This window comes from Helianthus annuus, chromosome 12 (genome assembly GCF_002127325.2).
Source record: "Helianthus annuus cultivar XRQ/B chromosome 12, HanXRQr2.0-SUNRISE, whole genome shotgun sequence".
Lineage (NCBI taxonomy): Eukaryota > Viridiplantae > Streptophyta > Magnoliopsida > Asterales > Asteraceae > Helianthus > Helianthus annuus.
The window spans coordinates 68963507-69035595 of NC_035444.2; the positions used below are offsets into that span (position 1 = coordinate 68963507).

General features: G+C 35.2%; 4 protein-coding genes and 1 long non-coding RNA gene across 5 annotated transcripts in view; 3 read left to right on the plus strand and 2 right to left on the minus strand.

Moving 5' to 3' along the window:
- The window catches only part of LOC110893056, a 16286-nt gene extending 6751 nt beyond the window's left edge, over nucleotides 1-9535 (plus strand). Inside the window, exon 2 of the mRNA XM_022140178.1 lies at nucleotides 9103-9535. Within this exon, the coding sequence (XP_021995870.1) occupies nucleotides 9103-9535 (433 nt within the window). The remainder of the gene's footprint in view (nucleotides 1-9102) is intronic.
- A 14545-nt stretch (nucleotides 9536-24080) lies between these two features.
- On the minus strand, nucleotides 24081-25903 carry LOC110895250. The gene is made up of 3 exons (XR_002566993.2): nucleotides 25471-25903; nucleotides 24732-24945; nucleotides 24081-24283 (listed from the first exon to the last, which is right to left on the minus strand). It is a non-coding gene; the product is annotated as an uncharacterized LOC110895250 (long non-coding RNA).
- Nucleotides 25904-26952: 1049 nt separating this feature from the next.
- LOC110895249 (F-box protein At3g07870) lies at nucleotides 26953-28236 on the plus strand. Its single transcript, XM_022142528.2, has one exon. It carries the CDS (start codon nucleotides 26953-26955, stop codon nucleotides 28234-28236), a length of 1284 nt encoding a protein of 427 aa, XP_021998220.1.
- LOC110895247 (histidine kinase 2) lies at nucleotides 27430-38052 on the minus strand. The gene is made up of 12 exons (XM_022142526.2): nucleotides 37174-38052; nucleotides 36038-36598; nucleotides 35671-35952; nucleotides 34535-34704; nucleotides 34233-34445; nucleotides 32728-32914; nucleotides 32358-32639; nucleotides 31771-31869; nucleotides 31025-31674; nucleotides 29701-30168; nucleotides 28641-29129; nucleotides 27430-28473 (listed from the first exon to the last, which is right to left on the minus strand). Exons 1-11 carry the CDS (start codon nucleotides 37456-37458, stop codon nucleotides 28904-28906), a joined length of 3423 nt encoding a protein of 1140 aa, XP_021998218.1. The 5' UTR covers nucleotides 37459-38052; the 3' UTR covers nucleotides 27430-28473; nucleotides 28641-28903.
- A 23425-nt stretch (nucleotides 38053-61477) lies between these two features.
- Nucleotides 61478-65274, plus strand: LOC110893055 (nuclear pore complex protein NUP205). Its single transcript, XM_022140177.2, has 11 exons — nucleotides 61478-61522; nucleotides 61926-62021; nucleotides 62354-62409; nucleotides 62536-62587; nucleotides 62680-62839; nucleotides 62986-63071; nucleotides 63149-63271; nucleotides 63366-63578; nucleotides 64134-64188; nucleotides 64590-64672; nucleotides 64823-65274. Exons 1-9 carry the CDS (start codon nucleotides 61478-61480, stop codon nucleotides 64185-64187), a joined length of 885 nt encoding a protein of 294 aa, XP_021995869.1. The 3' UTR covers nucleotide 64188; nucleotides 64590-64672; nucleotides 64823-65274.
- The last annotated feature ends 6815 nt before the right edge of the window (nucleotides 65275-72089 follow it).

Genomic DNA, 72089 nt, shown 5'->3' on the forward strand with positions numbered 1-72089 from the left:
CATCACACTAGTCATGCACCATTTAATGTCCATTGATTCCATTTCTTCAGCATCAATTTGATCGTAATCCTCTTTCGTGAGCATTGGATTACCGATCTTTCCGACCACAAAACTACTATAAGACTCAAGAACCATCCCCAACAAAGACATTTGATTTTTGGCAACTTTTTCAGAATAATCTTGATCACTTTCAAGATTTAATACAATATTGCATTGAAGTCTTCTTCCGTTTTTTCTTGCAGAAATGTTTGGATCGAATGATGAAAATCTTGTGCTGCTTGATCCCTGGGATGATTTCTTTTCAGAAGAATCTTTCACACTGAAAGCAGTCTCAATTTCCGGAGAATAATTTGTCATTCCAGTAACACCACTCTTGTAGTATAAGCTGATGTCCTGTTCTCCATCATAATTCTTCATCCTGGCGATCTTTCTCTGCTCCATCTCTTGAGCTTCCAGGTGTTTGATGAAGTCTCCCAGTGTCATATTTTTGTAATCTTTTCGGTTGGATCTCAGCATCATCAGAAACGTTCCCCATGTTTCATGTGGTAGCGCATCTGCAAGTTTTTCAATCAATTCATCAGTATCTTTCTTAATACCAAGTTTTGTCATATTTCTCACCAAGTTACAATATTTATCAATTATTTGCTTGGTATTCTCAGATTTCAAACCACAGAATAAATCAAATTCTTTCTTCATGAGAGACATTTTGTTTTTGAGCATATCATCACTACCAACAAATTTTGCTTCCAATTCTGTCCAGATAGAATAAGCAGTTCCATCATGTTGAAGCAGTATAAAGATACCTTCTTTTATCGCTTGCTGAAGCAGACTCACCATCAGTTTCTCATCTCGATATTTCTTTTTATCTTCTGTACTCATTTCTCGAATTGTTAACTGCACACCATTTGTTATGGGTCTAGTATATGGTTCCTCAGTGTGTTCCCACGCGTCCAAATGATATGCCTCAACCCAGTTTCCAAAGCGTTCGGACCACGCATTATAATCATCAATATCCATGAGTTTAGGCGGTTTCTGAGACGTTCCGGTTTCGTTCTCAAGCAAAGCACTCTGAGTCATTGTGATCGGACTAGCAAAGGCGTTATAGAATTCGTTGTCCATTGTTCGATTGTCCAAAGTTCACAAATTTCCAAGCTTAGGCAAAGTTGTTCACAAAAGCGAAACTTTAATTGATCACAAGAATGAAACCACTATTTGTTCCTTGGAGCGAAACCCTTTGTTGAACAGAAAAGCGAAACCCCTAATTTGCCTTATGAGCGGAACTTCAAGGTCACTTGGAGCGAAACTTTTGTTGAACAGAAAAGCGAAACCCCTAACTTGTCACAAAAGCGAAACTTCAACTATTCTATGGAGTGAAACCTTGTTTGTTCACTGGAGCGAAACCCTAATGTCACTGAAGCGGAACCTTAAGGTGGTCACAAAAGCGGAACTAGATCAATATGTCCACAAGAGCGAAACTAACTGATCCTTTGAGCGAAACTAGCTGATATTTGTGTCCACAAGAGCGAAACTACTCTGTTCCTTGGAGCGAAACTATCTGATGATGTCACTTTTTGAACGAGTCCGTAAAAGCGAAACCTCTAAAATCCTATGTTCTAGATTGATTTTAGCTTTGAAACTTTCAAGGGTTTACTAATACATGATTCCGAGTGCTGTGTGTGAATTTGAGCTGGTTTTACCGTGAAAAAATTTTAAAATTCTGAAAAAAGTGTAGAAAATCAGAATGAATGCAGCTGAAATGGCAAGAACTCTTCCTCCTGTGCTCTGATACCACTTGTAGGATCGTATTCGACCCTGTTTGAGTCGATCAGAAGAATTCCTATCCAAAACAAGAGGCGGAAACTAATGTTCTGGTGCGATTACAGCTGAATTCACTTTAAATTGCTGTTGTATTGATCTTGATAACGTTTACAGACTCTGACAGCACTTCGGCAGCACTTCGTGGTTCACCGGAAGAAAACACATACAACACACACTTAGGTTTCGCTTGAATGACCTCCTATTTATAGTTCACTAGGTTTCGCTTATACGAACATGTACGTATAAGCGAAACTACATCACTGACATATAAGCGGAACTAATCTTTGACACAAAAGCGAAACCATACTAATGACACATAAGCGAAACTATTTCTATCTCATATTTCTAGGATTTCGAGCCATATCTAACCTATACATCACTAGACTCGATATAAGACGTAGTCGACAGACGTAGTGCACCAACAAGAAGAATGAGCAGAAATGAGAAGAAATCAGATTTTAACAATGAAAACAAGCTGAAATGTAAAGAACTCTTCCTCCTGGGCTCTGATACCACTTGTAGGATCGAAGAATCGACCTAATGAGTTGATCAGAAGAGTTCTAGTCCAAATCAGAGGGGGAATTCAATGATTCGGACATGATTGCAGCTTGTTTAACACTTAGAATCACTTTAACTGTCGTTTAGATTGATTTCACAATGATTACAGATCATACGACACTTCGGCAGCACTTCGTCTCTAGAATCAGAATGTTACAAATGAAGAACTGAGCTCACCTATATATAGTAATTGCCAGTCTGCATGAACCATACATCACCAGGTCATGCGACCTGGGTCAGTTCGTAGGAACTGGTTTATCCAGTTCATGCGACCTGGACTGACAATCTCAAAATCCTATTTTCTAGCCTACCGAGCTCCAGTCTATCCAATCTAGATTACATGACTCGATACAAGACATAAGATGAAGTCAACAGACATATGCACCAACAGTTCTTGTCTCGTTCAGTGTATAGATCCTGCGAGGACATGATTTAAGCTTATTAGGACTTCCCTTGAGGCAGGTAGCATGAAATCGGGGGAAGTAAGAACGGCTTGTAATCCCTTATAAACAAACTACTATTAAAACTTTAAACCGGGCTTGCAGGACTGTATCCCTACTGACTCAGACCAATATGGCCGAGGGTAGCGTTGCCTCCAAAAGAGGGACATGCCAGTTTTTCATTAATAACTCACTTAATTGTCTTTCAATAATTCGGTCTTGCGGGACTGTATCCCTTCTAACTCATACCAGTATAGTGGAGGGTGGCGTTGCCTCCAAAAGAGGGACATGCCCTAATAACTAAGATAATCTCTTAAAAAACCCAAAGCGACGAAATCATCAAAGGAAACATAAATGACGAGTCGGATCCAAGTGATTTTATCTTGTCTATCTGTTTTATTTATTTATTTATTTTGTTTCTTTATTTTTATCTATTAAAAACAAAAATTTTCTATCAATAGTTGGTTAGATTAGACGTCGACGATATTCTGGTATTTAAAGCTCTTGTGTCCTTGGGCGATCTCGGTATCTTACCATCACTATACTACGCCAACGAAGGGTGCACCTGCCCTAGCGTGTTGTAGAGACTGATAGTTTTATATCGTGTTTTATAAATTTAAAGCTTGATTAAAGAGTAAAAAGGTACTAAAAGTACATTAAAAATTCGTACACGCTCCACAAACATCAAGTTTTTGGTGCCGTTGCCGGGGATACAAGGATTTTAAGAAAGTATAAAATCGGAGGCCTAATCATTTTTATATTTTTCTAATTTTTCTTTTTAGGTTTTGTTTCTTTTTCTTTTAGTTTTTCATTTTCTTCAAGGGTGACACGTGGCCGTGTGTGATCAACACGAGGCCGTGTCATATCCCCAGTAACATCAGAACTATTTTCTGCTAGATACAAGCTGCAGCACGGGGCCGTGTGACAGCAACATGGGGCCGTGTAACAATAACAGTTTGTAAGAAAATAGTAACCGCGTGATCCCGACGGTTAAAACCAATCTGGAAAACATGGATGTTATGATTATTTTTACCCCCGCCACTCTTACAGTGAATGGTGCAAGTTATGTGGTGGAATGCACAAAGAATTAGAATGCACCATTCTAAGATTTGATCCCCGCTACTTAGCCCCATTGTTTTCCTGTGACGATCATCTAAAGATGGGCGGGAGTAAAAACGATAATGACGTCCATCCACCTGCATCCCATTAACCTCTTACCTAGGAGACTTAGAAGACGTAAGTCAAATAGAAAAGAGGATTCTCCAAAAACTCAAAGAAATAGAATCCATGATGAAGGCATGATGTTCGTCAAGGAACAAAAGCGAAGGAGAATCGATGGAGGCACATTCAGGTACAAACAACACCGAGACCAACAAACCTACCCTAGAAACTTGCGAAGACGAAGGTGATAGTCATCCCTGTATCGACCTCGCGACGATAGTCCTCTTTACAGTGTGTGAGTCTCACACCGACGGTTTGGATAGGAGCGAGTCGACTCACACCTTCTTTAACAAGAGCCAGGATAAGGTAAATAAAGAAAAGTTTCACCCTCCTACTTTTAAATTAGGATTCTGTCTTTCCGACAACTTCTTACGTTTTCGTACTTCTCGCCGGAGCCTAAGGTATATTCGACAATATGGTGTTGTTCCGACCAGTAAGGAACCACCTGATAAAAAACGGTTCCTTAAAAACCTCAAACGTAACTTCATAAAAACCCTAAGACTCGGGGAAGTGTTCCTCAAACACGAGGCCGTGTCCAATTTTCTTCCAAGCATGAGGGCATGTCAGGAAAACAAGGGGTCGTGCCCCTCGTATCTTTCAACACGGGTCGTGTCAACCTAGACATGGGTCATGTCTCACTAACAAACAACATTCTCTGACTCATGCAGCCGACACAGGGCCGTGTCAACGTGTTATCACTCTCTATAAAGTCAGCCTTGAGGAGAATGTTTGCAGCCATTCCAAAAAGACAAAGATCCTTCCAGATCTTGCACACATACCCAAAAAGGTATGCTCTTGAAAAGGTTTCCTTAAAACCTTCTTGTCTTTACCACTTATAGCCATTTCCCCTTCTTCCTTCAAATAAACCTCCATTGAAGTTTGAAGCTGCAAGATCAAAAAATTCAATTGGAGGGTCAAAAGCATGAGTTTTAGCTCAAAGTTTTGCAAATCTACTATATTAAAACATTATTTAAGTTATTTACGTCCAGAAGTAAGAAATCAAACAAATTTAACTTAAAATAAAAGTTCTTGAGCTAACATTTCAGTGCTGTTGATACAGCATGGGGTCGTGCGACTCGTCTGTTATTCCAAATCTTTAATGGTTTGTCGTGTTTTCTAGCATGTCAAGCCAACAGAGCGGAACAACATCCACCAGCTCAAGGAATAACCGCAGAGGAAGGAGACTTTCTCTAGAGGCCACTCTCGTCCGGTACGTGAGTGCTTTAAGAGAATCTCTCGACGAAATGACCGTGGTGGAAGAGGTTCTAATTGACCAAGTGAACTTCCTCTCCATGGCATTGGAAGATTGCTTCAGGGAAATCAACCTTCTTCACCAAAGGTTGAATATCTTGGTGGTGCCCCAATGGAACTAATTTGGCCTCAAGAAGATTGGAACCTTGCTAACGAGGTCATTCACCCCACCAGGCGGGATGACGAGATACCACTGGAACCTCCTATTAATGTTTGTTGCCTTTGAGGTTCCGATCAATCCCGCTCCCCCACCTCAAGAAGAGGATGACGAGGAACCTTTTTTCTTCCTTCCGGGGGAGATAGAGGAAATGCTTAACGCCCTCTAAAAGAGTACTTCCGGGAATAGCTTGAAGCCCTCCGAAGATTAATCTCGGTTTTCACTAACCATTCTTAGATCTAGGGAGTAGTTATTAGGGGTTTAAAATAAGATCTCCTAGGGCATCCATCAAGATTCTATTTATCTAGCCTAGAAACTTAATTTTTCTTTCTCCTTGTATTTTTCATTTGTTTTTAATGGATGAAATGAAAGTAACTTTTGGGGTTGGCAAAAATAAAAGTGTGCAAAAGTTATGATAATAGCCAAAGGACGTTGACCCAGCACCCCATGCATGAAAACAAACGACTCCCGACTGAAAATCTTTAACTCAGTAAGTGCAGCACGGGGCCGTGTCAGGTAACCACACCCACGTGCCCCATGTCTGCTGTAACATTTTCAATTCTGGAACCTTGACACGGGGTTGTGTCCCATGGGCACCCCCTCCTCGTGTTTGCGTTCTGGAAAAATTTGGTATTAGCACTTTTGACACGGGGTCGTGGCTCCCACACATGGGGTCGTGTCACAAGTGCCTACTTTTTGAAAAAAAAAATATTTTTAACACACATTTTACACGTTTAATCAATTTAACCAATTTTGGAAACATCGAGGACAATGTGTAATTTAAGTGTGGGGATGGGACTTAATAACTTGAATATTGTTTGTCCTAAAAACAAGCCTTACACAAAACTCTACTTGGAACCGCTAAAACACCCAAATCTTTTTCAATACATTCTTTTTACTTTGTTTTGCCTTGTTTATAGTTTAAGTTAAGAAATCAAGTTCTAAAAAAATCAGAGTTTTTATAAATATTTACAACTGATAGCGCCGTGATAAAAAAGGGAACCATATAAGAAAAATTTATAAAAAAGGGCATGACAAATTTTTAAATTTGATTGTATATATTTTCACATTTTTACCCTTTTTCCAACAAACTTGTGAGTTTTGAGCATTTAACGAGCATCCACTACCATATCTATACTAAATGCTCATTCTTCATTTCTTGTGTGAATAGCCTGTACGGTTCTTACAAATCTAGAACTTGACTAGACAATACATTCCTGGTCCTTACCGACTGATCCAAATAAGTATATGATTGAGGCATTAGGATTTTAAACTCTTTTTTCCATTTCAACCTTATTTTCTATTTTTATCTCCCCACAAAATCACAAAAGATTCCCCTAGTTAACTCCTTTGAGCCTAAACCTTTTCATTTCAAAACCCACAACACACCATCACCCAAAAACCATATTTTTATCTTTACACCTTTTATTTTAGTAGAAATTGGTTCGTTTGGAAAAACACAAAAATGTGTGACTAAGGCTAATCCAAAAAAAAACAACTATTGTTTGAAGTGCTTGAAATAAATAAGCAAATCTATTGCTTAAAAGCACTTAGTTAGTTCATAAAGTCACAAATAAAATTTTCAAAAGAAAACCGACTTTTTACGCTTTTAGCCACTTTTAATAAAACTACCCTACCCTTAACCAAAAACCTATCCTTTCAAAGTTCTCTTGATATTTGCAAAGTTTAAGTAAAAAAGGAGGAGGTTTGATTGATTGTCAAGCTTATGGTAAGAGTAAGTTCCGTACCGAGACCGAATGTTTCACTTATACGTTTTGGCCGAGTGTTGAGTGACCACCAGTGAAGTATGTGAATGTATATATAGCTTAATGAAATTTTAAAATATATGTTATGCTTATAAATATTTATTTTTCTTAAAAAGTTCCAAATGAATCATGTCGAATAGGATTGTAAATAAAAATAAAAAGGAGAATAAATAATGAACTTGGATTCCAGACACACTATACACAAGACCCAAAACTTCTCTTCTACCTATTCTATTAGGGAGTGTAAGCAATTATATAAGAGTTTCGCTTGAGGACAAGCAAAAATTCAAGTGTGGGGGTATCTGATATGCACAAAATATAACATGTAAATCATATCAAATGAGGTATAAAAACAACCATTTTTAGTACTAATGTTGGAAAAAGTGTGTTTCTTTGTTTACTTTTGATTTTTAGGATTAAAAGAGCTTAAACGGGAAAAAGGAACAAATGAACGGCGAAAACAAACATAAATACGAAGAAAAGAAGTTGGCACAGTATACCGACCCTCCAAGCTTCACCCCAAAGACAAAAATAACAAGACCAGAACCCAAGCATAGGGTCGTGCCAGCCGGGCATGGGTTGTGCCCCATTCAAGATTCTTAGAGAATAAAGACAAACAAAAAACGGCAAGGGACACGGGGCCGTGTCCCCTAAGCACGGGCCGTGGTCAACTCTCAGATTTCCAAATATGGGTTCGTACAACAAGTACAGAAGACACGGAGCCGTTCCGTTGACACACGGGGTTGTGTGTTCAGATGGGCTGACAACAGTATTAAATGAAGACAGAGAAGGGGGGACACGGGGTCATGCCTGGTGGGCACGGGGCCGCGCAAAGCTACTGTTTTCAGCTATAAAAGGAGGTGTTTGGCTCATTTTCAAACCATCCCTTGGCAAACCACTTCTCTCACACCTACCACAATTCCACCACCATCCACCACTTTCATCCATCATCCATCCTTAGAGTGTGTGTAGTCTCGGGATCCAAGATCGATAGTAAGAGTTTTTGTCAAACAAAGGTCATGCTTGGCTAATCTCTTATATCACTTGGTGAAGACAAAATCAATTATGTATTACTTTTGATTTCCTAGCTTTGGTAACTTTTTATTTGGGTTTGTATTAATGACTTCAATAACTAGTTTTTTTATATTGAAGGCAAACTTTACTTAATCATTTCTTCATGTTTTGTTAATTCACTCATTCGTGTCTTTACGGTCCATATAAAGCGCGTTAACTGTCTGGAAGAGGGTTAGAAGGGTGGTTGGGTAAAGTTCTTGTCTCGTTCAGTGTATAGATCCTGCGAGGACCTGATTCAAGCTTATTAGGACTTCCCTTGAGGCAGATAGCATCAAACCGGGGGAAGTAAGAATGGCTTGTAATCCCTTATAAACAAACTACTATTAAAACTTTAAACCGAGCTTGCGGGACTGTATCCCTGCTGACTCAGACCAATATGGCCGAGGGTAGTGTTGCCTCCAAAAGAGGGACATGCCACTTTTCCATAATACCCTCACATGCAAATCATGTGAGGCAACTTCACTGGAATTTTGAACGACGTTAGTTGTAAAGGTTATAAATGTAACAAAACATTAACATAAAGTTGGGTTTGGCCGATTTCATAGTGAAATGTATGAAGTGCAGTTCAGGTATAACATAAAGGCTGATTTGTATAATTTTGTCTTAATATTATTTATTATTAAGGGTAAAATAGACATTTTACATAGAATTAAATGAAAATTTTAACGCCATCAACCATCAAGGACCAACGTAGTTTTAAATTGCAAAGTACCAATAGAGTCTTTGTAATTTCAAAGTTCTGAGGACCAAACATGAAATATTTGTGAAGCACATTGACCATCTGTGTAATTAACTCAAAAAATATTAATTCTCTCAGGGTAGAAAATGTTATGTTCAAGATTGCCAAAGCCAGGGAGCGTAGGAGGCAGGATCTAGGGATAGTAAAGTTTATAAAGGGAGAGGATGGAAGTGTTTTATTCAATGAACATGACATTAAACTGAGATGGAAAACTTACTTCCACTATCTTTTCAACAATGGGAGGGATTACCAACAAGTAAATGGCAACTCTACTACTCAAAGACGACAACGGAATAACTGCTACTGTCGATGTATCTCGGAGGGAGAGGTGAAAATAGCACCTAGAAAGATGGGAAGGGCTAAGGCAGTTGGACCGGACAACATACCGATTGAGGTGTGGAAGTGTTTAGAAAATGAAGGAGTCCAATGGCTAACTAATTTGTTCAACCTTATTTTCAAATCTGGAAGAATGCCCGATCAATGGAGAAGTAGTGTCGTAGTGCCTTTATAAGAACAAAGGAGACGCCCAATGTTGTGGGAATTATAGAGGGATAAAATTGCTAAGCCATACTATGAAATTATGGGAGAGGATAATTGAGACTAGACTTAGAAGGGAAACCCAGGTTACGGTAAACCAATTTGGTTTCATGCCAGGGCGGTCGACTACCAAAGCGATACACATTCTAAGAAGATTGATGGAGAAATACAGGGAGAAGAAGCGGATCTACATATGGTGTTCATTGACCTTGAAAAGGTATATGATAGTGTACCACGTAAATTGATTTGGGATAGCCTAGAGAGTAGAGGGGTTCCTGGGAGGTATATAGACATAATTAGGGATATGTATCTTAAGACTGAACTAGTGTTCGAGCGCCCGTAAGGGATACAAATTTCTTTCCTGTGGAGGTAGGACTGCACCAAGGGTCAGCGTTGAGTCCGTCTCTCTACGCGGTGGTCCTAGAGGAGTTGTCAAAGCTGATTCAAGAGACAGTCCAATGGTGTTTGCTTTTTGCGGATGATATTGTGTTAATTGCTGAGAGTAAACAGAGCCTAAATGCGAGGTTAGAAGAGTGGAGAATAGCCTTAAAAGGAAAGGGTCTAAGGATTAGTCGCTCTAAGACTGAGTACCTATATTGTAATTTCAGTGGGACAGGCAATTATGCGTGTGTGGTATTATATATTTTTATATATATTTTAAGCCCTTTTACACTTTTTAGCCAAGTTTTAAATTTATAAAAAACAATATTTACTAACACTAAATACACATATGGGCAAGTGCACCCATCGTAAGCGTAGTATAGTGTTGGTGAGATACCGAGGTTGTCCAAGGACACAAGAGCTTTTAGTACCGGTTTATCCTCAACGTCTAATCAAATCAAAAGTTAAAAAAAAAAGGTTTTTTAAACTAGACAAATAAAACTAACTAAAATGCTGAAAAATAAAATAAAAGTAAAAACAGATAGACAAGATGAATCACTTGGATCCGACTCATGTGTAGTGTAACCTTTGATTATTTCCGCACTTTTGCACTTTTTAAGAGACTATCTTAGTTATTGTAGTAGGCCCCTCTTTTGAAGGTGACGTTACCCTCAACCCAGTAGTTTGAGTCAGCAAGGATACAATCCTAAAGGGTCGGATTATTGAAAGATAATTAATTAAGTTATTAATGCATAATGTGGTAGGCCCTCTTTTGAAGGTGACATTACCCTCGGCTAAGTAGTCTGAGTCAGTAGGGATACAGTCCTAAGTAGTCGGGTTAAAGTTTTAACAGTAGCTTACTTATGAGGGGATCAAAGAGTTTGGACCCCCGCCATCCAAAACCGGTGGGTATTGAAGGAGGTCCTACTAAATTTGACCCAAATCCTTTGCAGGATCTATACACTGAACAATGAGAAGACTCTTACCAAACCGTTCCCTTAACCCCCGACCAGGTAGCCAACATATCTCCATATAGACCGTGGAGATATGAATGGTGAAAATCTTTTATTTTATATAGACAGTAAAATAATGCCAAGACACCACGGACAAACGATAAGGAAGAATCACCTTCAACATAAGAAACTAGTTATTAAAGTCATTAATACATAACCAAATAAAAAGTGCGAAAAGATTAAAAATAAAAAGTATTACACTAAACACTTGTCTTCACCAAGTGATGTAAGAGACTTACGCAAACATGGCCTTTGATTGTCAAGAACTCTTACGATCAATCTTGGATCCCGAGACGACTCACACACTCTATGATGGATGATGGATGATGGATGATGGTGGTGGATGATGGTATTGTGATGGTGGTGGTGGGTGGGTGAAGTGTGAGAGAGGTGGTGTGCCAAGGGATGGTTTGCAAATGAGCCAAGCACCCCTATTTATAGCCTGAACAGCAGCTCGGGCACAGCCCTGTGTTCATCCTCCTTCTCTTTCTTCATTAATTGCAATTTGTCTGCATTAGTTGACCACACCCCCGTGTCCGCTGAGCATGATCCCGCGTGCAGAAGCGTATCTGTACTATCAAGATTTCCCTAGATTCTGCGAATCTTGGAGTTGACCACGGCCCCGTGTCCAATGGGCACGCCCCCGTGGTGGGTGATAGAAGCTTCTATAACTTTGTCTTTTCTGCTGACACTTGGGCACGCCCCCGTGCTCATTGAGCACGGGGCGTGTTCAGCCTTCTGTTCTCTTGTTTTGCTTGGGAAGATGCTGCGGGGAGGCCGGGTATGCCACGTTTGTTCCTTTTCTTGTATTTATGTTAGATTTAGCTGCCTTTTTGTTCCTTTTATTCATTTGAGCTCATTTAATCTTGAAAATACAAAAGGAAGACAAAAACACACTTTTTCCAACATTAGTACTAAAAAGGGTTAGTTATATGCCACAATTGATGTAATTTATATGTTGCATTTTGTCCACATCAGCAACGACGAGGAAACTCAGATTACCATTGAGGACTAAGTGGTACTGCAAACAACCAAGTTCAAGTATTTAGGATCGTTTGTGCAGAGTGATGGGGAGCTAGATAGTGACGTAGCCTACGCATCCAGGTTGGATGGTGCAGGTGGATGGCCGCAACTGGCATATTGTGTGACAAGAGGTTTCCAATTAAGTTAAAGGGGAAATTTTATAGGGTGGCAGTGAGACCGACTATGGTATATGGAACAGAGTGGTGGGCTATCAAGAAGACACAAGTGCGTTAGATGGAGGTAGCAAAGATAAGGATGTTGCGGTGGATGTATGGACACACTAGGTTGGACAAGATAGGAAATGGGGTTTTTAGAGTAAGATTAGGGGTTGCTAGTATATCAGACAAGATAAGGGAAGGGAGGTTGAGATGGTTTATGTGACACATGTGCCTCCACGGCCATCAAACAAATACCAAATCAATGAAATATTGTATTTCATACTTGAGATTTGTATAAATATATGTATCATTTGCACATATCAATTCTTGTTCGATTTCGAGCTCTAAATCGCTTTCTGGGAAGTTATACAGGAACTGATGCGTAAACGTAATCAGCTTAACGCGACAAACACTCCTGAATAGTGACACGGGCTTAACATACCTTAAATAACCTTTACATAACTTAGAAGTTTTGGAAGGTTTAGTGTGTCGAAATCAAGTTTATTCGCTTACAGGGTCTAATTTCGACAAACTGTGAAAGTATGCCGAGTTATACTGTAACAAAAATTCCGGAAGTTGATCATAAGTTAAAAATGCCCTAAATATCCTTTACATAGCTTATAAATAGGCTTTGAGGTGTTCGGTGTGCTAAAATAAACTTTTGGTCATTCAGGGACTAAAAGCGTCAAAAAGTGCATAAGTTTGCATTTTCGCGCATATCTTACGTTCTGAATACATCCGGACATCCAAAAATTTATGTAATCATTAAAATATTTTATTTTAGTGACTGGCATGATAAAATTCCATTCGTCGCGTAATTTAGATCGTTTTTCGCGTCCGTTCGTGTTTCGTCGTATTAACCGAACAACGCAATCGTACGACCAAATGAACCGCCATCCGAGATATTTCTGAGAATATTTTAAGTTCTCAATACTTTAAATTCATTTTGGAACCTTGAAATGGGGTTAACGGGGCTTAGATGTGCCAAAACGCATCAAAAATCAAGTTTGGGGTCACAGGGGCCTGTTCTGTCAACTTGTGAAACTTGCTGACCTGCACGAGGCTTACGGACCATAAGCACAAACCCATACGGTCCGTAAAGCCTCCCCAGATCAGCAAAACTTATTTCCAGCTTGTTCCAGCTGTTCCATAGTTGTATAGGGAATAACCTTCCGAGGTTATACCTTATGGTCACTTCGTTTAGTTAGTTGTATGATAGGTAGTTTATATGCCTTAGGAAAATGACCAAAATGCCCTTTTTGCGCATAAATTCATTTTAAGCATATGTAACCAAAATTTTGACATCTGAACTGATTAGGAAACATTATTAGACTTGTTAAGGCATATAATACTTGTCATAGGACTAGTTAGGCGGTCCAAACGCGTTTTACGCGAACGACGCGTTAAAGTAGCGTAAGCTACCTAAACGGGTCATATTGGGTCATAATCACTTAGGTTAGGTTTCGTTTTAGAATGTAGGCTTTGTTAAACCATATTACATGAGTTCCTATACTCATTTGGTTTACGAAACCTCATTTTATCTGATCCTCCGATTTAGGTCCGTTTATTAATATTGTTACCCATATTAGGTGTCGTTTGATTTCCGTAATCCCTCTAGCTTGCTTGGTTGTTGTTCAAGACTTCTAAGCATCCTCAGGTGAGCACATAGTCCCCTCCTTTACTGTTTTTCAAACGTTTTGGGGTGAAACACATGTGCCTACTTGTTACTTTCGTGCGTTTCACGTTTTCATATCATATGCTTTTTATGTTCATTAGTACAGTTATAGTACATGATTTCATTATATTTTTGCTATGTATGTCCATTTAGTGCATACTTAGTACATCGTTTTACATTACATTTTATGCTATGTATGTCCATTTAGTGCATACTTAGTACATTGTTTTACATTACATTTTATGCTATGTATGTCCATTTAGTGCATACTTAGTACATTACATTTCATGCTATGTATGTTCATTTGTTGCATACTTAGAACATTATTTCCATAGAACATGCTTACATTTTGGTATGACCTTTGGTTTGTTTAAATGGGATAAAAATACATTCATTAACATTGATCACGCCGTTCGTTAGTAGGTAGTGGTACCATAGGAATTGACAACTCCCGTTCCTGAAGTCCTAGGTTTGTTTGGATGGAAGGAATGACCGAATTCCATACACATAATTTAGATAAACCTTTAACTTTCTTTAAGGGTTTGTCGCCACAGTCTCAAGGCTTGAATGTATGCATTTTCACAATACCGCATAGATGTTTGTATCAGTAAAGCATGCATTATTTTACAGAACATAACTTTTGATTATAATTCATCAAATGCATTGTTTCGTACATTTCTTTCTTATAGGGTTGAGTAAATGCTTTTAAATCAATAAATGCTTTTATTCACTATACATTACATTTGTTTAATACATAAACATTTAACATTGGTGGTTTGTTTGGTAAGTGATTTAAATAACGAGGCGTGTGTAATATGATAAAAGTATGGTGGATACGCCGCTGGTACTTCCTATATATAAGTGCTTTTATGGTATTACATATCGTAGCGTTATTTAAACCATTTCAAGTTAGACATAATACATCTTACACTTATATCATATCTTCATGAAACATTGTTTTACAAACAACATATTTTATACAAACTCATTTTACTTGGTTATTCATTTCATTTTGCATTGTTCTTTTATGTTATCTGATTTCTTATCACTTTTGTATGATTTATAAAAGAAAACATTTTACAAGGATCATGACTAACTTTTGTTAAACATTTTTTCTCTTAACTTATAAGTCATGAATCCCATTTTAATAAAACCTATGTATCTCACAGGCATTTTTATGCTGACGTACCTATTTTCACATGTGTTTCAGGTGCTGTTGTTAGATGATTATGATGCTAACATAGGATTGGACTTGGGCTTTAGTGACAATAAAAGATGCAAGACTAATTGATCACGTTATGTAATTTGTTTTTAAGGCATTGTAACCTCTTTTAATTCAATAAAACAAAACTTCAATGTCCATGTGTTATGAAACAATGATTCTGTTACAACACTCCCCGACGATTCCGCCGCGATTTGTTGTTTTACGCGGTCGGGGTGTGACAGAAAAGTTGGTATCAGAGCTCATGGTTATAGGGAATTAGGTTATTAGTAATGCTTTGACCTAGTCTATAACCTTCCTAGGACCCTAACACAAGATTCTTGTGTTTAGATCTTAAAACAATACCGTCACCTATCCTTAGGCGACAACCACAACAAGAACATAAATTTCAAATCCGCTTTGAAAACCAATCATCTGTTCTAGGATGATTTATTATAAGGTTTTGAACCCTCTAAGTTTTCAAAATATCGTCAAAGTTGGGTCTTATAATGTGAACACATGCAATCTAGAAGGGTGGATGCATGTACTTTGAGTTTTCTGTCTAAGGCTAGATGTTCGTACAAATTCACATAATCGGACCAGTCACTTTTATCTGGGAACTCTTGGGGTGAGTGTCCACTTATAGGCTAAAGCATGTCTTCGCGATACATTAATATGACCCGATTACTTTGATTCGTCACCGTCTCATTTGTTTACCTTAGGTAACAAACAAATGATCGCAATTTTTATGCGTTGTCATTCTGTGTTGATTATCCGATAACATTTCACTTGTTTCTTCCTATGCCTTTCATTTCTTCAAGAATGTCTCTTCATCGCAACGACGCCCAGATATCTGAGCAGACTGCCAAATTTGCCCAGCAAATAGGCGAAGTAGTCCTGAAGACTGTTGAATTAGCTACTGCCATGTATCGTCTCCAGGATGAAGCCACTCAAGAGTCACCAAAGGAGACAAAAGCCAAGCCCCTACTAAAACCAAAGGAACGTAAAGCTTCAAAGAATCCTCCAATCGTTGCACCAAAACAAGCAGGACCTAGTCAGGTGGCAGCACCACCAGCCAAGAAGCGGTACAAGGCAACTGCTCCATGGTGCAATCGATGCAACTGTCATCATCTGAATCAGTTACCCTGTTTCAAATGTACCCATTGTGGACGATAGGGACATTTGGTTGACATATGCCGCTTTGCTATCCAAAACAAAGCTGTTGCAAACCTTGCTGCTGCTCAACTCCAAGCCAACTCTGCTCAAGCTCGCTTTCCACCTGGATCGTGCTACAACTGTGGCGAGACGAGCCATTTTAGGAACAAATTCCCAAAGATTGTCAATGCAAATCCAACTCACGGATGAGCATTTGGCTGATTAAAAGAAGCTGCTGCTTTAAATAATTTAAATCTTCTGCCTTTGTTTCTTTTGTTGAACTCTGAAACAATGTGTTTTGTTTATAAATAAATTGTTGTTCACCATTCTGAAATACAAGTGTAGTTACATGTGTGTATGGCATTTCCCTATGATACCTACAACAAGGAACAGTGTTCTTACAAACTACTCTTGTGGTTCTCCCATTCAAGTAATCGCTCATAATTTCCTCGAAAATTTTAAAGTACTCGTTTCATTCTAAGAAACAAAGTACAGGAAATAAAGTCACATTATGAGTAATCGTGCTTCTCGCACATCTGTTAGATAACTAAGGGTAATCTTTCGATCTCATACCCATTACATTCTGGTTTTCATAACAACATACATAGTATAAGTTTTCAAAACAACCTTCATAATTTCAAAATATTCCATATAGTTTGAAAACATTTTAACATAGTATATTTAGTTAATATATCAAGTGCATGATTTTAAAAACATCATTCATGCTTTCAAAAACCTTATACATAATTTCAAAATTCATCTCGCATGATTTTAAAACATTTTGTAAATATACTTATCTAGTACACCTACTTTATGATTTCAAAAGCATTATGTAAGGTTTTAAAAACATTAAACACATATCTGAAAAGAACCCCATGCACAGTTTTCAAAAACATTTTTCTCATGCATTGATTTAACCTTCAAAATTCTGCTTCATATGTCACCTTGGCATATCTAGCACCTCAACTTCATGAGCATTCTACCTCATGTATCGACTTAAGCACGTCTAGTGCAAGGATTTGATACGCCTCCCGCTTTTCAAATCCCAAAATCCATATGGGATCTTTTTATCTTCACAATTAGATCCTTGTGGATGATTATCATTCAAATCGGAGTCTTCAATTGGATTCCTTGTATACCTTAATTCGAATGTTACGATTCCTTGTAATCGAAATCGAATTTTCTTTCTAAGATCTTCCTGTGTTAGATTCTTGAAGATGTTTAAAGTGCCAAATGAAATCCACGGATTGGATTCCTGGTGTGCTTTGAATACATGTGCACAGTTAACAAAACAAACTAACAAAATGATAACAAATTGAAACTCAAGTTAAACAATTATGTGATTATGTGTTTATGTGTTTTATTTTATGCATTTTGTGTTTTTGAGTAATCTGGATATTCGTTATCCAAATCCTCGTAGAATCTTCCATATCTTCATATGAGGGATTCATAGTAGGATATTCAAAAGGTACTACCTTAAATCCTTATTGGGCTTCTATGTGATAGTTAAGACCCTTGGATTATATAGTACCATCCCATGATTCAAAAAGAGACCCTTTGAGTGGTCTAGTTCAAAAAGATTGATTCAGAATCTGGTTAACAATGGCACGTGATGCTATAGCTGAAAAGACTCCTTGGTGGTCTAGTTAAAGAGATCATTTAATGATTCAATTAAAAAGGACCCTAGGATGGTCTAGTCACACTCATCACAGGTTTGTTCATTTGATTTTTCCCCTACACATTATAAGATTCACTGTGAGGACTATGCAAGGAATTACGTAATTATGGATGCATACATAATTATGAAGTTCAGTGCACGGAAACCACAGTAAGATTTATCATGTGTAAGAACCGATAGTGGCAAAAATAACGAAACGTGAACAATGTAATAGAGGTACGGTGGACGCACCAATAACGCTTTATATACTTGTATATAAGTGTCCCTCTCACATTGCAAGCATGATGTTATTTAAAATTACTAGAAGTTCAGGACTCTAACCAGTGTTGTTTGATCTTTTCAACTTCATGTTTCAAGCTCTCACAAGTTTCCTCTAAATAAATTTCGGGATGAAATTTCCTGAAGTAGGGAAGACTGTGACACCTGTGCCTCCACGACCGTCAAACAAAAATAAAAAGTATTACACTAAACACTTGTCTTCACCAAGTGATGTAAGAGACTTAGGCAAACATGGCCTTTGATTGTCAAGAACTCTTACGATCAATCTTGGATCCCGAGATGACTCACACACTCTATGATGGATGATGGATGATGGTGGTGGATGATGGTGTTGTGAAGGTGGTGGTGGGTGGGTGAAGTGTGAGAGAGGTGGTGTGCCAAGGGATGGTTTGCAAATGAGCCAAGCACCCCTATTTATAGCCTGAACAGCAGCTCGGGCACGGCCTCGTGTCGATCCTCCTTCTCTTTCTTCATTAATTGCAGTTTGTCTGCATTAGTTGACCACGCCCCCGTGTCCGCTGAGCATGACCCCGTGTGCAGAAGCGTATCTGTACTATCAAGATTTCCCTAGATTCTGCGAATCTTAGAGTTGACCACGGCCCCGTGTCCAGTGGGCACGCCCCCGTGGTGGGTGATAGAAGCTTCTACAACTTTGTCTTTTCTGCTGACACTTGGGCACGCCCCCATGCTCATTGAGCACGGGGCGTGTTCAGCCTTCTGTTCTCTTGTTTTGCTTGGGAAGATGCTATCGGGGAGGCCGGGCATGCCACGTTTGTTCCTTTTCTTGTATTTATGTTAGATTTAGCTGTCTTTTTGCTTCTTTTGTTCATTTGAGCTCATTTAATCCTGAAAATACAAAAGGAAGACAAAAACACACTTTTTCCAACATTAGTACTAAAAAAAGGTTAGTTTTATGCCACAATTGATGTAATTTATATGTTGCATTTTGTGCACATCAGCAACGACGAGGAAACTCAGATTACCATTGAGGACTAAGTGGTACTGCAAACAACCAAGTTCAAGTATTTAGGATCATTTGTGCAGAGTGATGGGGAGCTAGATAGTGACGTAGCCCACGCATCCAGGTTGGATGGTGCAGGTGGAGGGCCGCAATTGGCATATTATGTGACAAGAGGTTTCCAACTAAGTTAAAGGGGAAATTTTATAGAGTGGCAGTGAGACCGACTATGGTATATGGAACAGAGTGTTGAGCTATCAAGAAGACACAAGTGCGTTAGATGGAGGTAGCAAAGATAAGGACGTTGCGGTGGATGTATGGACACACTAGGTTGGACAAGATAAGAAATGGGGTTTTTAGAGTAAGATTAGGGGTTGCTAGTATATCAGACAAGATAAGGGAAGGGAGGTTGAGATAGTTTATGTGACACCTGTGCCTCCACGGCCGTCAAACAGATACCAAATCAATGAAATATTGTATTTCATACCGATTTGTATAAACATGTGTATCATTTGCACATATCAATTGTTGTTTGATTTCGAGCTCCAAATCGCTTTCTGGGAAGTTATACGCGAACTGATGCGTAAACGTAATCAGTTTAATGCGAAAAACACTCTGGAATAGTGACACGAGCTTAACATACCTTAAATAACCTTTACATCACTTAGAAATAAGTTTTGGAATGTTTGGTGTGTCGAAATCAAGTTTATTCGCTTATAGGGGCTAATTTCGACAAACTGCGAAAGTATGCCGAGTTGTACTGTAACAAACATTCCGGAAGTTGATCATAAATTAAAAATGCCCTAAATATCCTTTACATAGCTTATAAATAGGCTTTGAGGTGTTCGGTGTGCTAAAATGAACTTTTGGTCATTCAGGGACTAAAAGCATCAAAAAGTGCATAAATTTGCATTTTCGCGCATATCTTACATTCCGAATACATCCGGACATCCAAAAATTTATGTAATCATTAAAATATTTTATTTTAGTGATTGGCATGATAAAATTCCATTCGTCACATAATTTGGATCGTTTTTCACGTCCGTTCGTGTTTCGTCGTAATTAACCGAACAACGCAACCGTACGACCAAACGAACCGACATCCGAGATATTTTTGAGCATATTTTAAGTTCTCAATACTTTAACTTCATTTTGGAGCCTTGAAATGGGGTTAACGGGGCTTAGATGTGCCAAAACGTATCAAAAATCAAGTTTGGGGTCATAGGGGCCTGTTCTATCAACTTGTGAAACTTGCTCACCTGCACAAGGCTTACGGACCGTAAGCACAATCCCATACGGTCCGTAAAGCCTCCCCATATCAGCAAAACTGATTTCCAGCTTGTTCCAGCTGTTCCACACTCTCGCAAATGGTTTTTAAGCTTCCTATGGGCTGGTTTTGGGTTCCCATGGTTTCATAAATGAGTGGGTGCAAGTGTAAGGCCAAGATCAAAGCTCGTTTTACGAAGAACGATCCTAACAGCTACCCGAAATCTATAAATACCCAACCCCATTTGCCTTCAACCCACACCTTGATCAGATTTGTTCTCTAAGTTGGAGTGTTTTCACTTCATACCTGAGAATAATTGGATCAAACCTCCATTTCTTGGACCTCTTGTAAGTATTCTTTCGTTTTTTTACGCGTTTTAAGCGTGAAAGTCAAACAAGTGTTTGACTTTCAGCTTTGACCAGTTTATGGTCAACACGAAGTTCGTTTGAACTTTGCAACGTGAGCGTAATCGCGATGGTCATAGTCCTTTGTGACTATACCTACTGATTACCACGTTATTTAGGCATAGTGACGAGTCATAGTTTCAGTCAAAATGCGTATCCTTGCGTATTTTGCAACCAAACTATTTTCGGGTATCAAAACCCTTTGTTTTGATATCAAACCTGTTTTCTAACTTCGTTAAGCATGTTTTAACATGTTTAGATCGTCACTTTAGGTTTAGTGCATATGTAGGGTCGTAAAGTAAGCGATCTAAACAACCACTTAGACTTTCAAACCTGACCCGTTTGGTCGATCATTAGGATCCGACCAAACACATTAGGTGACCATAGTTGTAAGGGAATAACCTTCCGAGGTTATACCTTATGGTCACTTCGTTTAGTTAGTTGTATGATAGGTAGTTTATATGCCTTAGGAAAATGACCAAAATGCCCTTTTGCGCATAAATTCATTTTAAGCATATCTAACCAAAATTTTGACATCTAAACTGATTAGGAAACATTATTAGACTTGTTAAGGCATATAATACTTGTCATAGGACTAGTTAGGCGGTCCGAACGCGTTTTACGCGAACGACGCGTTAAAGTAGCGTAAGCTACCTAAAAGGGTCATATTGGGTCGTACGCACTTAGGTTAGGTTTCGTTTTAGAATGTAGGCTTTGTTAAACCATATTACATGAGTTTCTATACTCATTTGGTTTACGAAACCTCATTTTATATGATCCTCCGATTTAGGTCCGTTTATTAAATAGTTACCCATATTAGGTGTCGTTTGATTTCCATAATCCCTCTAGCTTGCTTGGTTGTTGTTCAAGACTTCTAAGCATCCTCAGGTGAGGACATAGTCCCCTCTTTTACTGTTTTTCAAACATTTTGGGGTGAAACACATGTGCCTACTTGTTACTTTCGTGCTTTTCACGTTTTCATATCATATGCTTGTTATGTTCATTAGTACACTTATAGTACATGATTTCATTATGTTTTTGCTATGTATGTCCATTTAGTGCATACTTAGTACATCGTTTTACATTACATTTTATGCTACATATGTCCATTTAGTGCATACTTAGTACATTGTTTGCATTACATTTTATGCTATGTATGTCCATTTAGTGCATACTTAGTACATTATTTTACATTACATTTCATGCTATGTATGTTCATTTTTTGCATACTTAGTACATTATTTTCATAGAACATGCTTACATTTTGGTATGACATTTGGTTTGTTTAAATGGGATAAAAATACATTCATTAACATTGATCACGTCGTTCGTTAGTAGGTAGTGGTACCATAGGAATTAACAACTCCCGTTCCTGAAGTCCTAGGTTTGTTTGGATGGAAGAAATGACAGAATTCGACACACATAATTTAGATAAACCTTTAACTTTGTTTAAGGGTTTGTCGCTACAATCTCAAGGCTTGAATGTATGCATTTTCACAATACCGCATAGATGTTTGTATCAGTAAAGCATGCATTATTTTACAGAACATGACTTTTGATTATAAATCATCAAATGCATTGTCTTGTACATTTCTTTCTTATAGGGTTGAGTAAATGCTTTTAAATCAATAAATGCTTTTATTCACTATACATTACATTTGTTTAATACATGAACATTTAACATTGGTGGTTTGTTTGGTAAGTGATTTAAATAACGAGACGTGTGTAATATGATAAAAGCATGGTGGATACGCAGCTGGTACTTCCTATATATAAGTGCTTTTATGGTATTACATATCGTAGCGTTATTTAAACCATTTCAAGTTAGACATAATACATCTTACACTTATATCATATCTTCATGAAACATTGTTTTACAAACAACATATTTTATACAAACTCATTTTTACTTGGTTATTCATTTCATTTTGCATTGTTCTTTTATGTTACCTGATTTCTTATCACTTTTGTATGATTTATAAAAGAAAACATTTTACAAGGATCATGACTAACTTTTGTTAAACATTTTTCTCTAAACTTATAAGTCATGAATCCCATTTTAATAAAACATATGTATCTCACAGGCATTTTTATGCTGACGTACCTATTTTTCACATGTGTTTCAGGTGCTGTTGTTAGATGATTATGATGCTAACATAGGATTGGACTTGGGCTTTAGTGACAATAAAAGATGCAAGACTAGTTAATCACGTTATGTAATTTGTTTTTAAGACATTGTAACCTCTTTTAATTCAATAAAACAAAACTTCAATTTCCATGTGTTATGAAACAATGATTCTGTTACAACACTCCCCGACGATTCCGCCGCGATTTGTTATTTTACGCGATCGGGGTGTGACACTTTAGCCATATTAGGAGGAGACAGACATTTGCCACAGTTAGAAACCATTAGTGTGGAGGGAAGGAGTAGAGGTAGACCAAACTGACTTGGGATGAGAGAATTAGGCAGGATTTGTTGGTATACATGTGTTCAATTATGTTTGTAGAAGATTATCCCTAAATTGGGTGTAACCAAATGGTTTTGGGCCAAAGAGATAGAAATTAATGGAAACCTAAAAGTTTTTTTTTTTTTATAAAGGATGCTTCACCTCGAAGATAAAGGACGCTTCTCTCTTTAATCCTCATTTCTCTTCTCCAATATAACAAACATTTTTGTCACTGTTCATGTCAATGGGGAAATCGATTACTGGCGTGAGGGTTCAAGGGTGGTCTAGAGCCTTAGACCTCGGTCTCTGAACCATTCTAATGAGTTCTTCACGGTTTTGCATATTTGGATAGAGACGGAGAAGACAAGGTGTGGCTCCAGATCTCTTGTTGAAGACGGATCAAACCCCTCGCTCAGATCCATGTTTGTTCAGTGATGGCCATATGTGTTTGTTTACGTTTGTTCAGTTATGTACGTTTTAAATTTGTTTGTTTATGTTCGCTTATGTTTGTGAACTATTCATTTAGTATGAACTATTCATTTAGGTTTTAAATAAGCACACACGAACATGCCTCATTTTCTTCATGAACAAAAAATGTGTTCAATTATATGTTTGTGTTCGGTTAAAGTTAAATGAACGAACATGGGCATACCCCCGTTCACGTGTGTTCAATTCGTTTACAGTTATATTAGTGAGAGCCCCGGTGCGTAGGTGACAATGATATGACAGTCACTTTTTAGTTAAACCAAAACAGTTTTTCTTAAGATCTCTACATGAAAAAACTATTGACACAAAGATCAATCATTATAGTTTATGTTTTTTATTTAAAGTAAATGAGAATCTTATATCTTAACGTGGCATTTTAATTGGTTTAAAATTATTTGTTTAACATAGCTTCTGTTCTGTTTTTATAGCTACCACATGGCCACATGATGGTTCATACGCCCAAAGTTTATCAAGGTTACAGAAGCCTAAAGTGGCGCATTTTAGCAGGTTCATTTGCCCTCTTGGTTGCAAGTTCATTTGCCCTCTTTGTTGTCACATTGGATCAAGGAGTATAATCATAGTGGCATGAACCATAACCTATAGGAATAAGCAAACACCCAATCAAAACTAAGAAAACTAATTATTAATACAGCTTGTAAAGATAAAGCATGCATGTGAGTTCAAAGTGTGTGTTTTCATGCTTTAAAAAGATAAAAAGAAAGCCAAAAGGATGGAGGAAAGGTAAAGAAAATATGGAATTTGAATAAAGTAGTTAAAGAATAGGCTACTAGAAGAACATAGATGACTTCTTTAGACTTATATAAAGTTTCACAAGAAAAAGAAGATTAAAACAAACCTAAAATCTTTAATAACATCAAATATTTTCCCTTTCTTTAATGACCAATCACATGGGTGTGATCGCGAATCCTTATCGATCATAATGTTTGCAAGGTTGTGACCCTAGTGTTAAGATTTTTTATAGAATTTTTAAAGTTAGTCACACGCGTCATGTATACTTATCAGAATCAAGGAAAAATATACTTACTCGGGTCTTTTTCGGTGGTCATGATCTATGAAAGTAGCAAGAGGCACCACTATGCTTAAACTTTTGGAAGTAAGCATTGAAAGCTAATGAAGCATGGTCCTTTAATGCATTTGGTAAATAACAAGACTGATTTCTTGAATTTTGCTACAGTGTGCACCCCCTTCACCACATGTATGTATAATCTATAGCTCTATACACCACTGTTCAAAAACCCCTTCAAAATTTACCAACATATAACCAAGAATAAAAAACCTACAGTTAGCAACTGACAAAACAGAAAACTTTAAATTGTTGTGCAGTACTACTATATGAATATGGTTTTGTAGGGGCTGTGCTCTTGCAGAAGTAGCTGGTCCACCAGCATATAAATAAATAAATATAATATATATATATATATATATATAGCTTAAACAAAAATATTTGGTAGGGGACTGTTATGATCTTGCAGGATCAATCAGGCCCATATATATACACACATATATACACAAGGGTCCATTCAATATATAACCAATTTTAAGTAAACAACTACGAGAGCTTAGTAAACAGATTATATTAAAACTTAAAAGGCACATGGGCATTGTGGATGATGGAATAAGAAACTGAAACTAGCAGGTTCTTGAGATTGATGAATATAATTTCTTATTATATGTATGTTTGTATGCATATATAAAACATCCAAACATCAGCTCCAGAAAACAAATAAAATAATAAAGAATGAGAACTTAACTAACTTACTTACTATATTTTTGTGGGAACTGAACATCAACACAAGAAGCAAAACTGGGAGCAAACTCCAGAACAGAAAAGGTGACATTTTTATTAAATTGCTAGAGAGAGAGAGAGAGAGAGAGAGAGAGATGACATAAATATGTGGGGTTTATATATATGACAAGATCAGTGAGCTTTACAGAAAATGATGAAACAAGATCCAAACATGGCTGTAGTTTATGTTGGATCATGTGGAAGGTGTCCGGATGTCTTCCACAACCACATGGGAAGGTTTCTCATTGGTGCAGTGAACCTGTATCAATCATTTCCAGCAGTAAACCATATCCTACATCACACTCTAGCTGGCTCATTTCCATAATAAGTAGTCAACAGTACAACTTTTAATGCATCATGTACAAATTTCATAGCCTGTGCCTATTCTTGATTCAGTCAAACCACTACCCACCACCAGGCCACCATTTAATCTTTGATCATATCTCAATCTTGATCATGAAAGACCATCAAATAGTTGCGTGGAAAATTATTATTTTTAGATATCATTAACCATTTTTAATGTCAAATTTATTTATTTTTAACATAAATAACCATTTTTACTCTTTGACCCATAAAGTTTCAAAGTTAAAAGTAGGTTTTGGTTAGTGTGTGAAAGTTGAAACCTTTATTGAAATAAAAGAATGGCCAAAAGTCATAGTTGTTATTATCCCACCTTCACCTAAAAATAAAATAGTAATTATAAATAAATGAAGAAACTACCTTATTTCATGGAGGTAATATATACATATATATGTGTATAATATGAATGATTAATCTTGATATAGGAAGCTAGGAGTAATTAAATAAGTAGAGATAATTATTAGTTTAAAGTATTATGTTTATCTAGTTATTTTATTAATTGGTTAATAAAGTATTAGAGTTGGTATTGATTTAGGATAGCTTGTTTAGCAAGTAATTAGTTTAGTATAAATAGATGAGTTAGGTTATGTAATTAGTTGGATGTTTTGCTTTGTTCTTTATTAATATATAAAAGAGTCGCGAGGAGTTCTCACAAAATCGTTGTGTTGGTGCGTTTTTGATCCAGTTGATACTAACATAATATATGTATGTATCATGTATGTATATATTTAGAGAGAGAGAGAGAGAGTCATTATCTTCTCAGCCTGAAAGTTTTGTCCCAACACCCGTTTTTAATGGAGAAAAGGTAGACTTTTGTCACATATGCTTACAAATTATTATTCAATGATGGACCCCATCACCTTCAATTTTATTCAACCTAGCCAAACATAGTTAAACACAATAAACCATACAACCTTGAAAGCACAAAGTACAATCCACACTAGCATTGTTACCATCACCTTTCCAACACCTTACAGCTATATTATTTTCATTTTCATTGTGCTTTCCGTCTCTCAAAGTTCCAAAAGCATCTTTTCCTTTTCCTTTTTCTTTAAACTCTTCACCTTCACCCACCTTCATCTTTACATCTTTCTTGTTCATGGATTCAAGATTTGAAATTGAACCCATATGCAAGAAACCAAAACTTGTAAAGGGTGAAGATCAAGATTCAATCTTGATGATCAAGAATCTCAAGAATGAAGAAGATTCTTGTTCTGGGTTTGATCTTTTACCAAGAGATTTGCTTCTTGATGTTCTTATCAGGCTGCCCATATCATCACTTATTCAATTCAGGTTTGTTAACAAATCATGTTACACTTTGTCTCATGATCCTGAGCTACCTGGGCTTCACCACCCTGTGGCTGCAAAAGCAGACCCCATGTTGGTGTTTCACTGTGATTATCCTATCAGAAACCAGCTTTACTTTGTTGAGTATGATGGTGATCATGGTGGTGATAGGGTTGTGAGGAAGATATCTACACCATTTTGTGGTGCCATGCCAGAATTCAATGTTGTGGGATCTTGCAATGGGTTGTTGTGTTTGTCTGATTCATTGTATGGTGAACCGGTTTATGTGTTTAACCCGTTTACTCGAAACTATCTGGAGTTACCTAAATGTAGGCAGTTTCAGGATCAGGAAGTGGTGTTTGGCTTTGGTTTTCATCCGGGTACGAATGAGTATAAGGTGGTTAGGATTGTGTATTACAGGACGACGAATCGGTTGAACCGAAACAACAGGAGTTACCCGAGATCCGAGGTTAACGTGCTAACCATTGGGAAACCGAACTTGAATGGGAACGAGAGCGAAAGCAAGGACGGTTGGAGATGCCTTGGGAAAGTGCCGTACCAGCTCGACCGTCAAGCGAAGGAAGTGGTGGTGGTGAATGGGAGACTTCATTGGGTGAGCCGCCCTGGGCGGCTCGGTGGGCTACCAGGTCGAACGATTGTGTCGTTCGACCTGGAAGACGAGAAGTTTAAACTGGTTTCCAAGCCGGTTAACCGCAGCAACTACCACCTAGCAGTGATTGACGACTGTCTAGCGTCGGCGGTGTCGTGTGGGTATGGGAAGTTGGAGATCTGGGTGATGAAGGAATACGATGTTAAAGAGTCGTGGACGAAGCTTTTTAACATCCATGGCGCGTATTTGGCTAAAGTTTTGAGTCATGACTATAGGATATGGCGGAAAGCGGTGCACGGGAAGATGGTTAGGGTTTTGTGTGTGTTGAAGAATGGGGAGATATTGATGGAGTATAGAGGAGGGAACTTGGTGAAGTATGATCCAAAATGGAAGGAGTTTAAGGATGTTGTGTTTCATGGGATGCCTGAGTTGTTTCAAACAGTTGTACATGTTGGTAGCCTTAATTGGACTCATACACCAATTTAGCAAGTCATTGAATCTTGCTTAGAATAATGTCTACATTATTATTGTTATGCATATAAATCTTACATCCATGTAATAGCAAGAAAGATTTTATGTCTTTACTACATATGGTAACTTAAGTATTTAACAATGTGCTATTTACAAACATACATACATATATACATACATACTACATATGGTAACTTAAGTCTTCATATAAGCTGATGATTTCTTGTTATGCCGATTCCATGCTCATCACCACTGAACGTTAAAACAAAACAAGGTTTTAACCGCTAATAGTTCAAGATTGTTTATACCCATGTATGAAATGAGTGATTAGATAAAAAAGAAAAAAAAGTAATCTTTTTTCAAAAAAAAAAAAAAAAAGATCTTGATGGAGCGAACAATCAGGTTATGTAAAAACATACCATGACAAGAACAGCGATGTGTATGCTGTGTCACGGGCAATGCGGCTAACCGTACTGTTACGACCATTTGGTTTAGCTAAGTGCGTCGGTGCAACCCACTATGCCAGACCAGGAGACCGATAAGAAAAAGTCAAGTTTCGGCTGCATGGTCATGCTGCTGGTTCTGACGAGATCAACCCACGGCTATATGACTAGAGTGTTAGACCTACCCGCCGGTTAACTAGGTCAGATGGTGTGACCCACTATGCTGGGCCATTGGATCGTCAACCAGACTCGAAAAAGCAAGCTGCGGCTGAGTACAGTTGTTCTTCCTCAAACGGCTTTGAGACAAACCCGTCCATCCCACACTTCGTGCATTCTTCATCTGTAGCCTGAATCACATCTGCCGTCATTGCTAATATAGGCGTATGCCAATGACCCACTTCAGCGGACTTAATTTCTATGTTAAACGTGCTCTCTAGCCTGCGAATTTGTCTTGTAGCTTCAAACCTAAAAACAACACACTTAAGTTATATATCACTGATATAACTATACCAACTTGACTCCTTTACCCATTGCATTATATTAGCGTCTTTTGTCATCATTGAAGGTGGAGGTGCAAACGAGCCAAGTCGCTCGCGAGCCGAGCCTTATCGAGCCTGAGCTAAGCTTGAGCCTAAAATAAAGCTCGTTTATTTATCGAGGCCGAGCTTGAGCGTGGAATGTGAAGCTCGTCAGGCTCGTCGAGCCTTATCGGGCCTTAGTGTAATATAAGTTTTTATTAATATGATAACAATTTACAAGTTGTCTAGTAAACGACCTGAGCTTATTTAAACTTGTTTACGAGCCGAGCCCGAACCTAAAAATAAGCTTGCTTAGTAAACGAGCCTGAGCCCAAGCTTCACTTATCGAGCTCTTATGTATATTATTTTTTATTTAATATATTAATTAATAGATAATACACGAACCGAGCTCGAGCCTAGTCAAGCTCGGGCTTAGATCGGCTCGTTTGCACCCCTTGAAGGGTATATTAGACATTTGACTATTAAAACAAAGGTTAAATTTTTATAAAGATTTTTACCCATCCATTTCAGGCATCTGAAGATCCATGAAACAAGCATGAAAAGAGTGAGGAGGTTTAAGCCTCTCTAACGCCGCCTTCCCACTGTCTACGCAAGTGACAATAGCTCCGTACTTCTTTAATGCGCCTTCTGCCACTCGTCTATTGACAATGTTATCATCAACGACCAATATTCTTTTATCGCGTAATAAATCCCCGAGAGTCGATTGTTTCCTTGCTACGACTCTATTGTTTCCTGCCGGAAGTGTTTCTTGAAAGCAAGAAATCAAGGCACTTAATCGTAGAGGCTTTTCGACGAAGGTTGCCGTCAAGTTAGCTGATTTGATCTCGTCGTTTATAGTAGGGCTTATAGGGTTGGCCAATACAAAGAGTTTTGTGCTACTTTTAAGGCCACGAAGAAATGCAAGACCACTCTCCATATCCCAAACTTCTTGGTCAACAAGAATTATTGCAAAATCAGATGAATCACTACAAAAAAAATGGATAATGAAATCAGAAACAAAAATTTTGTTACGGATGGGTCTAGGGCTGCAAACGAAACGAACAAACACGAACAAGACCTTGTTCGTGTTCGTTTGTTAAGGAAATATATGTGTTCACGCACTGTTCATGAATACTTATCGAACGTGATCTTATGTCCATGTTCGTTCGTTAAAGAAATGAATGTGTTTGTGTTCGTTCGTTAATTTAGGCAACGAACGCAAACGGACGTTCATAAACACAAACTAATGTTCATGAACACAAATGGAAACACGCGAACACAAACAAACGTTGATACTTATTAAATATTTTATATGTTGGAATTTTGAAGTATAACTGAAAACACTAATAAGCTATATCGAACACGTTACCGAACGTTGACAAACATATATGAACGAACGCGGCCTCTATTCATGTTTTGTTCATTTAACTAAACGAACGAATTTTCTTGTTCGTGTTCGTTCATCGAAAGGTTCACGAACTGTTTGCTGAACGTTTCCCTAGATGGGTCAATTCGGGTTATGCTTTATCACTAACGAATCAAATAGAGAAAAAAAAGTAGCTAAGAAAGGAAACGTTTTAAGTGGGTTAAACACGTCAAACGGGTTGAAAGGTGCCCAAAAAATCATTTTACTTAAGAACCTATTTCATTGTTGAAAAATTACAATTTTTAATCATATCTGAAACGGGTAATTGTTTATATTATGTCTGGACAGAAAGTGTCTTGGGTCAACCAAACCCGACCGAACTGATTCTATCTATACCAAAAACGTCCAATTTCAAAGTTTGACCAGTTACCCAACCCGCCCGATCTGCCCATTTGGCCAACTCTAAAATAACCTACCTATCCGACAGGAAGGATCGTGCAGAATCAAAATCGGATGTGATCTCAACGGATATTCCCATTCGTTGAAGATGGTATCTTGTGACTCCGGCTCTTATGTCTTTCCGATCAATCACCAACGCCCTTAGTCCCCTAAACTCGGATATAGCCGGATGACACTGCTGTACTACGGTATCAAGCGAGTACGTTTCTTTCTTCATGAAAACAGCCGTAAAAGAGAAAGTGCTTCCGGTACCGGGTTCACTAACAAAACCAATCTCACCATCCATCAAACCGACCAACCGCTTGCTAATGCTCAAACCGATCCCCGCACCACCGTAAGTTCTCGACGGTGAACTGTCTGCCTGCATAAACGGCATGAATATACGGTTTTGTGCATCTATAGGGATTCCTACGCCAGTATCTTCAACAGTGACTAATATTTTAATCTTTTCGAATTCGTTTATCGAATCTTTGCAACTCAAGTTCTCAAAGTTCTCCCAACTTTTCTTCCTGTCGACCACAGGAAGCCCGCTTAAAGTGTCGCACGCTAAGTTTGACTTTGACCCGTTCAAGATTCTTCTGAGCATGTCATCCTTCATGTCGGTTTCACGTGTCACCTCATCGGCTAGATGTACAGACACAAATATGTGTCCTCTATCATGTGTGAACTGCAAAAGGAAAGTAGGAAACATATGTGAATGGAAGAACATAAAATCAAAGAGTATCGTGTACTAATTGTAATAACGATGAGAAAAGATGCTAACTTTATGTGAATTTGCAACCAGATTTGTGATAATCTTCTTGAAACGCACAGGGTCTCCGACAACAATTTCAGGAAGTTGATTAGAAACGTAAACCGCCAACTTCTCGTCCACAAGAACAAAGTCAGTCTTAAATGAGACCAAAAATATCATATAGCGATAGGGAAAGGTTAAAATGAGAACTATACCGAGTTGTAAGAACCGCGAGAACTCCTTGAAGAATAAATTGTAACTTTTTCATAAAATAATTTCGCCAAAAATTTTTAAAATTATGCAACTTTTTCAAAAAAAAAATACGTCATGTGCTTTTGCAAAAAAAAAAAAAAAAAAAAAAAATAATTACAACAGTGTAAGCAATCAAAAACCTGGCGTAAATGAACACTAGGCTATTTTAAAAAAAAAAAGATTTGACAGACGTCTTAGTTAGATGTTCATCTACATCTGTGCAAAATTTGGTTGAAAAACTCGCACGAGAAGTAGGATTTCCATCCGAGTTCTCAAGTTCCCGCAACTCAGAGGAGTTCTCGCATGAACCTGATCCTATAGCAATAAACTTAATAAAATCAGAAAATAGGCTGTTTGATATCTACCTCGATTTGCTTTTCTTGAGATTGCGTTGAGAAAGACGACAGAACATCGTCAAGAATGGTGCGCAACTCAAACGGGACAGCCTCAAGCTCAAGCCTTCCAGATTCGATTTTCGCTTGATCAAGTACCTCATTGATCAACTTTATTAAATCTTTTCCGCTAGAATGGGCAGTTTGTGCAAAATCTAACTGCTTTGCATCTAGATTTGTGTCCATAAGCATTTGCAGCATGCCTAAGACACCATTCATTGGGGTCCTAATTTCATGTGAAACTGTTGCAAGAAACTACAAATAGAAACTTTTTGTTATTATGATGGTATATAAACAAAATTTTTTAAAAAATAAACTAATATGAAAGCCATTGTAAAGGCACCTGAGATTTTGCCACATCGGCAGCTTCAGCGCGAGTTTTGAGCTTCATCATTTCCCTATAATCGTGTTCTACTGTTGCGATTCGGTTTATAGCAACATAGAAGATATGACCAAGAAGACAAGTGATTATAAGCACTCCACCGGATGCCAGTATCGCCGTCCATGGTAGAGACGGCCTCTGCTTGAATCTGTTAGAAAACAAAATCCAATTAAAAGAAATTTGTAGTGGGCGGTGGGCCCGCCCGGTAGGACTGCAAACGAACCAAATGTTTAGTGAACAGTTCGTGAACCATTCGGCATGAAGTTCGTTTGTGTTCGTTCGAACACGAACAAGAAATTGCGTTTGTTTAGTTAAATAAACGAACATGAAAAAAGGCCGTGTTCGTTCATTTATGTTCGTGAACGTTCGGTAACGTGTTCGTTTATGTTTGATAGTTCATTAGTTTTTTTTTTTTTTTTGGTTTTATGTTATATGTATATATATAGGGCTGTAAACGAACCGAACGTTCAGCGAACAGTTCGTGAACCGTTCGGCGGGAAGTTCGTTTATGTTCGTTCGTTTAATAAACGAACGAACATGAACAAGAAATTTCATTCGATTGGTTAAATGAACGAACATGAACAGAGGTCTCGTTCGTTCGATTGTGTTCGTGAACGTTCGGTAAGGTGTTTGTGAACGTGTTCGTGAACATTCGTTGATTTGCGTTCGTTTATTTTCGTATGTTTGTGTTTTAATTGAAGATCTTTGTACTTTCTTATATTTTATTTGTACTTTTTATATTATTAAACTTTTGTTTATTTTATTTCCCTAACAATTAAACTAGGAAACCCACTTTCACCTTGTTTATGCATCATTTCCCTTTCATTTCTCATTATTTACATCCACGAATACAATCGACCTCCGTTCCACAATAAGGGATTCAAGTTCGAGTGCTACTCTCTAGGCCATCTATCTTTATCCTTCGTCGCGTTCACCAAATTTATTTGTGTTCGTTTGTGTTCGTGAACCGTTCGCGAACACGCTCATTTCCTTAATGAACGAACACGAACATAGAATCTCGTTCGGTAAGTGTTCATGAACCATTCGTGACTGAACATATTTATTTCCTTAATGAACGAACACGAACAACGCCTTGTTCTTGTTCGTTCGGTTCGTTTACAGCCCTAGGAGAATATATACACACACACACACTTCAAAACTCCGACAAATAAAATATTTAATAAGTATCAGTGTATTATATATTCTGTTCGTGAATGCTTGTTTGTGTTTGTTTGTTTCCATTTGTGTTCATAAACATTAGTTTATGTTCATGAACGTTCGTTTGCGTTCGTTGCCTAAAATTAACAAACGAATACGAACACCTTCATTTCCTTAACGAATAAACACGAACGTCAAACTCGTGCGGTAAGTGTTCATGAACGGTTCGTGAACACATATTTTCTTAACAAATGCCGCCTAGGGTCCTCATGAAATAAAGAAGTCGAAAAGTTTGTCAGTTATATAACCTGCAATGCATTTCATGCTTCCTAGCAGGATCACCAAAGTCAAGACTATTAACGTGAAGTAAACCCGTATCAATCTCCTCCGGACCGTACATTCTAATGACTGCCGAAACATTTGTTGTGTCGTAAACATTCACAACAATGGTTTGTTTACTTGCTAGCTGGTGTAGAAGCTTGTCAACGAGTGACGGGACATCATACGATGCACCAAGGTACCTGTTACATTAAAAAGTTGTCATTTTTATAAGAATAAGCTAAAGCTTTAATAGATGATATGATGTGTCGACACTCAACAGCAAACCTACCCCACAGTAGCCTTAATACGTTGTTCAGGTGTAGTGTCTGGAAGAAGATGAGTTTTATAAACGGCAAAAGTAAGCACAACTCCTAAATGGTTTGACTTTAATAGCTTAAAAGGAGATGTCAAGACCCCTTTTCCAGATGCCCGTGCTCGTAAAATATTTTCACGGTCTTCCTGAAAGATAGTGAAAAAGAAAAGAAAAATAAGACAGCAGAATAATAGAATATGACATATATTTAGGGCTGCAAACGAATTGAACGTTCAGCGAACAGTTCGCAAACCCTTTGGCGGGAAGTTCGCTTGTGTTCAGTTTAATAAATGAACGAACACGACTACACGAACAAGAAATCTCATTCGTTTAGTTAAATGAACGAACGTGAACAGAGGCCGTGTTCATTCATTTATGTTCGTGAATGTTCGGTAACATGTTTGTTTATGTTCGATAGTTTGTTAGTGTATTATATATTCTGTTTATGAATGCTTTTTTTGTTCGTTTCCTTTCATATGTGTTCATGAACATTAGTTTGTGTTTGTTTGTGTTCATGAACGTTCGATAGCATTCCTTACCTAAAATTAACAAATGAACTCAAACGCACATGAACACGTTCATTTCCTTAACGAACGAACACAAACAGACAATCTCGTTCGGTAAGTGTTCATGAACACGTATATTTCCTTAACAAACGAACACGAACAAGAAGTTAGTTGTTCGTGTTCGTTCGGTTCGTTTGCAGCCCTACAGATATATTATTTTGGGTGGAAATGGCAAAATATGAAGCAAGTAAGAAGACTGAAGGTGGAAAATTTGACGGGTCGGGCAGGTAACGGTTCAAAATGGGTTTGGGTCAATTAGGTAACTGTTTGGATGCACCGGTTTGTTAACGCTTAATAAATGTCTTATCGATAAAATTAGTGTGTAAGATAGGATTACAAAAATCATATAAATTTCAGTAAAAAATGGTTTTTCTTTATTTAGAAGGTATTATGCATTAAGGAATGGACTTCGGGCAACTTTCGGACCATTTGACCCATTTCTCTTAAAGTTAACTTTTTTACCCATTTGAGATAGTACAAGACATGTCACCCATTCATATGTAGAGTGGTCGAGAAATCGCCACCTATAAAGGATACCCTTTATACCTTTCCGGACATCATATCAATGGAGACAATATGAGAAACGGTATCTTGAGATAAGATAACCGGAGCATATTCATCGTGAACAGGGGAAGGATCAAGATTCTCCGGGTCACAATCTTGAGCCAATGTCTGATCTTGATCTTCGGTTTCCATTTTCTTTATCGTCCATCCATGTTCTTTCTCAAATTTCTCTCGTTCAAAATGACGCACTCTTAGAGCATACGCAACACCACTAGTTAACGGCCGTTCAAAAGACGTTCGTTCCGTGTATTCCCCAAAAGTTTCCTACAAAAACATAACACAAAGTTCCATAATTAGTTAATTTAGAAATTTTCGACAACCGACGGTATTAGAATGATGAAATTCTTACTTGATCAATAGCCGGAGGTTGTTTCCCGTGATAAAAAGTGGAGACGAGAATCGCAAGCGCGTGAACATGGTTCATGCTCACGTTGAACTGATCTTGCAACATCCGTGCGCGTTCATCACACATGCTCTCTAAAGTTTCTTCTCTTCGTAACTGAATACCTTCGTTTAAGTACCAAAATAACCAAATCGATAGACTAACACCAGCAAGCACAAATACAACTAGAAGCTTCTTCATCCACTTTCCACCACTCCTCGACGAGCTTTGTGCATGCTCCGTCTTCTTCATTTTACCTTTACGGTTCATCCACAAACAACGAATTGGGGAACATAGCGCGATTATAAAAAGGGCCCACATGCATACTTTAAGAACATCGTTATCGTCTCTTGCAAGTTTTTCATGTACCGACGAGCTTTGTACCATAGGAGCTTTATCGTCATGAACAGGACATTGACCCCACAATTCCGCATTATGTTCATGATCCGGCACTTTTAGAGTACAAGAAATTTCATGTTTTGTTGACATTCCGTTTCCAAATTGTTTGGTACAATTCAAAGTGGTTATCTGGAAGACAGAGACCGTCATTTAATTAGAACATATACGCCATGTCACGTTTCTAAAGATTCTTGAAACATTACGTATCGGTTTCATATCTTCTAATTCTATTAAATGACATGAACTAAACGGATATCATTCCTAATGAACAAATAAAACTAAATTCTAGCACCATTTGTAGATAAATAAAAATAATGGAAGACTCGTGTCAGCTTTGTAAGCCACCTAAAATTTTATTTTCTCGTGTTAAGTACTAGATGTCACGTGTCGACTTCTGATGAAATTTAGATTTTGAGAAATATATGACATGTTATATAAAATAAATATTTGTAAAAAACATTAATTCAACTACATAGCCTCTAACCTAATCATAAACAAGTAAACTATTGTGCTTAACACTTAATATTTATAAAATAAATATTTTTAAAAAACATTAATTCAACTACATAATAGCCTATTTAGCTAATGTTCACCTTTTCTACAGTGTTTTTACAAGTACATTTGTCGTGTATGTAATAAAGTGCATAAATCAAAAAGTGAAAAAAGAAAATAGTAAAATCAAGAAAATGCAAGATTAATAATACCTGATCTGATTCAAAGAATGAAGAAGCTACTTCATGAAGAAGATCTTTACTAACATTATTAAACTGTTCAACCAACACCAAAGAATTATCTTCACATGTCTCCATCTTCTTCCTAAACACACCACTAAACAAAGATAAACCAAACCCAATTACAACAGGTACCCACACAAAAAGGAACAATCTTTTCCATTTCCAGCCACTATTACATCCTCTCAGAGGCTTCCTCATCTTTGACCTGGTCAACAACCTTCCATTTAACCCAGAAGTCTTGCAATTCAAAGACATTTTCACACACACCCACTTGTATATCTTGACAAAAAGCTTGAAAACTCAACAAAAATCATGTAAAGGTTGAATCTTTATGAGACCCAGATCAATCTTGCAGCAAAACCTGCAATTCAAAGGCATTTTAACACACACCCACTTGTATATCTTGCTGAAAAGCTTGAAAACTCAAGAAAAATCATGTAAAGGTTGAATCTTTATGAGGCCCAGATCAATCTTGCAGCAAAACAAGCTCAGAATTCAATGATGGCTATCAAGAAAGTTGAGATTTGAAGGTCTAGTGAGAGAATTACAAGAACAGTTGGTGTGTGAAGCTGGAAAAATCAATCAAAATCGCATCTTGTGGGGAAGAAAAGGTAAAGGTAAAAGGAATCTTGGGAAATCACAAAGTGTTATTGGAAAGCCACAAGTAGAATTGGGTAAAAACTGGAAGAGATTGTCAAGAATAAGACAAGAAATGAGGAGAAGGGAATATGAAGAATTTGGCAATTTTTCTAATATGAGGTCTGCCTGCCTCACCAAAGACTGTTGGAAGCATAAAGAGCATCAAGAACAGACCTTTTTTTAACAGAGAGAGAGGAGTTTTTTTTTACTTTTTTTTTTTTTTGGCCAGCAGAAGAAGAGTGTATTATTAATTAGGAGAAAGCAACACATAGTCTAACGAGAAAATATAAAAAATAGAGGTATGAAAAAAAAAAACGATTAATCTAACGAAATCGAATTAACAGATGAATTCAAACCGAAATAAATGATCCGAACTATTAACCTACGTTTTGTTTTTTAACCAAAAATTACGATTCAGTTTCATTTATACATTATTTTAAAACGAAAAGAGTTATCTGTGATTTCGTCCCTGAGATTTGTTTACTTTTTTCATTTCAGCCCAACTTTAAAAATGCATCACGCATACTGGAAACGTATCACTTCAGTCTAAAAATTAAAACCCAGTTAAGTCAGACAGGTTAAATGAATGGTATTATCGTCAATTCATATATCTTTTATTTTCATCTTATTTTATAAATTGATAATAATACCTTTCATTTAACATGTCTGCCTTAACTGAGTTTTAACTTTTTTAAATTGGCCTGAAATGAAAAAAATAAACAAAGTACAGAGACGAAAATGACAGTCAACTCAAACGAGAACTATGTGCACCACACCAAAAGCGAACCAATCAACCAAACCTTAAAAGAAAATGAGAAAATGGGAATTGAACTCCTACCAAACTTGACAGAATGTTTGTTGTTGAATTTATGGCTCAAAATTCTTTTTTTTTTTTTTTTAGCCAAAAGTTATGTGGCCACTCCAGATTAATAAACAGGTAGTTAACAAAACCTTAAGACCTAACTTAAGCCAAAACTTTTTACTCAAACATTTTAACATTAAACAAAAGGATAACTTTGTAAAATACTATAATTAAGTTTCATAATTATTCTAATTAGGTCACTCATAAAATTTTATGTTCCAATCAGGTCACTTGAGTTTACTTTGATGTCTAATTGTATATATTTTACCTAAATAGCATGTAACAAATAATATGACTTTTTTTTATTATATGATGACATGGTTTAAGAAAGTCAACATGGATTAAAACTTTTTGAAAACAATTAAAAAACAAATTAAAAAAAATTGCAAAAACACTTTAAATTTATTGGCAATTCTAAAAGAAATTCAAATTTTTAAAAATTTTCATGAATTTTTTAAAAAAAATCATAATTTTTTTAATCTATGTTAGCATTTTTAAGCCATGTAATCATATAACAGAGAAATAAAAGATATTTCATGCAAGATTGGTGACTTAGTATTCAGGTAAAATATATAGGATTAGAACATCAAAATAAACTTGAATTACCTGCTTAAAAAAACTTTTTTTTATAAATGACTAATTAGAACACTCCCAAAAATTTAGGCAAATTGGAAAATAATAATCCCATCTTTCTGAAATTGGCCGATAATAATCCCAAGTCAGTTATTAGCCAATAATAATCCGACCTCGTCCAATTTTTTTGTAAAATAATCTGCCGTTAAAATAAGCTTAACGGAGTTAAGTGTTTTTCCGAATTACAAACTGATGTTTTAGGGCTTTTGATCAGAACGAGGATACGAGTCGATTGATGTAAAACTTACCTCGAAATACTGCCCCCAGCCCACGAAAACGGTGCTTCAATTCGGGTGTTTAACTTCCAATTAACAAAATTCAAGCCATTTCGAACACAATTTCGAGGCAAGTTTTACATCAATCGACTCGTATCCTCGTTCTGATCAAAAGTCCTAAAACATCGGTTTGTAATTCGGAAAAACACTTAACTCTGTTAAGCTTATTTTAACGACATACTATTTTACAAAAAAATTGGACGAGGTCGGATTATTATTGACTAATAACTGACTTGGGATTATTATTGGCCACTTTTAGAAAGATGAGATTATTATTTTCCAATTTGCCAAAAATTTATTAGTATTATGTGAAACATTTCCTTAAAGATAAAAACCAAAAGCCAACTCTTAATCTTTATTTTGGAACACCAATATTGGAGGTGAACAGAAAACCAAAACTGAACCGTGACTGAAATAATCGAACTAAAACAAAATTCAGTTTTCGGATTTTTAATAACCGAATCGATAAGTTACAATAGTAGGCCTAGTCCATATATTTTTATGTTTAAGTTTAAGTTGTTTAACTCATGTTGGCAAAAAATATTAATTTTATTCTTGAAAGTTAAATATTTATAATAAAAACATTAACATGTTTATTTGTAATTGAAATAATTTATCTATTACCTACAAGAAATAATAAAATGTAATATAAAAACTAAATGAGCTTCAAAGTATTACAAAAGAAAATGTCTTAATAAGATCTTTAGATAAACATAGAAATAAATTAGAGGTTAGGCTTATGTGAACAATTTTAATTAAAAAGGTTAAATATAATAACTTAAATGTAAACATCTAAAAAAACTTCTTAAATTTTGGATTATACTTATTATTGTTTTAATCTTACATAATTTTGTTCCAAAAACCGAAAAACTGAACCGAACCATTAATAAAACCAAAAAACTGAAACTGAAAACCAAACATTTCGGTTACGGTTTCGGTTTTACCATAAAATCAAACCAAACCATACACATCCCTAACCAATATTATTACCAAACTAGCAAGACGCTAGAAAGAGAACAAACGAAACATTACACAACAAGAGGAGGGCTTTGCAACCAACCACTCAACCAATATTCACCTTCCTATGTCTATTAACTAACCACAAATAGGAATCATTTAAAATGAAATTAATGCATCATTTTCTTCGATCGTCTTTAGTAGGGTGCAAACGAACTGAGCCGAGCTCAAGCTTGACCAAGCTCGGGCTCGAGCTTGAGCTCGGCTTGGTTCGAGCTTTGTTTTCAAAGCTCAAGCTTAGCTCATTGGTAGTTTTACAAGCTCGTGCTCAGCTCGTTTATTATCTATTAGTTAATATATTAAATAAAAATAATATAAATAGCAGACTCGTTTTGGCTCGATAAGCGAAGCTCGGGCTCAGGTTCGTTTACTGAACAAGCTTATTTTTAGGTTCGAAGTCAACTCGTAAACAACTTTAAATAAGCTCAACTCTGCTTGTTTACTAGAAAACTTAAAATAAGGGGTAAACGTCATTAATATTAATAAAAACTAATAATACATTAAGGCTCGACGAGCCTTATGAGCTTCATATGTCAGGCTCAAGCTCGGGCTCGATATATAAACGAGCTTTGTTTTAGGCTTGGCTCGGGCTCTGTAAGGCTCAGCTTGTTTTGAGCTTTTTCTCGAGTCACTCTCGAGTAGCTCGCGAGCCACTTAGCTCAATTGTACCCCTAGTCATTAGCAAACATCGTGTTATTACGAAAACTCCAAATAACCCACTAAGTCGAAAGAATGAACTCATGAATCACCTTTTTCTTATGTAAGGAATCAAGGATTAAATCAAGGATCAAGATTAGGGCTTGAAACTTTATCTCTTGATTTCTCCTTCAATGCAACAACCTTTTCAGGTAATTCTTAAGTCTAAGTTTGTTAGTTTTTATGCTCTGCAAAACCCCTCTATCTGTTTCTATGATAGAGGGCACACAAATTCAAATTTAATTAGGGTTTTTAATTCTTAAATTTGAGGATTTTGACCTTAGAGACTTGTGATGATGAAATTGAATATTGTTATTACTCATAATCAAATTAGATTAGTATGTAGATTTTTTGGTAATTTTTGGACATCATATGGGTTTATCATGAATAAAAAAATATTTATATCATCTTAAAATACTAATTTAACAAAATAAAATATAACAAATATCATCTTTGATTTTCGTAGAAAATATATAAGTTATAAAATTTCTTATAACAAATACCTAAATTTTTGGTAATATATTTGGTAATAAAATGGATTAATTCAATTATGGAACTTAATAAATACTTTTTATAAATTTAATCATTATGTATGAAAATACAAGACGACATTGCCTACTTTATAAATCTAGTAGATGGATTATTGGTTATTTACTAAGTTTGGCATTTTATAACAAATATAGTAACATTAGTAATTTTATGTTATTATTATAAATACCATATATTTAGATATTTTACATGATCACTTATATAAAACATGCATCACACAAAATAAATATAATCATCTAGTAGGTGAGATTAATTAGATGACTAAATATATAGTTATTTAGATTTAGTATATAATACTAAAAAATTCTAATGTTACAAAAATGTAATAATATAAACATTGTTATTACATCTTGGAATAATAATATTGTTTTGTTTATATAAATTCATATAGTTCATGTCATATAGATATATTTTTTGAGTTAGGAAATTTTGTATATAATATAGCTTTTACACAAAAGTCCCCAAATTAAAAACCCAAATCATTTGTTTTGTTATGATTATTTATTTATTTAGAATATTTTGTTACTTATATTTTAGGGTGAATTTTGGTTTTTTGAGTTACTCATTATTCTCGTGCGATGTCGTTATCATATTCGTGGGATCAATTCTTCGCAAACTGTAAGTAAATCTTATTCCCCGTTTTATATTAAACTTTTTAGGGTGTATCAACATGTCACGTAATTTACTTATTCAATTTATTCTAGAATCAACATGCAAGTTCATCGTGGAATGTAGGTTTTGCTATCATTTAGCCACGACCTTTTTGGGTTTGAGACTCAAGTATTGGTTATTTTATTTATTGTTGGATGTTCATTATCTGGTATGTTTGATTAACACGTGAGTTGCATGTTTACTTTTAAAAACAAATAAATTTTTATATAACTTAGATTTACTCACCAGCTCTTTGTAGTTGACCCAAAACATTTTTACACGTGATACAAGTAATGAGAACTGAAGATGTTGGATCGAAGTCACATAGGTTCAGCCTTAGATAATAATAATGCCTTAGATAATAATAACAGAACTTTAGTTGTATTTCATTTCTTTGGATTATGTTAGAGGTATTTGATTTGAACTTATATGATTAGTGTGACAAATTAAATAATGTGAAACGTGTTTAATTATGAAACATTAATTAGTGTCATAAGTTTTGGGCAATCATCTCGCTTCGATTGATAATCCGCCACAGGTTAGGGTGTAACAAAACCTATATGTAAAACTGAAAAACTGAAACCGACCGATTTCCTAAAACCTAAAAACCGAATTTTTGGGTTTGATTAAGTTAAAATCAAAACGACCACCTTAAATTTAAAAGTCTATTGGTTTGTTGTAGTGATCTAAAGATTAAATCAAGTGAGTTTTAATATAAGACTCCCTATATTAATTTTATTATTACAAGATACGTATTATAAAATTAATGTAAAATAATCTTTTATACTAATCAATAAAAGAAATAGTGATCTAAAGATTAAATTATATAAGACTCCCTATATTAATTTTATTATTACAATATACGTATTATAAAATTAATGTAAAATAATCTTTTATACTAATCAATAAAAGAAACTCATAGAGGATACATGCTGTGTTTCTATGTTTCCTCAGAATTGTTTTTCTGATCTTTATTTTTCTTTAATCTAGTTAATATACATAGATTACTGATTCAATATAGATTAAGTAATTCTTTCTCCATAAAATAAACCATAATCATAGGTATGATTCTTTTTATTTTACGTATTCTTAAATTTCAAATATTATTCATATATTCTCCTAATTGAATGTTTAGTTTACAAATTTCATAATTTAATTAAATATATTAAGGTCACTATTAGAAAAGGGGACAATTTCCTACAGAAATTTTCTACACAATTTTTTTCATCATAGATTACAACACTTTTATGACGAATTTCCTACAACAAAAAAAATTCAAGATTTTGTTACAAATTTTCGATACATCCATGACGAAAAACAAGAAAACCCTAATTAATTGACAGTTGCGTTAAAATCTGTTGGAAATAACCTACAAAAGGTTAATTATTATTATTATTATTTACCGAATAAATATTTATATAAGCCAAAAAAATAAGGGAAAATAATATCGTTTCCTACATATTTGTGACGAAAAATAAGAAAACCCTAATTAATTGACAGTTGCGTCACAAATCTATCAGAAATAATCTACAAAAGGTTAATTATTATTCTTTACCGAATAAATATTTATATAACCCAAAAAAATAAGGGAAAATAATATCGTTTCCTACACATTTATGACGAAATATTTATTTTTTAATTAACTTAAACCACCCGTCGGAATTCCGTCACAACTTGTGACAAGTTTCCGACAAAAAATAAGAAAACCCTATTTAATTGATAGTTGCGTCACAAATCTGTCACAAATAATCTACAAAAGGTTAATTATAATTGTTTACCGAATAAATATTAATATATGAAAAATAAATAAGGGAAAATAATAACATTTTCTACACAATTCTGACAAAATATTTATTTATTAATTAAAATAAACCATCCGTCGGAATTGCTTCACAACTTGTGACACGGTTCCGACAAATATCCTTGTATTAAACATAAATACAAGGATATATACTATTATATTTATAAATAATAATACAACTAGTATATAATAATTATAAAATAAACATATTTCCTATACATTTATGACAAAATGCTTATTTTTAAGTATAATTGTCACAAGGGCGTAGGAAACAATCCATGTATGAATACAATTTCCTACGCATTTATGACAAAATGGTTAAATTCATTGCAAGTTGTGACACATTTCTGACGACATTTAAGGATTTGTCACAAATGTGTAAGAAACAACCTATATAATTATTCTTATTTTAAATATTAATTGTACGTAACTATGTGGGCGTATGATATGAGTTTAATGGGAGTATGTGTATATGTATTTGTGTATGTGAGTATGTATGTATCTATGTATGTATGTATGTATGTATGTATGTGTGTGTATATATGTATGTATGTGTGTACGTATATGCATGTTTGTATCTATATGTGTATGTGGATGTGTATATATTTGTTATTAAGTGTGTATTTGTATACATGTATGTATGTATGTATGTATGTATGTATGTATGTATGTATGTATGTATGTATGTATGTATGTATGTATGTATGTATGTGTGTATGTATGTACGTATGGGTGTGTGCGTATATGCACGTGTGTGGATTTATATGTGTTCGTGTATGTATGTATGTATGTATGTATGTATGTATGTATGTATGTATGTATGTATGTATGTATGTATGTATGTATGTATGTATGTATGTATGTATGTATGTATGTATGTATGTATGTATGTATGTATGTATGTATGTATGTATGTATGTATGTATGTATGTATGTATGTATGTATGTATGTATGTATGTATGTATGTATGTATGTATGTATGTATGTATTTGCGTATGTATGTATTTGCGTATGTATGTATGTGTGTATGTATGTATGTGTACGTATATGCATGTTTGTATCTATATGTGTATGTGGATTTGATGATGTAAATCAATGGTCATGATTTGTTCACTTAGTTCACAAATACATTAGTGTTCACTCTAGAACCTCACCCGAAGGGGCAGGGGTTCCGGCAATGTGGTGTTATATACTATTCGTAGTGTTTTATAATGATTTGCAGTGTTATATTTTGTTTTGAATCGTATTCCTATAAATAAGGGTGACGGTTATGGAAGGTTTTGAATAATTGAATCAATGATAAAATTATTTTTTTATGTTTCTTTTTCAAAAAAAAAAAAAAAGCCATAATCATAGATATGATTTTTTATGTATTCTTAAACTTCAAATATTATTTATGTATTTTCCTAATTGAATGATTACTTTAAAAATTTCCAAATTCAACTAAATATATATTAAGGTTACATTTTTCTTTTATATTCCAATTTTATTTTTTAATCAAGATTTTATTTTATATATATATATATATATATATATATATATATTATATTTCTATAATCACGGAGTTTTTTTAAAATATATTTTTGTTATTATTTAGTATACGAATTTACATTGGTTCAACCCGTGTAATACACATGGTTTTTAAAGATATAACTTTTTTATTATTTGGTATATAAAATTACGTTTATTCAATCCGTACAATACAGGAGGTTCTTAAAGATATAACTTTTGTTATTTAATATATAAAATTACATCTAATTAACCCGTGTAATAAATGACATTTTTAATATTATTATTTAGTATATAAAATTACATTTATTCAACTCGTGTAATACACGGGTTGTAACATAGTATAATATAAAATAATATTATTATAAAAAAAGTTAATTACATACATCTATATCTTCTATATCTATATATACATAATAAAAGAAAATGTTGAGATAATTGTTATTTATTTATTGATGTGAACTCATTTATGAATTTACCTATATATTAAAAAACGAAGTCAATGAACAGTAGTCAATAATTAAATATTAAAAAGAGAAATGAATTAATAGTAATAAAAATAGAAATGAATGAGTAGTATCGGGTACCGGTATCAAATTTATCAAACTGAGTGTATTTTTAGTATCCGTTCGGCACCGGTATTCATCGGGTTTTACCCTCAAATACCGATGTCGTACCAGTACCGACCGTATCAAGCCGTACTGTACCAGGTATATTCGGTACCGGTACCCACTTTTGGGGATTTCGGTAACGGTACTTTCGGTACCGGTTGGTACCGAACTCATTAAATCCTGTAGCAACGTAGCAATGCAAGTAATTGCACAGTTTAGATTACTTTTCATACACACAGTAAGTAAACTGTATTGCGTTTGAATGAGATTTTATATACACAACAACTTATTTTGCTTTGTTTTTTTGTCTTTTTACGTAATGAATGAATTGTAGCATGTAAAATTAACTTGGATATTTAGATTATTGATGAGCAAATCGTATCAAATCCTGTAATCAAATCGGTATCGTATCGGTACCAAATTTACTATACCAAATCATTTTTGGTACCAGTTTGGTACCCACCTTTTGGCATTTTTAGAATCGTTACTTTCGATTCGACACCGGTCTAGCAACATACCTATATTTATTGATTTTTACCTTCAAATACCATACCGTATTGTACCGAGCATTTTCGGTGCCGGTACCTAATTTCGATGATTTTCCGGATCGGTACTTTCGGGGCCGTTACCCGTACCGAGCTCATCCATGTTTTAACGTGATAACACCGTAATAACTGAACTGAAAACAACCGAATTTCCAACGTGTAGGACGTGTGGGTCCTATTATTATATATTAGGTTATTTAAAATCGCATATTTTAGGACGGATTGACTATTCTTTTCACGACATTTTTATTTATGTTTTGATATTCGGTATTCGGTATCTGCTTGCCATTACTGACACGCGTTTTGCAGTCATTAGGTCCCCGCCGTAACGCGCGGGTGGAATTTAACTAGTTTTCTAAATAAACATATTTTTTTACTTATAAACTTATAAACTTATATCTATTTCTTTATTTACTACCAAATTTTTTAAAATTATGTTAGTCAAAGACACTATAAAAAATGAAGAATACTAATATTTTTATGAGTGATTTTTTAAAAAGTTTAAATATGAATATATGATTTGGATGGTAAAAGTATGTCAAATAATAAAAAAATAGGTGATATTAAAAAATTTCCAAATTTAGTACTTAGTTTTTATATGTACTAGTATTTCTATATATTTATAATTGTAATTTAAGTTAACTTAACTATGTTAAAATGATTTTTAAAAGACTAAGTACACTTAAAGTTGAACTAAAACTTATCAATTACATAAAAAAAAGTGTAATACACGATTGAAAAAAATTGTTTTAAATATTAACTTAACAGAATTTATAATTGTCAGTCAAAGTTTAATTATTTAAAGACATATCTTAACAGTTATATGTGTTAACAAATAACATTATATTTTATTCAACTTGTCTAATACATGGTTTTATTCTACTCACACAATACACAAGTTTTTAAAGATATAATTCTTTTAGGGTAAATTACTTTTTGAGTCCCTGTGTTTTATGGGTTTTAACTAGTTGAGTCCAAAAGCAAAAAGTTTAACGACTTGAGTCCCTATAAGCATTTTCTTTAACCATTTGAGTCCAAATTTCTAACACTGTTAGAATTTTTTGGTTAAATATATTTAAATGACCAAAATACCCTTATATTTAAAAATAAAAAAAAACACTCCCTCTTTCTTCACCCCTCATATCTCTGTTTTTCTCTCTCTTTCGCTTCTTCTTTCTTTCCTTTTCTTCTTCCTAGAGAGAGTAACAATTAAGAGAGAAATACGGTGCTTCCGATCTGTTCCGACGACAGATGGTTCCGGCAACGATGATTGACTGATGGCTCCGGCGGCGACGACTAATGATGATTGACAGATGGTTCCGGCGGCGACGGTTGACGATTGACAGATCTGTTCCGACGATAGATGATTGACGATCTGTTCCGACGACGGTTGACGATTGACAGATCTGTTTCGGCGGCGACGGTTGACGATTGACAGATCTGTTTCGGCGGCGACGGTTGACGATTGACAGATCTGTTCCGACGATTGACGATTGACAAATCTGTTCCGATCGACAGATCACGATTTCTTCAGGTGTTTGAGTCTCCGGTGCTTTGGTGATTAGGGCAGATGAGAAGGAAGGTGAGGAACAGTAACATATGTAGATTTCTTCAGGCGTTTGAATGAACTTTTGATGATTTGATCTTCATTTTCGTCTGTTTTTGATTTTGTGATCATGTTAATGTTAGCTTTTAGGTGAATTTTGTGATATTTGTTGGATTATGTAACTGGATTTTGGTTGCGGATGAAGCTGGTTCCTCATCGGATTAGGTTATCTAGCGACGAATCGTTCACCATCTGGTAGGTTTTCATAACGAATGGTGTGATTATTTCGTTAGATTCCATGAGTTTATGAAGATAACGGATGAATTCTGATGGATTTGTCCCTTTGAAATGAATCCAGAAGAGATGAATATGATGTGTGTTGAATCCAGAATTTTAATCCAGAATTTGGTGATATTTGTTGGATTGTGCAACTGTGTAAAAGGAATTTGTTAAGTTTTGAGAGAGATATATATGAGAGAGAGTGAAAAATTTAATAATAATATATATTTATATATTAACTATAAGGGTATTTTGGTCATTTAGCAATACTTAACCAAAAAATTGTAACAATGTTAGAAGTTTGGACTCAGATGGTTAAAGAAAATACTTATGTGGACTCAGGTCGTTAAACTTTTTGCCTTTGGACTCAACTAATTAAAACCTATAAAACATAGGGACTCAAAAAGTAATTTACCCATTCTTTTATTACTAATATGTGACCATACATTTATTCAACCCGTATATTACACGTGATTCTAACCTCGTACAATTATAATTGAAATTAAATAAATAAAAAGTAATTAGATAATACATATCTCATAATTACTAGATTTTTTATAAAGAGAACTGAGCTCAAAAAATTAAACTCACTCTAGATCCGGTTAATCTACAACTTAGATTCAAGATTCATTGAGAAGTGTTTTTTCTTTTATTTTAAACGTTAAAAGGAAAAAATATGTGCCTTCGCTTTTTTACTCTCTCTCTCTAGCTCTTTGTCCTGGCTCTCTCTCTCTCTCTCTCTCTGACTCTCTCCCCTCCCCCTCTCTCTTTCTATCTATATCTACATGTATTTTCTTTCTCTCTCTAGAAATAAAAACAGAAACTGGAATAGCTGTTAATTGTGGATGGTTGGGGACATATGATTATCTCATCATTTTGTGGAGGATAACTAAATATTATTTTTATTTGGTTCTTAAATTAAATAAATAAAAATAATGTTCTGTATAGTGTATACAGTCTGTTACTGTTTTCTAAATTTTTTAAATAAAAAAATTCATCATGTGCTAAAAAAAGTAAAGTTGACAATTTATAATTATATATTTCTGAGTTTGGATTCAAGTTTATTCGAAAAATAAACATATATTAATGGAATAAGGTTGTTTCTAGTTAAGGTCAATAATATGCATGACGAATGACGACTGACTATATTTAAAAATAGTACATATTGCTTATTTATTCATTTTAATAACTTGTTAGAAAACCTAAAAAGACTGAATCTTTTTATTTAAAATATTATTTTTAACTTTCTGAATTAACAGTTATGCAAAATTCTCAAGGACAATAAATAAAATTAACTGAATGTTATGCAAAACTCAGAAGTAACATTGTTGTTATTCACAGATCATGATTATCTTAAAATAATAATTGTCTCGCTGCATGTTGTTTGAATGGTTTTTTGTTCACCTTTTGTTTCTATTTTTGGCTTTGTTATCTTTAAAATTTCAATACCGATTTGTTAAAATTGGTTCCTAAACAAATCCACATAAACCAGTTTGGGTTAATCTTGTCTGAAAATCGTACCGAACTAATGCATCAATTTGAAATCGGTTTGAGAATATATCCATTGAAACTGGGTTGAATCAAACATAACTGAATTATTTTTCTTTAAAAACCAGTTTCTAGTTCGAACCTCTTTGGACTGATCCGTTTTAACCTTTTTTACTGGATCCAAACTGGTTTTAAAATCAATCTGGTTTTGTGCACCTCTACATTGTTTTGTTAGAAGTTATTAAGCATGATCTATTAATCTAATTATAATAAAAGAGTGTTTCTAATGCCACATGTCATCTAATTATGATAAATTAACTCATATAATGCCACATGGCATTTTTTCATCAATTTAGTAATAATGTTAATAAATATCTAATAATCTAATATTCCTAAACATATAATAACAAATAGATATAAATATCTAACTCTAATAAAAGGCCTCAAATAATACCACATTTATATGAACAAGAGATAAAGAGCACCATTTTCATTCATCCCAATATCATGTACATATACACATGTATATATAGATCAATACAATAGCAACCCTAAAGCCCATTAACATTATATTGGGCTTGGCTTATGGGCCTAAATGTCTGCATTCATAACACTCCCCCTCAGACATTTAAAATTTATACATTGTTAACATTATACTACTGGATAATGTTTGCACGATTCTTCAGGACTGATGTTAACTGATACTGCAGGACCAGTTATGTTGCCTCGTTAAAACCTTACTAAGAAAACTCCAGTGGGACAAAACTTAGTCAAGGAAAAAGAGTACATACACTGTGTATATTATGGGCACATTACTCACCCTCAATTTTAATTGTATATCTTGATGATGTTGAATCCAATCTTCTGTGACAATTGCTTGACTTGATATTTGGCGTAGTCTTCTTTGATTCGAGTGTTGTTGTCTACATTGTCTTCATACAGTATGACTTGAGCTTCTCTTGATCAACTCTAATATACATACTTCTTAAATATGCTGAAATCTTCGACCTTCATAACTTGTATCTGGATTGAGATCGAACTCTATGCGAGTCTAATATATATCAATCATAACCCAGGACGCCATATTGTTCTTGTGGAGCTATCCCGTGTCTCGAGTTTGTAAATATGTCAAATAATTATTTAATGCGCTTTATAATTCTGCCTCGTTAAAAACCATGCCAGGAAAACCCAATGGGACAAAACCGTAGCTAAGGGAAAAGAGTGCACTATGCATTATACATAATTAACAACATGATTTATGATGATGTTAAATTAGTACTTCGGGACCTATAAGATAAACTGATACTACTGGATCAGTTATGTTGTCTCGTTAAAAACCTTACCAAGAAAACCCAATGGGAAAAACTTAGTGAAGGGGAAAAGAGTGCAACATTTGAGATTAGAACTGTAATCTTACCAATACATCTAGAAAGAACGTAATATCAAATGTCATCTTGTTTGCAAGATACGTCAATGCTCTGATCGTATGATACTTCTTGACTAAGTAGTTCAACATCCCTTTCTTGGGGTTGATAAGAATATTTTTTCTATGTCAAGCGAACAGACAATCGTTCATATACTCAACGAATGAGCTTTTTCTATATAACATCTTCTAGATGTAGCCAGATTGATGAACAAAAATAGTACATATATACTCGAACTACAGGTCGAGAATAACTACACTTTGTAAAGGTCATTCAAAATTTTCCTCTTTAGTTTGAGAGTTCTCTCTCGATGATGTTTACATTATCACTGTAAGAGTGAAATCTTGTTAAATAGATGTAGCTCATTTTATCAAAATTATACCTCTCTTTTCAGAGTATAGTCGACTGTACCACATACGAGTAGTTTCCTTTAAGATTCATATATATAACACCTATGGGGTTATTGTTTCATAATGCTTTGAGCATTTTTAATCCTTCAGGGGGTTTTCATACAAATGTCATTTGCAATTGTCTCATACATGTATACGGTGATGACATCCATAATTTGTTTTTATCTGAAGTCATTCTGAGATTGCGAGGCCGCTTAAACATCTAAAGATTATCGCATCCACTACAGGGGTATACGTTTCCTCGTAATCAACTGCTGGGATTTGGGAAAAATCTTTGTGTTAAAACGCGTGCCTTACATCGCAAAAACTCATTATTTACGTTTCCTTTTATTTAAAGACACCCATTTATAACCTACTGGTTTGACGTCTATGGGTGTTCGAACTGCTGGTTCGAAAACGTTTAGTTTGTCGAACAAATTTAGTTCAACCTTAAGTCACGTAGCCATTTTTGGCTATTTGTGTGCGCACACTCTTGCACACTTTCTATATACGTAATCTTTTTTTTTCATCGATTACATCTATTGCTATAGCATAATCAAATATATCATTTTACACGTGTTTCATTATGGTTCCATATTGTACTTATTTTGTACATAATTTATCGCGATCTCATATTTGTTTGGTACTAGAGTTTCTTTTAGAACTCCATTAGCTTCTTTTGGGGTTTTGACAACAACCTTCTTTAAAGTTTAATATGCAACCACTTCTGGGGTTTTGTATGCAACCATTTATGGTGTTTTATGTGCCACCTCTTTTGGGGTTACACCAACTGCGTTACTCTGCTCTTTTTGTGTTTGTGAGTTTTATCTTTTTGGAACCGATTTATCTCTCACAATTTATTAATATGATAATCATTTTGTGATTACTTAAATTTGAGCAGGTGAGTTAAGTGCTGGTATATGTGACTTTGTCACTCTGTTTGTGTTTGTGAATGCATCTAGTATTTCATTTGCTATTATTTGCAAATTTACGCTCCTCTGGACTTCAGATTTATATAGACCACTTCAGGGGTCTAAATTCAATAATGATGATGCATTTTCTTGTGTTGCCAGTCTTTCATTTTCTTGTCTCCCCCTAAGACTGGGAATACTGTGTACATATCCCATTTCATATGTTATGGTGGTGCTATTGGTACATAGGCTGCACAACCTAGTATAAAGAATGGAAACTTGGTTCTCTTCAGGAGACCAGTTGTAATGGGGAGTATTTGTGATAAGCAGTTGGTTTTGAATTGATTTTATAGTCGTTAACAGATGAATTCCGTCTCGACTACGCATGCCTCTCACTATACTCACATTGTGCCCAACAATGGTCCCTACAACTGCGTTGTCAAATATTAGCGTTAAACCATGTCAAAGACCAACGTTCCATAGTGTTGGGCGTATGCTACATATGGGTAGCTGAAAACTCACATGTAACCATGTATGAATGCCTCAGTTCAGCCATCTGTATATTTCAATGGTCCCATATAAGAGGGATTGTTTGTTGGAGTTTGTTTTTGGAAGGGTATAAAAAAAATTATTTGCCACAAAAAAAAAAAACTAACTACACATATGATAAGGCATTTTGGGAGCAATACTTTTAGATAACTTAGTAGTTAGCACTTTCGATTGTTTAGCATACCACGATGCTATCTAGATGACATTTTTGGCCATGTCGTATGGTGAACGTGTATTTTTCTAGTAACTTCTAGTTACTCACCATATTTAATTTTATGTAATTTATTAGGTGTGATATATTCTTGTTGGCAAAACCTTAGTTTTCTAATATGGTCTTCTTGCCATATTTGCCACATGGAATATCGTAGATATTTGGTATCTTTTCTAGTGACGATTTCAAAGTTATATCCATATATACGATTAATATAAATGAAAAATTAATAATTTTTCATTAGAATGTACTAGAAAAATGAGACATTATAAATTATAAAATTTGGAATCTATGGGTGAGATGTTGGTGCTCTTCTGGAGCATTTTATATGCTACTAATATATGAAATAACTTTCATAACTGTGTCTCTGACCGGAGACAACTTAGAAAAATATTTCTTTTGTTTGTTCTATAGTGTTAGTTATGTTGTTTGTATTATACAACACATCTGTTACCCAAATTTGTGATAGCTCTGCTGAGCTTCTATGTATTACACTATTTTAGTGTATTAATTGTTAGTCAATCCTCATATGTAAAGGGTTATTTATCTCCCCTTTACATACCTCTACTGGGGCCAAATAACCCTCTTTATAATCCATTTGCACTAAAATAAAAATTACCGCATTTGTTTTAGAGAATTAAGTAGGAGCTTGTTATATTGCTCGGTGGATATGTTAACATTACTGCATTTTTCTCTACATGATTTCGATTCTGAGATAATCCATTTAAGTAACTAGCAACAAAGTAGTTTACTTAATCTAAAGTCCATTAACTATTTTCATAGCTAGTTTTCATCATTTTCGTGTGAAGACATTTTTCTAATGACTACATCAATGTCTATTAATATTTGTTTAGCAATAACAAATAAATATAAAAATAACCTTACACCTAATTACGTTGACTATGTAACATTTTAACAAACTGAATTATCAAATCACTAAAGCATAATAATATTTGTGTAAGCGTGGTTGTTTAGTATCTAACATGTCAAAAAGACTAGCTTGAGATCAATATGTGAAATCAGATTTTCTTACTATACATATATGCTAATCACAACAAAGTAAAATAACTATAATATAATTGTTGTTAATTAACAAGTTACATTTTAAATAATACAATTGTAGACATATGTATTTTGATTTAATTTGAGGAGGCTTAGTCCAGCCCACATAAAAAAAAATAGCTTGTCATTAACATATCCACGTATTATCTAAAGTCACAAGTAAACCCAATATTTTTTTTTTTTTTTTGAAAACTCATAAATGAGTTTTTAATTAGTGAAAATAAATAAATAAATAAAAATAAGCAATAATAAGGGAATATCGTCAGTTACTCCACGTAGCTTTATGAGATTTAAATTAATAGTTACTTACTAATTTAATATTTCAATTCCGGCAGTTATTCCATTCAACAACCATCTCCGCTAACACCCCTAGTTTTCTGGCAAGTGGCAACGTTCGTTTGACCACTTCATCTTCTTCCCAGTTTCATTGTCGTATGAGGCTTAGAACGATTGCCACATCTCTCGTTATTCGTCAATTTCTGCCCTACTTTCTAGCAAACCATCGTGTAATTGTGGGTATTCTATATGACTAATATTGTAGGCGTGAAACCTAAGCTTGAAAAACGTAGTCAACCAAAGGTTCGCTGGGGCTGGGAAAAAAAAAACAAAGAAATGTTCGCTCGGGGGTATGTCCATGTGTGTGCAGATGAGTTAGGAAACTAAGTCTGGCTTTACCAGAAGGCCCACTCTATTCACTTTGTGGTATACCATCCAATTTATTAGAGATTTTCATACCCAGTTTTTATCTATTTATATTTAAAAACTCCACTTGTAGGAACAAAATCCCAACTAAATATCTAGTTAGTTCAAGCACACATAAGCATAATTTAAAAATAGAGAGTTCGATAATTGTTACCTGATCTCTGTTCATCGCAACCTAACGTGCGGTTCGTGCAACAAAACAGAAGAAGCCACTGATGGTCTTCGGTCGGTGACGGTCTGCGGAATCGGTGAACAGAGATGCTTTTTCATGATCGTAACCGCCTTTCCCATTTTCCCGTTCGTAACCGTTTTTCTCCATCGGAAGCCATGGATGCATAATAATTCAAACCACCAAAAAAAAACTGCAACCGACGAACAGAACGGGGAAGAAACCCATGGCTGCTGGACCAACACCATATTTTCTTGCGGTTCCCGTAGTGGTGGCGTTTGACGTGTTGTGCGGATGCCTTAATCCCTAGTAGGAATCTGATTGGAGACGAACCAGTTTCATCAGAATATTCAAGGTGTTACCACTTTTGATGGAATTGACGCCACTGTTGATTCATTTGCTTCATCTTGGTAGAAACTAGACATGTTCAACATGGGCGAGACGGTGACAGGAGACATCCCCAAAACAATTTTCAAGACACTAGAAACTGGCGAGTGAACATGTTAGTAAAGTGTAAGGATTACGAATAAAAGAGAGCACATCTTGTGCGGATGCCGTTCTAGCTCAGTTGGTTAGAGCATCGTGCTGATAACGTTATATGAACAAGAGATAAAGAGCACCATTTTCATTCATCCCAATATCATGTACATATACACATGTATATATAGATCAATACAATAGCAACCCTAAAGCCCATTAACATTATATTGGGCTTGGCTTATGGGCCTAAATGTCTGCATTCATAACAATGACATTTTCTCTTTTAATTCATTAATGATATTATTAATTCATTAATATCTAATTCTAATTTATGTTAAATAATATATAAATTATCTATGATTTTATTATTTCTTAAAATGGACAAGCATATGATTTTATTTACTTTATCTGTTTTGTATAAATCAAGTAAAAATATAATTAAATAATATGTTTACCTTTGAAAAAACTAATTGCTATTATCTAAGAAATATGGTGTTACGTTATTAAAAATATTTTTTTTAATTATACACTCGGATTTGAGTGTATATTTAAATAGTGAAGTGAAGTGATTATTTCAACTAAATGGATGAATTTATCTATAAAATCTATTAACTCGAACAAAATTTAATTAAAAGATAATAATATTATTAATGAATTTAAAGAGAGAATATTATATGGCACCAAATGAAATCTTTTATTATAATTAAATATACCCATCACAATCCATCTCGAGCGCCAACAACTCTATCTCAATTAAGATTTAAGAGAGTTCTCATTATCATCCAAAAAATTTAAAGAAACCTTTATGTGTTCATCAGTTTTTTTTCTAATTCGTCTCATTCCCCAAGATAAGGATGAGATTTAAGAATTTGCTTCACATTCTTTACGTATAATAACATAAAAATATAAATCTAATTACTATATATATATATATATATCTAATTACTATTACTAAAGTAATCATCATCTTCATCATCATACTCAGTAAATCCTACCAATAGCAAAGCTAAGGTAGGGTCTGAGGAGGGTAAGATGTAGACATCCTTACCTCTACCCCGTAGGAATAGAGAGGCTGCTTCCAGTGGGACCCCGAGCTCGATAGTAGTTTTGCATCAAGCCTTGGATGGACATAAGGCACATAACACTCAGCAATTGAGACAACCGCCTATTAGTTCATGTACCCCATTGTCTTTCGGCTATCAATGCCACTACATGATGCATGATTAACCATCCCCCTCTTTTAATGTTTTTTCACGAAATTAGTAAAATAACGTTAAAATTAGTGCACTTTCACTTTTGCCCCCCGAGTGCTCACACATGTATCTAATTATATGCGCATACTGTAAGGGGGCGATTATTACTAAAGTAACAAATAAATATAAAGTATTTGCTTCAATGCGTCATTTATAGTGAGTACTGTTATTCTCTTTAACTTGGCATGGATAGTTCATGTTAGGGTAATATGTTTTTATATCAAAATTTATAATTAACATGTGCAATATCAAGAATAATTCAGAATTTGTAATTATTCTGTTTTTCGAATACAACCATCTTATCATTCAACCCGTGTAGAACACGGGACTGTAAACTAGTATTTAATAAATAGATACAGTTGATAACAGATTTAATATCAAATAAATCAGTTATAATATATTATTTAAAGAGGAAGTTAAATGAAGAACATGCATGATGTCGATTATTGATGTCTACTTTAGTCATTATTTTATCGCCGACTATTAAATGAATATAATGTCATAATCTATTGAATTTATATTCATTGCCAGGAGAATGATGTTTCTAAGTCATCATCAAAACAATCTTGAAGGACAATATTTTCTTTCTCATGACACTGATTGCACCATTTTGATCACTCCAACAATATTATTTAAACATTTTGTATATAATTTTATACATTCTCATTGTATGTTAAGTTAAGAGTATTCTCGTTGTATGTTAAGTTAGTAGTGTTTACACTAGAAAGTGGTCATAGGAACTTAGTGACCCATGTTAACAACATTATACAATCTTGACAGCATAACATGGCTTGGTTGTACTACATGTTTTCGTAAAAAAAGGAAATGTTGGTGGATAAAGAATATTTACAATTACAAGAGAAATGTTCTTTAGTTGGTGGATAAAGAATTTAATGTTCGGTACTGAAAATTTATATTTTATATATACAAAGTACAAGAAAAATGTTGAATAAGTAGGTATTTGTAGCAACGTATTTTACAAAGTATAAACCTTAGGGTGTAAGGGGCCTAAGAGGGGAGTCCCCTCTCTTACGCATAACTAATTCTCGTGTGCCACGTCAACTCCTCTCTTAAACTCCTCTCACACCCTAAATTGATGGCGGCACTCCCCTCTTAGGTGACTTGGTTTTTTATTAAAAAAAAAGTTTTCATTGGTTGATTGAATGGGGCCCACCTTCTCTCTCCTCCCCTCTCACTACAAGAAATTGGGGTGTTTACCCACACATAATTTACCTACACATGTAAATGTGTGGGTATATTTACCTACACATGTTTGTATATGTGTGGGTAAAAGTTGATGATATATTTTCATAATGATTAACACTTAATATGTGTTGGTAATACATATTAGCCACACTAGGGATTGGTGGGAAAATTTCCCCCCCCAAAATTGCCTACACATGTAACAAATTTTCGTCATGTGTAGCTAAATTATCTACACATATGTAAAAAAACTAATATATATGTAGGTAATGATTATGTTTACCAACACATAATAATTTAAAAAAAAAATATGTAGATAAACTAAGTTAATATATACTTATTTTTTTTTATGAAAATGACGTGGCAAATTAAATACCTACACATAATTAAAAATGTACAATATGTGTAGATATTACATATATATAAAGTAAGTAAATATATATTTTTAATGATGTGACAAAACAAATATCTACACATATTGAAAAATGTACAATATGTGTAGATATTGAATACGTATAAAATAAATAATTAAATCATTTTTTAAGATGATGTGGCAAAAAAATACCTACTCATATTTAGAAATGTACAATATGTGTAGATATTGGACACATAAAAAATAAATTATGAGGGCTTTGCGCTTCATCTAAAGCTCAAGCTCGGTTCGTTGGTAGTTTTTCAAGCTCCGACTCGGCTTGTATTTTATTTATTAATTAGTTTATATTAATTATAATAATTTATTTTTTTCAAACTTTTATATATAACATAATATGTACACATATATATTCATGGGTTAAGTTATTCTATAAAGGCTACTAATTGTAAGAAGTGTAAGAAGGATTTATAGAATGACAAGTTTCCGATAACCTAAAACCTAAACCCACTACACCACCACCCAAAACTTAAACAACCACCCCTACCCCACGACCACCCAAAAACCTAAACCCCCCATCCCACGCAAAAAAAAATAAATAAATAAATAAATAAGAAAACCTTAAAAAAAACCTAACCCTCTCCCCCAACACCAAAAACCTAAAAAAAATCTAACCCCGCACCCCCAACCCCCCAAAAACCTAAAAAAACATAACCACTCCACCCCCTAAAAACCTAAAAAAATCCTAAACACTCACTGGTGGTGGGTGTTTATGTTTTTTTTTTTTTTTTTTTTTTTTTGTGTAGTGGGTTTTTTTTAAGAGCTTTTATACTATTCTTACAATTAGGAGGCTTTCTATTTGATCCTAATCTACTTTAGTTTGATAAATATATTTCTTTAGTATGATAAATAATAATTTTTTTTTTCAAATTTTTGGCTATTCCCGCTTTTAATATTGTTCCCTCCAACTAGTTGAACTCCTCATTAGAAACGGTAGATTCACATATCTCATTCCAAAACTTCCCCAAGACTCTTCCTCTCCCCTTGAACCCTAACGCACGCGGCAAAACTCATGACGGCAAACCTCACGGCGGCAACCCCTACTTCTCACCTAACCGGCGGCAACCCTCTTCTCACCTAAGCGGCGGCTACAATTGAGCCTTCTCATCTCCTCTCAAACCCTAATACCAGCTCTGATGGTGACGATGGCGAAATCGCCACAAGCAAACGACGGCTATAGCAGTGGAAAACCACCACAGGTAAACCTTTTCCTGAAATTGTTGAACCCTAAATCGACTCTTCGTTCGCTATTGTTACAGATCCATGAACCTAAAGCCAAAATCTCCCTTCACAAGAAACTAAGACGACATCGACCTTTGGTTTAGCGAACACAAGGCATTGGATTTATGGTTCTGGTAAGTGGTTTTTATTATGTTAACTTCTAGGGTTTATGTTTATGTGTGTTTGGTTTTATTTGTATGTAAATTGTACATTTTATGTGTATTTAAATTGTATTGTCAATGAACAGCTCCAAATTGAGCCCCAAAGATGGATGCAACACAGGGTTGGTGTTTTTATACTGCGATTAAGTAACAACATTAATCTTGTTTATGAATTGTGATTTCGGGGCTTTGTTGACATGAATTTGTTTATTAAAATTGCTTTGTTCAATCATGCACATCACATGTTTGATAAAATGTCTAACTGAGATTCCATGTAGTCATGTATAGTTTTTTTATTGCTTCTGTTTGTTAATTTGTCATGAAACCAATCAATTTGTTGGAGTGAGCAAACATATGAAAACAGAAGACTGACCCTATGCAGCCTATTGGTCTCGGTTATGGTTCTAACTTGTGTATTCTTTCTTAACTTGTAGGTCACAATTAGGGGTGCAAACGAGCCGAGTCGAGCCCGAGCTCGACCAGGCTCGTGGTCGAGCTCGTTTAACATATGAAAGCTCGAGCTCGGCTCGAAGGTAATTTTTCAAGCTCGAGCTCGGCTCAGGCTCGACTTGTTTAGTATTTATTAATTAATTTATATTAATTAAAATTATTATTATACATATAATTAAGTTATTTTTTATATTTATATAAATGGTAATTATTATTATATAAATATATGTCTAATATATTAATAAAAATATATAAACAGAAAACTCGTTTAGGCTCGCGAGCCGGCGCGAGCTCGATAAGCGAAGCTCGGGCTCGGGCTCGTTTACTAAATGAGCTTGTTTTTTAGGCTCGGGCTCGAGCTTGAGCTCGTTTAAGCTCGGCTCGTTCGAGCTTTTCTTTCGAGCCGACCTCGAGTAGCTCGCGAGTAGCTCGGCTCGTTTGCACCCCTAGTCACAATAGAATGGTTTAAGAGCTATAAAAAAACAAGTTGCGACCAAAGACTTCAGCCTTAAAGTTAACTGTGGTGGTATGATTCACAAGGCGTTTGAGGGCCCAGAATGAAATCGTGGAAAACGTCACAATGTTGGCCCGAATTCTACCCTGTAATAGTTATCTTATCTCTAACGGATTCTGTGACACATATTTGTTGTGATTATTACATAGACTGATTTAGTTATTGCCGCTTAAGTATTCAGATTGATTTATATTATGCTAGAGTGTATAGTTTGTAAGTTTGTTGTTTCTTCGCAGTTATGCATATTTGTTTAAAATTTAGGATAGAAATAGAAAGAGAGGAGTTGAAGTTATCAGTCTGTTTTGCTTTGAGTGCTTGTAATGTACATTTATGTGACATGCATTCGTTGTGATTATTACATGGACTGATTTAGTTATGGGCTTACGGCTGCTTAAGTATTCCGATTGATTCGTACTATGTTAAGACTTGTAAACTGTAAGTTTGCTGTTTCTTAACAGTTATGTGTATTTGTTATAAAATTTTGCATGTAGCCTCCGAAGGCCTCTGACAGAGCACAAGTTGAGTCTAAAGAAGTTAGGCTTCCTTATTCAGGGCTAATCCCACTTGATGGTCAGGATGTTCAAATTGTAAGTTCACACGCTTCAACTGTTGCTCTCTTTTAGTTTACGTGTAAAGAAGAAAGACAACATCTGGTCAAATTGACAAAGTTAGGATGGTCTGAATAGTTTTGAGAAGTCAGTTATTTTGCCAGCAAATGATCATTTTAACCATACAAGTTTCACCACTTGTAATATAGGCTCTCAAGCTGATGATGATCTTCATCTCAATGAAATAGACTGTGTGAGACTGCTTGTTTCTACTAATCAAGAGGTAGACTTTCACTTACAATCTATTCATTCAGTGTTGTTTGAATTATATTCTCATATCTGATTGGTACAACTGCATCAAATCTATTTAGTGGGGATTACAAGGACTGGGTCCATTGGATATTTTACGCTTTACATCAGGGCTTTGGTATACAGAGAGACGAGACTTAATAACAGCACTTTATACACTGTTACGGGTATCTTTCCATCTTTCATCATCCACCAGTTTATTTCTTTATCTTTTCTTTGACATGTTATCGTTTGCATATTGTAGGCAATTGTGCTTGATCTCCGGGCTTCGCCAAAGGCTAATATCTCTTATAAAGGTATTGTTTTTGTCATCTTTTGTTGCTTTTATATTTCCGTGAATCTTGCCTCTAGGTTATCTGTGAGTCAAAATGTCGGTTATTACTTTTAGGAACTCAATCGAGAAGAACCAGCTGGTTTGGGTGGGCCCAACTCCGAGCGCTATATTCTTGACTCAAGAGGCGCTCTTGTGGAAAGACGGGCTGTTGTTTGTAGGGAAAGACTCATTCTTAGTCACTGTCTTGTTCTATCACTACTGGTTGTACGTGCAAGTAAGCTATTTAATAATAGTTTCTTTTTCTTTTTGTTTGAATTGTTAAGTAAACACATGAGATTATATAGTGTCATAGTGATGACAGTGCCCTTGGTATTATTATGTTGTATTTTAACCAAAAAATATTTTTTATTTTGCTTCCAGGCCCAAAAGATGTAAAAGATATTTTAACAACTTTGAAAGATAGTGTAGAGGACATCAGTGGCAGTGCCAACATTGTAAAGAACCAGGTATATTTTTAACTTTTCTTTATATCTTTTTCCTTTTTTTCTTTCATAGTAACTGATTAAACTTTTATGTATAGCAGATCACATTTAGCCTTCTTATCTCTCTTATAATATCTTTGATATCAGATGCTCTTAGTGCATCACCAGACGAAATGTCTATCTTGTCACGTGATGCTTCATTCAGGCGTGATTTCCATGAAACTGTAAGTGCAAAACCTTTTTGTAATCTGTTATTAATATTTTTAAAGCCTTAATTCGGAACTGTTAGCACTATTTTTTTCAACTATTTTTTAACAGGTGATGGCTATTGGAAACGATCAGATAATTGAGGGGTGTATGCATTGTGTTAGACTTGCATGGGCCGTGCATTTGATGATTTTACAAGATGTAACTGATGCAAGTGAGATAAATAACGATGTGAGAAATATAAATTCATGCCTCGAAGTTGTTTTCTCAAATAACGTTTTCCAGTTTCTGATTGATAAAGCTCTTCGAACGCCAGCCTACCAGGTTCATTTTTTGTTAAATGTTGTTTTTTTTTTCTGGAACTTTAAGAAGAGAAGTTAAATATTGAAATAAGCCATAAGATGCCATTTTCATATTAGAGGTTTGACCAGTTTTGCGATTTCTGTCCAAATGCTTGTTTTTCCGCATTTGGATCCAAAAGATTTGAAATCTTGCCATTTCATCCATCTTGTTAACTCCATATATTTTTCTCTATTTAGTCAGGGGTATTTTCGGCTTTTTTTTGTTAACTTAAAGGCCAATTCGGTCTTTTTCACTTAAGGACTCTTTTGTACACTATGGTAAATACTTGTACATAAAGTGAAAAATACTGAATTGCCCTTTTAAGTAAACAAAAAAGACGAAAATGCTCCTGACTTAACGGAGAAAAATGGAAGAAGTTAACGAGCCGGATAAAAGGCAAGATTTTAAACCTTTTGGACCTAGATGTGGAAAAACAAACCTTTGGATGAAAGTTGCAAAACTGGCCAAGCCTCAAGGACAAAAATGGCATTTTACTCTTTATTTATCAGTGTAACTTCATGTGGGTATACTTCACAGAATGATGATGAAGATATGATCTACCTTTGCTCCATATTACGCTCCTCAAGCTGAAGTATGCGCTAACTACACTTTTCATCTTATTATTTATTTTCTTCCTTTAAAATGAGAATTGTGTTTATAGTGTCCTTATTCTATTATATTCATTTGTGCTTATTTCACTTCATAAAATTGAGTCAAGTATTTCCTTATACAAATATTTGAGGAGTTTGATCCTGTACCTATTGCAAGGGCTTCCCTTGCTTAGGTTCATGTTGCTCGAACTCATCAGGGTCAAAAAGTTGCTGTGAAGGTTTCAAATTGTTTCTATCATTCCATCTTAGTTTGTTTCTTTATAGAATACTTACATTGTGTTATTTAGGTGGAAATTTGGAAGAGTGATTTTCTTATTTGGTATATATATATATATATATATATATATATATATATATATATATATATATATATATATTCCAGGTGCAACATATGCACATGACAGATACTACAGCTGCAGATTATGCGACAGTGGAATTGATTGTCAACACGACAGTCTACCTAAGGTTAGAGAATAATCTTTGACTTAGATCCATTTACTTCCTAAATTGTTATGATATCCTGCTTTGTTTTTCATTTTTTCTTGTTTATATATCTTAGTGGCTTCAAATGATCTCTTTATTTTTTTTTTCTTTTTGCTGATTTTGATTGTACAGAATGAAAATGGGCTGCAAATGAGCGATAAGTCAAATATTGAGACTGTACTTGGAATAAGCTCTGTTCGTTTGCATGGGTGGGGGCGTGATCCGGTTAGTTCTAGTAGCACAATGGGTGCTACTAAAAAATCAAAGTGTCTTGCTTACGAAGATTTGGTGGATGCTTACGATGAGCTGGTGGAAGAACTTGGAACCATGAAAGGTAAATGCGCAATTATGGAACAAGCATTGATTGAGAATAATATCATGCCTCGTCCATCAAGCATACTAGAACAATCTCAATGTGATACATTAGAGGGTGTTGAAAACATTGATGAGTGAAGGCGATTTAGTAGATTCTATAACTCGTTAGTAACATATAAACACTTTTAGTTGTGTTTGTTTTAGTATTTAAATTTCTATAACTAGTACTTTTATTTGGTTGTTTGTAAGATTGATGTTTATTAGTTTAATTAAGAATCTTAATTTGTTCACATATGTTTCCATATTGCTTTGGTATTTGTTTGTACATATTGAATATATTTATCTACATATAGTGTGGTTAATGTCTACACTTTAAAATATATTTAGCAACACATCAATGTTTTTTTTTTCAACACAAATTAAGATCAATACCTACACATCTTCAACATTTACCTACACATAATATTACTTTTACCTACACATAGGATTACTTTTACCTACACATATATTCATGCCACGTCAACTGCCATGTTGGATGCCACATCAACTGCTATGTTGGATGACACGTCATCTGCCACGTCAGATGTCTTCTAAACAAATTGTTGTACTTTTAACCACACATATAAATGGCTTTTAGTCACACATATATGTGTAGGTATAGCTTGCTATATGCCTACATATAATTTATGTGTGGGTAATGACCTATATCCACAGTCATGAGCCTACACATCATTACACTTATTTTATGTGTAGGTAAAGACAACGATCAACACATTATATGCTTTTTCCCACATATACTTTGTGTTGGTAAAGAACCAAATTTCTTGTAGTGTCTCATCGGTGCCTATCCCCCGAATTTGGTCCCCGATTTTGGTCCCCGAGTGAATGGCGCCACCTCCCCTATCGGCATAATCGGTCCCCGCATGGGGTCACCGAATTGTGCCCCGCATACCCTTAGTACAAGGCTTAACCATTTTGATGGTCTAAGGCGAACTAAAAGTTTGAGACCCTTTTCCAAACATAAACTCTTCAAATTTATGATATCTATTTGACATTATAATTTATAAATCTATCACAAATAGTAATATCACATATTCACAAAAAAAAACAAAAAAAAAAAAACAAAAACAAAAACAAAAACTAACAAAAATTTCAATTAGGGCTAATTGGTAAGGGGCAAAATATATCACAAACTTCAATTAGAGCCTAATATCACAGAATCTAATTGGACAATTAGAGAATTAGTATATAATGTACCTTAATATTGAATCGAAATCTTCAATTTCGTCACTTGTTCACCACTCAACAACAACCTTAGAATTTTGTCTCAAAGGCCTTCAATATTGTCACCAAAGCCTTAGAATTTCGAATAGAGAATCAATCATATGAATGTATAGATGAATGATTTTGCTTTGTGGCAGAACAATAAAAGACTCCATATTATTTAAAGGTCGATGATTCAGATGACCGTTATGATATTGAATGATTAGCGACTTTCCGTTCTCCCTCTCTTAATCTGTTAGCGTCATTACAGGTGACATTTCCTTTCCCTGAAGTCTTGTAGTTCGCAAACTGCAGCTGTAATGAAAAAAAAAAAAACCTAAGGCCTACTCATTTACTCCATATGCAGCATGCAAATGTCATTAATTCTTTATATATCGCTAGTTTGCAGCCCAACCTATACATGCTATATATATATATATATATATTGCTATATATATATACATGCTATATATATATATATATATATATTTTTTTTTTTTAAATTTGGAAGCCCTAAAGATTTCGAGACCTAAAGCCCAAGCCTCAAAATACTTAGGCTTGAACCGACCCTGTCTAAATTCTTTATTTTTGGTCTTCTCCACTAAGATTTTCCTCAATAGGAAAAACATGCAATACAATTAAGTCATGTTGTGATATGATTTTGTAATATTATTAACAGACACTAATTTATTAAGATTCACAACATGCACATTCTCAGCTTACCATAAGAGAATAATGTGGAAACACCAACAATATGTGAATATGACATTTACAAGGTACACAAGTTTGAAATGTATGTTGGTTGAAATATACGCATGAATGTGTTGACTAAGTTACATGGTAACAAAAAGGGACGTGGGGTTAAGTGATACAAGTGAGACTACAATACGATACTAGGTGTTATGAAACATGGTAACATTAAGGCACAAAAATGGTTTTATGAGGTATGGTGGACTTCTATGATGCCATCGTGTTATCCTCACATTATAAATCAAGAATGTTGTATAACGACATTATGCAATAGGTAAGTCATGTAACACTCGTACTACAGACAAACTCGGGGAGGAAGTTGCTGGGAGAACAATGGTTTAATGTTAACTATGGACTTAATGATTCCTTGTTTTGATAATGATTAAAATTGGTATCTTGTGTTATTTGTTTCTTTACTAAGGAATATTAAATACGAAACCCTAGCTCAAAATCCTTTAAATAAGGTTAAAATCACAAAATTTAGAGTTTTCCATCATCGTCGGCGTCGTAGACACCAATCATGAGCGTCCCAAATGCCCAAATGCCCACCAGGACACCTAGAACTCTCTGCCAACTCGGGAACTAGTTAGCATCCTGAATGCCTACACCTAGCTTCTTCACTTTTGCTCCATTTTGCTTAGTGTTGCTTCTCCGTTCTCGATATCCTCTTCCAATATTCCTAATATGGTTCCTGAGCGTTGCTTTTACCTTTATTCACTGCAAACATAAACCATCTCAAAGTAGTTTGTTCCAAATCACAGTTCACATTAAACTATCAATTTACACACTTTAAAGACTAGAAATCTACCCAAACATCAACCATCAATCACCACCCAACCCACATACGATAGCCACATCACCATCTTGCACCCCATCCCCCACCCCTCACACACCTATCCCACCTCGACCACCACCCCACCCTACCTTCCACCTACACCCATACTTACCACCGTAGGAACCGTACACAACCTATAAATTCGACTGTTCCAACTCCCCCACCCCAAATCATCTCTGCATCCCCAACTAGCTTGTCCACACCACCCCAGCCTAAGCTACTTCACCAACACAGATCAACCCTACTTCCACTGCACCTCCCCTACTGCCACCTCCCTTGTTGCAAACTCGACCTATTTACCCAATGGCGCACACGAGCTGACACAATCAAACATGTCGTGCCATTTAAGCCACACACATCCACCACTACACCCATATCACCATTACCTATATATCATTTAGCCACCCTATTGGATCAAAATATGCTCGCGAACATGAATGATGAATACACCACATTAATGGGTAATTGTAACACCTCGAAAATTTACATCCTATAATGTATTGACACGTGTCATAAGCTTGAACGTGTTAATGAATGCTATAGAGGGACTAAAGTTGACAAACATGAATAGTATGTGAATATAAGGGTTCAAAATGTCAACAAGGGATAAATATACTTTACAGTAACCCTACATGATGCTCATACCTTCAAACGAATAAATCATGGATCATACGGAGCTAAATATGAAAGAAAGTGAGAAGTTACAAACTACAGGGGCTAAATGTGTCAACATGTTTAAGTCATACCTCTGAATGACCTTTAGCAAACCCGAGGCTTTGTAACGATAAATCATGCTCACTAGAATGCACGATATAAATTTCATAAAGTTTCGTTATCAAATGAGAAAGTTATGATCGAATTCGTACATGAGGGGTTAAAAGCGTCAACGTTAAAAGTTAAGACTTTTCGGGTAGTAACAAACTAACCGAGGACTTACAAGATGGGTAAAAGTCACAAGGCCCTTATACACAAATAAGAAGGGCTCATAATGCAAAGTTACCCCTTCGAAAAGCCAAGAGCCAAGCAGTAATAATTGAAAAGATTTGAAAATCTTACAGCAGGTCTCAGGCGGGCCGCGTAAGAGTTATCAAGAGCTTATGCGGGCTGCATAGGCAGTAGAAAGATATGATTCTGTCAGAAAGATTCAGACGGGCCGCGTAAAGGTTAGAAGGACCTTTACGCGGGCCGCGTGAGATGCCCAGATACAGAAAACACTGACAGCAGCACTGTTCAGCCTTGTAACCGACTTAGAACAATAATTTCACAGCATGGGCGACCCCTAAATTGTTCCTAGGCCCTAGGGGCACTTGTAAATGATCTGGGAACACTAGTAGACTTAGTTGTCATGATCTTATGCATCAAAGATCACTATATAAGGCCAATGAGTTGCAACTTTTAGTTCACACCTCACTTCTGCATTTCTGGAGCTTCCTGGAGCTCAAGAGCCTTCTCTAAGCCTCTCTGGTCGTGCATTAGACTTCAGTAAGTATGCTTAACCTTTCTTAGTTAAGTTTTTGCTTAGTTTTAGCTTAAAAGTCAAACCGTCGTAATTAACGGTTGACTTAACAATTAATCACTAATGGTCCAGTGATTAGTCGAATCAAAGGTATATGTTGGTAATTATGTGGGCATTAAACCCTTAAAAGGGCACCCTCTGATTCCCACTCTAACTAGTTCAAAAGTCGGGTCAAAGTTGATTAGAAAAAGTCAACAGAACCTTAATTTTCGGATTAACGCATAATTAACAATGTAGTAGGCTTGTAACCTATTTTATCACTCATATAACTTGATAATAAGTATAATAACTGGTCTAAGCTTGTTTGATCCGACAATTTTCTGTTTAGACCCGGTTCAAAACCGAAAGTCACAAACTTTGACTTTTGCTTTGACTTCAGTTCTGACCCGTTTTAGTAGAGTTTAGAAATGCCTTAGGACTTCCTTAGGACCAGGTTATATGATAGTATAACCCTCTGTGACTGGTTCATTGATTGTCCAAGTCATTTGCACATTTCCGTTAAATGCTTAAATGTTGACCATAATGCCCTTTTGACCATAAAACGAGAATTTTGGAAATGTGAGAGAGCAAAAATCTTTGTTACTGATTTATAAACATGTCCCTAAAGTTTCATAGTAGTCCGAGGTCCAGAATAGGAGTTATGCTAAATAGCGCAATTAAGAAGCTTTTGTTAATTAAACGGCGCACTTAGCATAAAGCCTATCTAAAACCCAATTTCGACACCAAACCTTTTACACACTGATGTAATATAATATTTTGGGATTTTTAAAGATTTTTAATTATTTTTAACCTGCTCATAACCTAAGGTTATGACCTTGATTCGGTAAATACCGATTATACCCTTTTCGGGCATAAAATGAGTTCTACATAGTATTTTGACATAAATCCAATTGCTACTAATTTTATATAATAAATAAAGTATTTTGAACTATGTAACCTAATCGGAAAACTCAGATTTCCTGTTTAACCCGGAAATCGCTTAAAATGGCTTTTTACGCGTATTAAACGCCTAGTATAGCTTTAAAACCATTTTGTCATATAAAGACTTATTACCTACTGATGTAATTTGTTAAAGTAAGTGGTTTTACTGATTACTTCAGACCCGAACATCAGAATTATAAATAATCTCTTTTATAATCTTTAAAATGACCAAAATACCCCTACGGGGCGTAATATGAGATTAAACTCGTTATGGGCATAATGGGAGATATCCTACTGATATCACAACATCTTTAGAGCATATTGACTTAGGAAACCTGTATAAGACTCTTGCGGTTACCCGTTACGCCTTTTACGTGTTCGGTTCGGTTTATGTAACTAGTTTACATAAATTAGCCGAAACGGGTCAAACCTTGTCGTTTTTATCTCAAAATCCAGAATGTGATTTGATTAACCATATTATACAAGTCTTCGAACTTGTCGGGTCTAAATCACCTTCTATTCCGGTCTTCGCTTAATCACGCGTTCGAACCGTATCTTTCGTTAAAACTAACCGGTCTAAGTTTAGGCATAGTAAAAGACCCGTTAGGACTCTAATAGGTTGTTATGAACCTTCGTTCCAGAATAAGAGACCCGGTAAAAGCTACACGCACTTGCTTATTGTGATTTATACTTTGCAAAGGTAAATACTTTTAACTTATTTCCCCTATACGGGCTTGGGGTACGGTATATAAAATACCGCTTGGTCCAACATTGAATCTTTAATCGAATAGAGGTTAAATCATTGATATGCTTTGTTTTAAAATGTTTTGTTTGCTTAAAGCCTTTGGGGGGTTAATGACCATGTCCCGGATATCCTTGGCATCATCTTACGAGATGGCCACGACCTGAGCGCGGGGTGTAGGCGTACACCCGTCGGTGCATAAATGAATAAATAATGTGGTGTGTCTATTGATCTTTAACCCGGACTACGGTACGGGCTACTGAACGCATAAGAAACATGTAATTCGTTTACAAGTATTATATTAGAATAATTATCCCAAGTTATAAAAGTTTATGCCACGTGCATTCAAATCAATTTTTGTAAACCTTTTTCAAAAGTGTCGGTTGAATGTATTTACCAGTGTAAACTGACGTATTTTCCCAAAAAGGTTAAGTGCAGGTACTATGCGAACTAGGCTGGCTTTCTCCAAGCGTCCACAATAAGTCTCGCAAGCTTGGATGTCAACTGTTGAACAATATTTCCTATTTATTTTTGATCCCCCTGTGGATTATTTTCGACTGTTTGTGATACATGATATTACAATAACATTCGGTTGAAATATATCTATCTTTTGCTTCCGCTGTGCATTTAAATACTGTGTTGTTTGACTGTAATGTTACCAACTACGTCACGATAATCCCCCACCGGGCCCACCGGTGAAACGTGTGAAAATCAGGGTGTGACAATAATCAACCATATGATTTAGTTATTTGTCCACGTGATGCTCACATTATACAATCTATGTTGTTTTTTCACCACAAGTTCACACGTATGGTATTTTACAGCGCTACAATGGCGGGTTGGTTGTAAACAGAAAATCCCAACATGTGTGCGTTGATTGTAATGAGACATTTAACCCCATGGTAATACCCAATACAATATGCACTATACTTAGCCTAGTGGTTTCACAGGGTTAGCAAATTAATCAACTGGATGTGAAAAATGTCTTTCTACATGACGACCTTAATGAAATGGTATACATGTACCAACCACCTTACTTTATAGATCCACAAAACCT

What these genes read in the sequence shown, in the direction of transcription:
- LOC110895249 (XM_022142528.2), top strand. Translation starts at nt 26,953, where the DNA reads ATGGATTCAAGATTTGAAATTGAACCCATATGCAAGAAACCAAAACTT.
- LOC110895247 (XM_022142526.2), bottom strand. Translation starts at nt 37,458, where the DNA reads ATGTCTTTGAATTGCAAGACTTCTGGGTTAAATGGAAGGTTGTTGACC. An exon ending in TTGATATGATGTCCGGAAAG is followed by an intron (nt 34,705 to 35,670) that starts GTATAAAGGGTA and finishes ACTATCTTTCAG; the next exon opens with GAAGACCGTGAAAATATTTT. An exon ending in CTCAAGAAAAGCAAATCGAG is followed by an intron (nt 31,870 to 32,357) that starts GTAGATATCAAA and finishes GTGGACGAGAAG; the next exon opens with TTGGCGGTTTACGTTTCTAA.
- LOC110893055 (XM_022140177.2), top strand. Translation starts at nt 61,478, where the DNA reads ATGAAATCGTGGAAAACGTCACAATGTTGGCCCGAATTCTACCCT. An exon ending in ATGGTCAGGATGTTCAAATT is followed by an intron (nt 62,022 to 62,353) that starts GTAAGTTCACAC and finishes AAATCTATTTAG; the next exon opens with TGGGGATTACAAGGACTGGG. An exon ending in ACTACTGGTTGTACGTGCAA is followed by an intron (nt 62,840 to 62,985) that starts GTAAGCTATTTA and finishes TTTTGCTTCCAG; the next exon opens with GCCCAAAAGATGTAAAAGAT.